Below are 72,089 nucleotides of genomic sequence, written 5' to 3'. Positions count from 1 at the left end.
CACAGGCATAATTTGATGCACACATGCACAGTTGTGTCGTTGTTACCTCTCTTTCTAGGGACTCTCATCCCTCCACCCATCGGGTTGTCTCCAACAACGTCCTCTAAATTTCATCCTCTAAAAGAATATTCTTTGTCCTTTACAGCATTCTATAAAAGATTCCATGCTCTAAATCTTCGACATCTGCAGCAACGTTCTCTAAATTCAGTCTTCTATATCTACAGTGTAACAGAATTCATAAACTGCATTTTTCTCCATTTTGCATATATTGTCAAATTTAAGTTTCATGCATAATGTAAAAATCTACTAAATATTTTTTAAAAATAACAATTTTGTCATCAGATATGTTGAATTAAGAAAACAGTTAACCATGATAATTTTTTGTCATCTGATTGTTGCTTTAGCCTTAAATAGCAAGCCTTAAATGGGTCGTATGTGTCTTGTGGTTGCTTTTTCGTTTGTTTCTCCTGTACGCGTTTTCTCCTACGGTTGCACACACATCGCAACACATCGCCTCCTCGCTCCGCGCGCGGCCACCGCCGGACCCAGATCTCTGCTCGTGGAGACAAAGAATCATACGTGGTTCATGGTTGCTTTCGTCGTCAGCCGCCAAGGCATCGATTGTTCGCCGTCTCCAAGTATGCGCTCCATCTCCTCTCTTCCCTAGCCTCGGCCCCTCCATCGATGCTGTCGTCAGCGTCGAACCGAGCTTGCCTCGCCTCGCCGGACTGCGCTCCATCTCCTCTCTTCCCTAGCCCTGACCCCTCTGTCGATGCCGTTGCCGACGACGAACCGAGCTTGCCTCACTGGTCCCGCTGTCATGTCACGAATCCACGAACCACGTCTTCCACTAGCTTGATTTGGCGCGAAGCAGTTGGATAGCGGACACCTAGTGTATCGCCAGCAATAGCGTGCACGAGTATCGTCCACTATTTTAGCGAACCCTTTCCAATTCATTGCTGGAGACGTTTTGATCGCTACACTAAGCATACATAGGGATATAGAATCCCTTCACAAACAGTCAACCACCCACCATCACCAAGGATGCAAAAAAACGTGCAACGCTAGGCCGAACACTGCCTAGCAGCTGGTTGAGCCACATGCCCACATGGACACTTCACACTTGTGTGTGCGTGCGCAACTGACATGCAGGGGCCAGCCCACCATTGATACATGGTATTCATATTCAAATCTTTACTACTATTAAGGCTGTAAGGGGTAGGTTGCCTCCCCTGGTTCTGCCTTCGGTGAATCTGCACCGTCCGCTCGCTTCCGTAAATCTAGACCGTCCGCCCACGCCCACGTAACCTCGGAACACATTTCTATTGCTTCGAGTTGGACTCGACGCGACCTCTCTCGCTTGGACGGCCCTGTCCCTCCGTCGCCCCATGCCCACGCGCCGCCGCAGCTGACATGACGCTCACCTCCCTCGCCCGCGCCCTCGGCCGGTCCGCGCGCTCCTCCCGGCCGCGTCAGGCCAGTCTCCCTTCTCATACCCTCTCCTGCCTCCTATCACCTTGCGCACATCCGCAGGTATGGACCTTTCGCTGTCCTTTATAGGGTTTCCAGCTTGAGGGCCTCCGGCATTCGCCCGCGCCGCCGCTACCGCTGCCTGTCCACGGTGGTGATGGCGGGGCGATAGGATTTGTCAGCAGTTACCTGACTACGATAGTGCGGCATCGTCGGTAGCCCTTGGGAAGCCCGCCGTGGGCGAGACTGTGGATTGGATATACATCCTTGCCAGGCCACAGTTCCGACGGCTCTTCTCGAACGACACTCTAGGAAGAGTACACTTTTCTTTCTTATTTCTTTTTGTTGAGATCATTATGAACGGGTTTGGTGGCTCTGGTTCCGAAAGAGTGCTTCTTTTATGATTTTAGACTACGAGAACTACTACCCCAAGGGTAAAAAGGAGGTGCTGAAAGGAGATGGGAGCAAAAAGTCTGAATCGAAGCGTAAGTCTTAGTCGTGCTTCACTTGTTTGTTTCATGCCCCCGTATTAAATGTAATTGATGCATATATAAGACTAACAAGATGGACAACTAACGTGTGATTTGTTGATTTACCTTTTGCTGCTACTGCTTTGGTGTATATCAGTATATACCAGTTAGAATTTATAAAAGCTCTAGGAGTAGAAATCTTTACTACTATTAAGGTTGTAAGGGGTAGGTTGCCTCCCCTGGTTCTGCCTTCGGTGAATCTGCATCGTCCGCTCGCTTCCGTAAATCTACACCGTCCGCCCGCCCACGCCCACGTTCGTCCCCCAGCCTCCCCCTCCCCCACCTCGCGTGAGCCGCCGCCGCCCCGCCTCCCCCTTCCACGGGTCGAGATCGATCCTCCTCCAAAATCAAATCCCCAAACCTCGGGCCACTGCTCCGCTCCTCCTCCTTGCCGCCGTGCGGTTGAGCGTCGACGAGCAAGCCCGATGCACCCTATGCCTATGGAGGTCCGCCGCAGGGTTCCGCCGCCGCACAGGAGTGCCCCACGGCGCCAGCAGGCGACCGGCGGCGAGGGCAGCGGGTGCGTGTGCAGGCGGGTGTAACACCCCTGGTGTTACTGCAACTAAAACTTGAGCATGACATCATAAACATTGGCATTGCATATGTTTGACACACCTAGAGTGCATTCACTAGGTAAAAATTTCAAACAAGTTGTATTGTTATAGCATTTTGCAAATAGAACCCTGGATAGGGAACTTAACCCTAAATAGGGATTAAAGGGGTAAAACCTAACCCAAGTTGAGAAAAACCTAAAAGTTTTAGGGGAATAGTCATAAAATGTTCCCAAAAATGAACTTGAATTACATTTATACCCCTGAGGTACTAAAAATCCCCATTTGAACCCTGGAAAACCCTAAGTCCAAACCCTAGGGGCCTATGTGCAAAAATTGTGCACATTTGGACTAAAGTGTAAAAACTACTATGTTAAAGCATATAAAGTCACATGGTTCACATTTGGGAAGATTTGCAAGCCAAACCCTAAGTTTTGGATTAATTTGCAAAAAGGACCCCAATTGAGAATTCACTCTAAGTCTGAATTTCAGAGTTTTGGGCTCAACTTTGGAGCCTTGCAACTTTCAAAATATAGGGTTTTTGCCCTAGGGCACCACATCAAAGTTGTAGACCAATCATAGGAGAACAACTTTGCTAAAGAATGTGAGCTCACTTGTTAAGAATAAATTGAAGATAATTAAGCCTAAAGTCTGGCTGTCAGGCTGGTTCCACTCTGAAATTCAGATTTTCAGTGTAACAGATCCCTCTTTGGGTGTGAATTCAACCTTGATCTAGTGCTCAAATGAGTTCAATCCCTATAGTCGAATTATTGCTGGTTTGTAGCTCTACAATTTTGCTGTAGAGCTTGGGATGAGTTGTCATTGGGAATTGAGAGTAAATCATGCTCCAAGTCGCTCTGTCAGTTCATCTCATGAGAGATCTCCATGGTACAGTAAACTCTAAACTGAAGAAGATCCCGATTCAGCCCCTGCTCGTCGCCGGTGAGCTGTCGCCGGTGGTCGATTTCTTGTTGTGATTCGAGCACCGTGAGCAGCAGATAAGCTCGACCAGGTAAAAATCTGGCACCGGATTGAGCTGCGGCTAAGACCGCCGTACTTCCTTCCCCAGCTCATCGGTCGGTTGGATAACCTCGCCGCCGTTAAGCTGCCGCCGTTGCGCGCCACGTGCCTCAGCGCGGGACTTCATCGCGGTGACTCACTGGTTGCATGTCCGGCGATCACCGGAGCCACTGCCACGGTGAAAGCCACTTTTCCCCCGCACTGAGCTCGCCTCCCCTCTCCGGCCGCCAGCACCCCTCGGCCGAATTCATCACCGTCGCTTGATGCGCCTATAAATTGAGTGCGCCACAAGCTCCGTAGGGCAGTAAGCTATCCAGCCACCACGAATCAGCCTCGACCATTCGCTAGAATCCACGAATTTTGAATTCGCTCCAAATCAGTCTCCGCCGTCGTGAAGAACAGCCCGCCGCGGCTAGCTCGATTCCGGTTAGCTCGCGTCCCTCTGTTGCTTGTTCTAGCATCTGTAGGCACCCCGCGAACCCCTCGACCCGTTCAATTGAACTGGACCACCACCCATCGCTGGGAACATCTTCATCCATCCGCAACCTTCACGGTCACCGTGGCCAGCGCAACCCTATTGATCATTAGTGAAATTAAGTTGGGGGAAAGGTTTGGGATGAGTCCAATTCTGTGTCCGTCGCTCGGGAACCCTAGTCATTCCCTCTGGTGTTGGGCCGACTGGGCTAGAACCGGCCCAGTACTATTTGATCTTTTTCTTTTTCTTTTTCAGTGGAGCTTTGGAAATCTGTTATAAATTGTAGAAAAATGCTAAAATTGTGAAACCAATTTTCCTAGACTTCTTATTTTTCATAGTATTTAATAAAAATAGTTTCATGATTTTTAGGTTAAATAAGGAATTTTAAGGCATTTAAAGTAGTTTAAAGCATTAGTTCTGGATTTTTAGAAAACATATGGTAATTCCAAAAATGATCAAACTTTTTATATAAGTTCTACACATTATTTAGAAGCCTTGGATAGAGTTTGGTTTGATTTGGATCTTGTTTGTTAACTAGAACCCAAAACCCCCACCCCTGCCCTGTGAACTCCTTTACTGACTCCGGAAACCCTAAGTTCTCGGAGTTCCGTGAAGGAAAATTGTATTCAAGACCTTAGATAATAAATTCTTATTATCTTTGCACTCTCATGAGCATTACATGGCATTCATTCTTATATACATGATTATGTTTAGAAAACGAAGAAGAGATCGAAGTGACTGAAGAGAAGGCACCACCACCTTTTGAATCTCAAGCAGGGACTTGTCTCTACTTTGACATCTGCGGGCCTGAGCCTGACTCACCTACTAACGAAGGCAAGCCTCGGTGCATTTGCCACCTTCATTGATGTTTTTAAAATCTTTCTCACTTGCTTGTTGCATTAAATAATAGGAGTTGGTTGCTAAATAATTCCTGCATTACCTTCCTTGATCTTGATTACCTTCCTTGATACCCTGTTTTACAAAAAGTTTTACTATGCTTAGTATTGCTTTAGTAAAAACAAAACGTTTTGTTTTACAAAAGATGATTGACAAAGTGGGTGGTATGTTTTTGAAAATAAAAGTTGATGGTGAGTCCATCACGGCCGTGATGGGTTCAACATCGGAAAAGATGTACCTCTGCCAGGTACTAAGCTTTGGGTTTGAAATGATTAAGCTGAGACCGGGCGGGTGACTTGCACGAGAAGGATGAGTCTCGGTGTAGTGTCTCCGTCTGAGTCGATTAAGGACCGTCTCGATGTAGGCCTGCTGACCGAGGACCCTTTAACTGGTCACATGCCTCGTCATGGGTAAGCCTTGCCTCGGGCAGACTAAGGCCAGAATAAGATAACACGAAATGGGCGTGGAGCGGTGGCGAGAGTAGTGTGTACCCTCCGTAGCAAGAGGCTGGACGGTGGTGTATATGTGCTCTCGGTTTGCGTGAACCTGATCTGGTCTTAAGAACCCCGGTGGCGGGTTGACATATGCAAGGGTTAAGTGCTACATATGTCGTGTGATTGGAGATCCTCAGCTGAATATAATCGATTTGGATCGCCGTACCTCCGCGGTTATGGAGACTTGGTCACTCACTTATACGTAGAATTCCACTAAAGATGAAGGGATTGATGAGAAACTGGCTAGTGCAGGACAAGTGTTTGAACTAGGGTAGAAAGAACTCTAGATGCAGGTAAGTTTACCTAACCTGGAAATAAATTTTGATTTTTAAGGATCCACTCTTAGTAAGCATTTATGCAAAACAGAGTCTTTGATCTTGAGATACCTTACCTTGACTCCCTTATAACCAGCATACCCTTGAGAGTCTTTTCTTTAGTCGGGTAAGACTTGCTGAGTAATTCCATACTCAGGGTTTATTCCCTCATTGTTTTTAGGTGAGGAAGCAGCAAATTTTTGTTGCTTTTGTACCAAGGTGGTTCCAAATGAAGAAAAACAAGAGTGAAGCTGCGGGAGGACATGGTCCTCCATAAAAAACTTTTATGTAAGAACTATCGGGAGGAGTTTTTGCCTCCCTTGGTATTGTAATAATACTACTCAGCACTCGTTTTATAACTCTGGTCTGTAATAAGTAACTTGATCTTACTTTCTAAATAAATGTAAGTTTATGTAATCGCTTCCGCATTTCTATATCTTCGATGTTCTGTAATGTCTGCAAGACGGGTGAAACATTCCTGGAAAGGTAAGAAAGAAGATACCGAACTTGTCAAGTGATTCAGGAACATCTACAGGGTTGTCTGATGTCTGTTGGACAAGGACAACTGTAGGTGGGCCTAATGACTTGGGAGGTTCCGTCACAGCTGGTATCGGAGCGAAGCCCTTCTTTGCAGATACTATGAGACATCTTCAAAAGGATTTTCTAAAAACTTACCTAGAAAGGTTTCTTCCATTCTTATCCCCTTTATCTGAAGAATCTATATAAAAGACCAGATAGGAGGAGTGCAATGTATAGAAGGTATGAATCAACTAAGGTTGGTTCTGTAATTATACATGCATCATGCTAAGAATTATACTAATAAAATTTCCCCTTAAAGAAATGCCGCCGCGCACGAGGAAGGCCGCGCGCAAGTCAACTGGCCCAATTGGAGTACCTCGTCATCAACTTGCCCCACGGGATGAGGATAGTAGTAGCGGAAGCAACGATCCAATTGGGGATCTTGAAGCCCGAGTGAATCAGCTTCAAACGGAACTGCAATGCAGGACCAGCTTATGGGTTGCGGATGGCGACAGAATAAATGAATTAAGAAGTTACATCCGCCGTCTGCAGGATCAGCTTGCTGATCGGGATTTAGGGCTCGATTGGGCGGTACAGTCTCGTTTAGTGGCTTGGGCTAAGGAAGCAAAGGCTCGAGCTCGAGTCAAAGAACTTAGCTCTGCCATTGACAACCTGTAGGCGTATTGCAATACCCTACATGAGGAAGTCCATGTACTATATTCGCAACTACATCCCAGTGCACCTACGGATCCTGTCGGGTCGGAAGCCGGACCCTCGCACGTTGCGGGAGAAGCGCTTGGTGGTGAGCTAGACCTTTTTAAGCCCCCTCCTTCTATGAGGCTGGTCGATGAATGGTCTCCCACACCCGACGACGAGGCTACCAGGAGCAACCAAAAGCAGGAGTAGTGGTGCAGTAGTAGGAATAGAAGTAGTGTATTGTAGGTTGTACTATTGTATAATAGGTAGTGCTATTGTATACTGGGTAATGTATCCTGTTGTAAAAAAATCGAGTCTGTAACATTACTCTTTTTGGTAATGTAAATTGGATGGTTTTGTCTTTGGCATATTATATTTGCTTTCAAATGTTTGTTGCCACAGATGTCGTCCAAGACCCGATCACAGGATGCAGCTGGAACCACCAGTGGGAGGGAGTCTACCCCAAATCCACCTCCTGTCCCTCCCACACTGGCTGAGGTGATTGCCGCCTTAGTAAATGCAACCGCGGATAATACCCATTTTCTGAGAGAGATGGCGGGTCAACAGTTTCAGCAACAAGGCGGGCGGGGTTATCAATAGGGCCCCCGTGAAACCTCTTACTTGGACTTCTCAGAGACACGTCCACCGCTGTTTGTCAAAGCCGAAGACCCGTTAGAAGCCGACGAATGGATTCGGGTTATTGAGCAAAAATTCGGACTTCTGCGCTGTTCTGAAACCCAGAAGCCTTTATTCGCAGCCCAGCAACTGCGCGGCCCTGCCAGCACCTGGTGGGGAAATTTCGTGGCCATTCAACCGGCCAATCATCAGATAACATGGGAAGAATTCAAGGTGGCCTTCCACGAACATTATATACAAGAAGGTGTTCTTCACATGAAGCAAGAAGAATTTATGAAGCTGAAGCAAGGAGGGGATACTGTTAATCAGTATCTCAATAAGTTCAATCATCTGTCACAGTATGCAATCGATCAAGTGAACACCGATCTGAAGAAGAATTGTTTTATGAGAGGTTTAAATGATCGACCGCAAAGAAAAATGGCAACCTGCATAGATCTTACTTATGGAAGAGCTGTCAGTACAGCATTGGCAGTAGAAGCGAAGTATGCAGGTGTCGGAAAATCCAAGGGATTTGGAGGTGATAGGCCTAGTCAGGGCCCGGTGAAAAGGCAACGGTTTGTTCTCCGGCCTTCCTACCAGAATCGCTCTCGTCCACCCTCCTTCCCTTTTAAGCAGCCAATAATTATTCGTCCCAATAATGCCCCTATTGCATCAAGTCAGCCGGGTGCCCCAGGCACTCGATTCCTTGCTCTGCCCAGTTCATCGACTGGATGTTTCAATTGTGGTAAATCTGGGCATTTCATCAAGGATTGCCCTTATCCAAAGCAGAACCAGTCAAATAATCAGCAAGGATCTGGGAGTTCGTCTCAAACCAAGGGAAATACTATGGGCAAAAATACCAAGAAGACGGGACACATATATTATACGTAAGTGGCCACTACACCGGACGGGGAGCCGGTAATGATGGGTACGTTCCTTGTGGCCAATCATCATGTAGTTATTATCTTTGATTCTGGTGCTTCGCATACATTCATCAGCAAGAAATTTGTGGAGCAACATTGCATTTCATGCCATGAATCAAAAGAAGGGTTTAAAATTCACTCACTTGGGGGACAAATCTTTACTAGAGAAGTGGCCTATCAAGTGCCCGTAACGTTGGCCGGACGGGACTTTCCTACTAATATGATCATTCTGAAAGGCCAAGACATAGATGTCATTTTGGGTATGAATTGGTTGGCCAAGCATAAAGCAACCCTCAACTGATCAAAGAACCATCAGGTTGAGTTATAATCAAGAAGAAATTCTCTTGTCTATCCCCATTCCAACCAAAGCTACTGGCAGAGTTTATGAAGCTATTATATCGGAAATCAAGGATATTCCGATAGTATGCGAGTTTCCCGATGTCTTTCCAGAGGATTTGCCTGGATTGCCACCTGAAAGGGATGTAGAGTTTGTAATTGAGTTGAAGCCCAATACGGCTCCCATTTCTCGAAGATCGTACCGAATGCCTCCAAATGAGTTGGCAGAATTGAAGATTCAATTACAAGATCTACTTGAGAAAGGATTCATCCGGCCAAGCTCGTCACCATGGGGTTGTCCAGCCATATTCGTCAAGAAGAAGGATCAAACTTTACGGATGTGTGTGGATTATCGACCCCTGAATGAGGTCACTATCAAGAACAAGTACCCTCTTCCGAGGATTGACATTTTACTTGATCAACTAACTAGGGCGAGGGTATTCTCCAAGATTGATCTCAGATCGGGCTATCATCAGATCCGTATTCGGCCCGAGGATATACCAAAGACCACGTTCACCACGCGGTATGGGTTATTTGAATACCTAGTAATGTCTTTCGGATTGACAAATGCTCCTGCCCACTTCATGTATTTGATGAACTTGGTATTCATGCCCGAGTTGGACAAGTTTGTGGTGGTCTTCATTGACGATATTCTAATATATTCTAAAAATGAAGAGGAGCATGCTCAACATTTACGGATCGTGTTAACGCGCCTGAGAGAACATCAGTTGTATGCTAAGTTCAGCAAATGCACGTTTTGGCTGGAGGAAATTCAATTTCTGGGACATGTTCTATCTGCGAGGGGGATTGCGGTAGATCCCAGCAAAGTCAAGGACATCTTGGAGTGGGAACCCCCAACCACTGTTCATCAAGTCCGAAGTTTCCTTGGACTGGCTGGATATTACCGCCGATTTATACCAGATTTTTCTAAGCTTGTGAAGCCAATCACAAGTTTATTGAAGAATGATATTAAATTCAATTGGTCTTTCAAGTGTAATGAAGCTTTTGAACAATTGAAGACATTATTAACCACTGCTCCGGTATTGGCTCAACCGGATATCACTAAGCCCTTTGATGTGTATTGTGATGCATCAGGCAGTGGTCTCGACTGTGTATTAATGCAAGAAGGCCGAGTAATTGCGTATGCTTCAAGGCAGTTGCGCCGGCATGAGGAGCATTATCCAACTCATGATCTGGAGCTAGCTGCTGTGGTTCATGCCCTAAAGATTTGGCGTCATTATCTACTGGGTAATATCTGTCACATTTATACAGATCATAAAAGCTTGAAGTATATCTTCACCCAGTCAGAGTTGAACATGAGACAAAGGCGATGGCTTGAGCTTATTAAGGATTATGAACTGGAAATTCATTACCACCCAGGCAAAGCCAATGTAGTGGCAGATGCACTTAGCCACAAGGTTTCTTGTCACTGCCTTACGATGAAGACCTCTTACAATACATTATGTCAGGAGATGGAGAAGCTAAACCTGGGAATGGTCCAACAAGGAACCTTAAGTCAGCTAAAGCTGGAGTCAGTTCTCTTGCACAGGATAATTGATGCTCAAAGGGATAATGAGGGTATGAAACACATTCGTGAGAAGATAAGGGCTGAAAAAGCCAAGTGTTTCAAAGAAGATGATCAAGGTATTGTATGGTTTAATAACCGCATAGTAGTGTCGAAGAATGAAGAGATCCGCCAGCAAATTCTTGATGAAGCACATCTTAGTCGCTATTCTATTCATCCTGGAAGCACTAAGATGTACCAAGACTTGAAACAACATTATTGGTGGACAAAAATGAAGATCAAGATTGCACGCTATGTGGCTAGATGTGACACCTGCAGACGTGTCAAGGCCATACATTTGAAAACTGTCGGTCCATTACAGTCTCTACCAATACCAACATGGAAATGGGAAGACATAAGTATGGACTTTATTGTGGGATTGCCTAGGACCGCAAAAGGGTATGACTCTATCTGGGTTATTGTTGATCGGCTTACGAAAATTGCTCATTTTCTACCCGTCAAGACAGTGCACCCAGTTGCTGTTTATGCTCAATTATATATTGCTCGTATTCTCAGTTTGCACGGGGTTCCGAAGACTATAGTGTCAGATCGTGGACCTCAATTCGTATCCAAATTCTGGGAAGAACTTCATAAGTCTCTGGGTACCAAATTGCTCCACAGTTCGGCCTATCATCCACAAACAAGTGGGCAGACTGAGAGGGTTAATCAAATACTTGAAGATATGCTACGGGCATGTGTGTTGGACTTCTCACAGAAATGGGATGAATGTTTACCGTTAGCGGAATTCTCATATAATAATAGCTATCAAGAAAGCATCAAGATGGCACCCTTTGAAGCTTTATATGGACGACGATGTCGAACTCCGCTAAATTGGTCTGAACCAGGTGAAAGGTACTTCTTCAGGCCTGACCTGGTAAAAGAAACTGAAGAGAAAGTTCAGAAAATAATACATAATATGAAGAAAGCCCAAGCTCGTCAGAAGAGTTATGCAGACAAACGGCGAATGCCCTTGTATTTTCTTGAAGGGGACTATGTCTACCTGAAGGTTTCAGCAATGAAGGGAGTATCGCGTTTCGGGATAAAAGGGAAGCTTGCACCTAGGTACATTGGTCCATTCCTTATACTTCAAAGATATGGGCCAGTGGCGTACCGACTTCAACTACCCGAAACTTTGTCTGTTGTACATAATGTGTTCCATGTGTCACAATTAAAGAAATGTCTTCGGGTACCAGATCGAACCGTTGAAGTGACAGATGTTGTCCTTGAACCAGACTTGACATATTCTGAACATCCCATTCGAGTCTTGGATCAAAAGGACAGGGTTACCCGGAGAAAAACTCTCAAGTTCTATAAGATACAGTGGAACCAACATTCTGAAGATGAGGCTACATGGGAAACTCAAGACTTTTTAGATAAGAATTTCCCGGGCTTTTTAGCCTCATGTAATTTGTAAAGTGTGATTAATTGTTGTAATAAAGAGTGAACCCCACATCACCCCTGCCTTGTACCAGAAATAAGGAAATAAAAATGTGACACATTTCCTTTTTCATTACTCACCCTAGGACTTTTAATCTCGGGACGAGATTCTTTTATGGGGGGAAGGATGTAACACCCCTGGTGTTACTGCAACTAAAACTTGAGCATGACATCATAAACATTGGCATTGCATATGTTTGACACACCTAGAGTGCATTCACTAGGTAAAAATTTCAAACAAGTTGTATTGTTATAGCATTTTGCAAATAGAACCCTGGATAGGGAACTTAACCCTAAATAGGGATTAAAGGGGTAAAACCTAACCCAAGTTGAGAAAAACCTAAAAGTTTTAGGAGAATAGTCATAAAATGTTCCCAAAAATGAACTTGAATTACATTTATACCCCTGAGGTACTAAAAATCCCCATTTGAACCCTGGAAAACCCTAAGTCCAAACCCTAGGGGCCTATGTGCAAAAATTGTGCACATTTGGACTAAAGTGTAAAAACTACTATGTTAAAGCATATAAAGTCACATGGTTCACATTTGGGAAGATTTGCAAGCCAAACCCTAAGTTTTGGATTAATTCCATGGTAGAATGTCAGAATGTTGTTTTCAAACAAATAATGCAATAATTACACATTTAATGCTTAGTTATGGCGATGGAATCCCAAGCAGAGGCACTCGGCCAGTTAGCAACTGATGATTTATTAGAAGGAAAGGTAAAAATAAACATTTACAAACCAATATAAATACTTGCCTTGTGCTAATATCACATGACTGTCTCTATTTATTGGTGAACAGTTTGCACTGCTTGAGACTTCATCTGTTGATGATGATCTTTCACAACTGAAAAAGGAATTGTCTGGAAGCTCTTTGGTATGTATTGTTATCTGGGTTATCAAATTAGAATTCTAACGATTGAAGCTAATGAGATATCTGCTATCTATTTACTTCAGTAAATATTCATTCTAGCTGCTGACCTTTCATCTGATGATTTATTTCAGTAATAGTTAACAATTGAAGCTAATGTGATATCTGGTTGTTCACAAAATAGAACAACATGATGTTATTTTGGTGCACATTTACTGGATATATTTTTGTTCTAAAAAAGACATTGATTAAATGTATAGAGTATGGATTATAATCTGTAGACAGCCAGCAAATTTTTTGTCCTTCCAGAATATTTTACTCTATCCATCTTCTATAGTCCCCATTGATTCAGAGTTACTTTTGCTGTTTTGGTCAATCCCCATGAGGTGGAGTTCACCTTTAGAATTTATTCCTTTTGGGTTCTTCATGTTATACTGGGTCATAACCTAATGCCTATTCATATTTCAGGACATGGGAGAACCTGGAACAGCTGTGGAGGTTCGAGCATTTACTACATTTTCTCTTAAAAGTATTACAAACCTTATTTGGTCTCCTTCAGTCTACTGAAGTGTAACGGCCTGTAGTTAATTGAAGCTCATTTCTTCCCCTGAGATGATTTCCCCTTTTCTATCATAACCTTGGTTATTTATCTATCACACTAACATTGCTATCAGAATGCTACTATTTGTACAAATAGAAGATATAATGCGGACTACACTACCTGGGCTTATTTCATCGCCTTTGCTATAACTCAGGGGCACATTATGGAAGGTGATCCTGAACTTATTGATGATTCTGAGTTTTATCAACAACTTCTCAAGTAGTTCCTTGAGTCATGTGTTAGAGGGGCATCAGGTTAGTTCATTTTAACTATTGAACTTATTATTATTTATTTACACACAGTTGTATTCGATCCCGAATCCGATTGAAATACATTAGGGTAGGATACAGGATGACATACTATCCATCTATATCTGTCCGTTTTCACCCTAGAATTTATTTATATATCAACATGCATACTGAAACATGGTTCATCCTTGATCTTTGTTCTAACTGAATTGATGGTCTCTGGCCACAATATAACTATGGGGGCTGACCAACATGAGGCATTGAGGCAGACCAACAAATCAACATAAATAAGGTGCTAGCTTCTCAAACTTTTTTTAGAATGAGATATATGAACTGTATGTCATGTCAGTGTGATTAATTTTGCCATGTTATAGATCATAGTGTTGACACCAATACTCGAGAAATACTATAAATCCCTGTACTGTGGTTTTTCTTCAACCTGCTTTGGTGGCAGGGTGCCATTTTAGGAGCATATGAGGTGGCTAATTCTGACTTCAATCTAGCCTCCTGTTTACTGATAAGCACTGTTGCTTGTCATGTTGTCAGATTCTCTTTGTTTCTGGTGTCTTGTTGACCATTGGGTCAAAACCAACTGTGCAGTTCTTCACTAAGCCTAAGGATCACAAGGTACTGATCTTCTCCCTACAAACCCGAGTTGTTTTAGTTCCATTTATATTTATTTTGGTTTGGTCTTGGGTCATCAGTTAAGTTCCTGAACTAATGGCTATTTTTTGGTTTTGGATATTTCGGTTTCAATCTTGATTATTTTGGTTTGGTCTTGGGTCATCAGTTAAGTATACATAGGCCTACCTATGAACAGAAGATCGCAATGTGTTCACTTACTATTGTAATAGCCATCCATGGTTCAGCCTCAATAGGTGACTTTTGTTATTATTAGTAGTAGAGATTTACGAGCTTTTTTTATATCTTCTGGATCATTATTTGGCTATTTTGAATCTAAAGTTCCTGAATCATGGGCAAGAAGCAATTTCACTGTACATGTCAGTTAACCAATATCTGATCCAATGATGTAATGTTTTAATTTTGGATGATGCTTTTGCTAATTTTTCTTGAATGTGACAAAGTGATTTTGCAGTGCTTTATTATTGAGTAATGAACATGCATGAAGCTAAAGCCTTGAGATGTCAATCATATATTTGTATGTTTTGGGCAGTAGAATTTGCATAGTTGCTGGCTTGAAGATAATGGTACCTGGTTTACCTCACATTAATCCAAACTCACTATCCCCCAATCTTGTTGCAAATGTTGCAGTGTGACTCATCGGAACCTGATTTATGTGATTCGGGATGCAATGGTGTGCAGATGACGCATCCTTCAGTCATCTCCAAGGCTGGTGGCCTTGAAAGAGAGAAGGATTACCGTTACACTGGGAGTAATGGTAAATGCAAGTTTGACAAGTCTAAGATTATTGCTTCAATTCAGAACTTCAGTGTTGTGTCTGTGGATGAGGGTCAAAATGTTGCTAACCTCATATAACATGGGCCACTGGCAAGTAAGTAAAAGATAAAGAATCTGTTGAAATACATAGAATAGTCAATATCAAACAATAAAATAAACTTCAGTAATCGTTGCGAATTAATATTTCATTGATTGATTTATATTCTATCGCGATGCACGACACTACTATCATATATAGAAGTAATGGTTGCAATGTGCTGGTAAAATACTTCGATTAAAATAACATTATAACACACATTTGTACATAATTTGCTGTAGTATTATACGTTCCCGTTGCAACGCACGGACACTCACCTATTGAATATCTAAGTTTTTAGAAAATTAAATACATACAGTCGGCTATGCATACAAAAAATATATAAAAAAACATGTATCCACACATAGGGAGGCAATCTGGCGAGCAGGACATGGAACTCATACTCCTGATATAAAACTCAACATATCTCCGTATCCATATATATATATATATATATATATATATATATATATATATATATATATATATATATATATTTATGGGTATGCATCCGTAGCCATACTCGTACCCCACCGGATATTCAGTACCCGGCAGATACCTGTTACCCGCCCGTCCAGTACAATTTTAACATTCAACACCAAACAATAATTTACATTTTTTTTAAAAAATATCATTCAACATCATCAAATAATAATTTGAGCACCAAACAACATGTCATGGATGAAAATTTTAAAAATAGGAATTTAGGATAATATATTAAATGGATGGCCCACATGTCAGATACTCATCATGTAACGAGTATAGATACTAGATATCCATATCCACAAAAAAAATATCCATAGATACCTTATTATATCCACACTCGTATTTGTGGATAGTAAATTTCACCATACCCATATCCAATAAATAATTATCTACGATTATTTATCTATACTCGTACCCATTCCATTCATATCCAGACATAAAGAGTAAACAAGACTGATTTCTTAATTTACAAGGTCTTTCTTCCTTCATCGTTCGGGCCACACTCACTCCACATCGATAGTTCGATACCTGGCTGCACCCAACGCTATTCTCCACGATTTCCCGCGAACCTCTTTCCGATATTGCTTCTGGCAAACTGTTGTCAATCCACAACGGGCACGCCTAGGTATGCTAAATGATTTTTTGTTTTTGTTTAATTGTGACGTGACAAAATGGCTATGATTTTTTTACCAGATTAAGGATCGCAAAGTTATCATATATTATAGATGATAAATAATATATTTAGGCTGTCCAAAAAAATTTCAATCTATTTAGATTTCTGGAATACCCAAGATGAAAATCCTGGACTCGCCCGTGCTAACATGAATGGTGGAACTAGGGTTGACTTGTCACAACACAAAGCAACACTGGAAAAATATAGTTCAAAATTTACATGGCGATGAAACGTAAAGATAGATAACATAAAAAAAACATTATAAAGCAATACCTTTATTTTTCTTCATCGATTATTTTAAATCTAGAGATAGGATAGCTAACACACACGCAAAAAAACGAATACTTAAAATGGAGTAATATAAATAACGTAGATCAAGATTTAGAATACTCTCTATATAAATAATATTAGAACGAGACAGATAAATTATATATCTTTTTAATATTTTAAAAGAGTTAAAAATGGGCCATGGGCCTTGGGCAACCTAGGTGTCCATAGTCCTGTTTTCGCCCCCGACTACCCTGAGCCAACAGTGCCTGTGCCTTCCACCTCCGCTTCTGCCTCAGGCAGGGCTCTGGCTATCATGCAGATGCAGGCCAGCCGGCCCGCCGCCCAAGCAGCTTGTAGCGAGCGCGCGCCTCAATGCCTCATCATGACATGACTCCCATGGCCGCCCTCGTCATTCGCCCCTCACGCACCGTACCTCCTCGATATATATGCATCTCGCAAGAGGCGGTCTGATGATGCGTGCACATCATCCGCGCGCGCGGTACTACTATTGCTGTGCTACCAACTGATGAGTGCGCGCGTAGAAAAACAAGATGAGCTGACAAAGATCTATCTCTGCGCGCACGATGGCCGGCCGGGCATGCATGGCATGTGTGTAGCTCCTCATCATTGTCGCCCGATACGCATCCATGTCGTTGGTACGTACCAACCAAGACCAAGGATCCGTATATATATTACCCCCTCCATTTCGTTTTAGTAGTCACCGCTAGTGCAAAACAAAACAAGTCATAATAGTTCTCGCTCTAATAGAAATAAAAAATAAACTACTATTTTTACCCCTTGCAACAGGTGTTTATCAACTAAGGTTGGACGAAATGACAAGGCCTAAGCCGAGTCTTATGAAAGGGCAAAATCGTCAATTCATAGGTTCTTTAATCTACACAAAGGTGTTGGAAGCGACTTGTAAAATGAAATGGAGGGAGTAATATATATGTATCGTTGCACGTAGTATATATACCTATCGTTTATGCGTTCGTTGTCGTCTCCCCCTGAGGCAGGGCCGGGCATGATGCATGTGCCACAAGTGCGACCGCGCAGGGCTCAAAATTCTGAGAGGCCTAAAAAACTTCTTAGGTCAGTAGTAAGCCTAAATAATATGCATCAATGAGCAGACTAACATTATACCATCTAAACCGAACTTAGTTAGCAGCTAGACTATTGCTCTTCAAACACATCTATTAATACGTATGTTTATTTATATACTCTATTATAATATAATTTTGTAAAAAATAGATAGATTTAAAAGGATTATGTAGTAAAACTTTTGCAATTCACAATACATAAATTTTATTATAATGTAATTTTAATTATATTTTTTTCTATAAAATAGGACCTCTTTTGAACTTTAGTAATGACCTCTAAATTTGTCGGTCTGCCCCTGTCCTGAGGCCCTGACTATCTGTCGAAAATATATGCGAGAGACGGAGAGATAGGTAGTTGTATTTGCAGTTGCGCAGATCCTCAGTTTTTTAGTTGTGTCTAACAAGCGCTGGATCGGATGGAGACTGGAGGTCGATCCACGACATGTCGTCGTCAACGTCTGATCATGCATGCATTGTATGTGTGCATGCCGCTCGTCGTTGGGCGCTGTCTGCGTGCACGGGCCGGAAAGATGCGCGCGAGAGATGCACTTGGACTCGGTCGGATGGACGCGACGCGCAGGCAAAAGGCGGCCGGCCGGGCGCACACGCCGCCGGATAGATATGTCACGCACCCGGCACTGTACGGTGGGACTACAGATTACGTACCCGGGAGCGACGGCCGGCCGGCCGGACGGCGCCCCTCGCGACAGCTCTCCTACCGGCCACGGCCTCGCCCGTCGTTTCGCGGGCGTCCGGTGGCGCTAGCTGTGCGGCAGGGAGGATACGACGAGCGAACCGAACGTGCCCGCACACCGCTCGAGCGGGCAGCGCAGGTGCGCGTGCTATCATCGACGCGCGCTGTGGTCGCGTACGTACCGTACCCTTCCTACGCCTGGGACAATGACGGACGAGCGGCCGACCAGCCTACACACACACAGGTCCCGACGACGAGACCACGATCGATCTCATTCTCATCTCCCTACGAGCGAGCTGACACAGACAGACGTGCGGCCACCGTGTCCCGTTCTACTCCCGATGTCCCCACATGTCAATGAGAGCGCCGCAGACACGGCTTGGCAGCTAGCAGGGCTAACTGCTAAGCAAGCTGGCCAGAGACGAACGAGCCGGCAAGGCTGCATCGACCGGGGCCTCGGGGTGGGCGTGGGTGGAGGAGTGGGGCTGGGTCGTGGGTGCGTGCCGAGTGCGCCCGCGCGACCAGGTGGTGGTGGGGGCTCGCCCGGGCACACGGGGAGACGGGACAAAACGCGCGTGCGCGGGGGCGCCATGAGAGCCGGCCGACCGGCACGGCGTCCGGGGCCACGCCCGTGGCTGCCGCGCGCTGCACGCCCTACTCCGGCCATCCGCCCCGCGGCCCCCCCTTGCGTCCCGTGATTTCAGCTCGCTTCGCTTCGATCTCCCCGGCCGGCAGCGTGCCTGCCAGCGCTGATCCGGATGCTGGAACCACACGCGCTTTCCATGGCACGGCCACGGGAAGGACTCTTTTTGACAGGATCGATCCATCATGTCTGCAGAGAAAAAACTAGCACGTAAAACAAGAGAGGCTGCGGCAAATGCGAGCTTCTTTATTGGCCAGCTGAAGATACGTAGCCACGATCTCTACAGCATGCATGCAGCGAGACTGATCTCCGGTCTTCAAGGAGCGTACGCACGTACGTCGTGCTACCACTCTATGTACACTTCCGTCACCCCAAACACACGCTGCCGTACGCGCAAACGACCGAGATCTAGCTACGCCAATATCGACGTACGGCCTAGAAGTACTCGAAGCGTTCGTCGTCGGGGCGGGGGTTGTAGTTGTACGGCTCCTGCCGCTCCTTCCTGCTCATCATCAGCACCTTCTTCTGCGGCGCCAGCGCCGGCGCCGGCGCCGGCACCACCGGCGGCTTGGGCACCTCGGGAGGCCGGACGGACCTGACGAGCGCCCAGTTGACGCCCTTGAAGAAGTCGTGCCGCTTCACCTCCGCCGACCCCGTGCAGCCGCCCAGCCGCTTCTTGGGGTTCTTGGCCAGGAGCTGGGTCATGAGGTCCTGCGCGCGCAGGTGCTCGTCCCACTCCCTACCGCTGGCCGCCACGACCCGCGGGAAGGCCAGCGGCTGCTTGATGATGTTGACCAGCGTCTTCTCGTTGTCCGCGCCCTTGAACGGCGTCCGCCCGTACACCATCTCGTACATGAACACCCCCAGGGTCCACCAGTCGACGGCGCTGCCGTGGCCCTGCCCGGAGATCACCTCCGGCGCCAGGTACTCGTGCGTGCCCACGAACGACCTGGACCGCGCCGACACGGGCTCCACCACCAGCTCCGGGTTCCTGTCGCAGGGCTCGGTGCTGTCGTCCGCCTCGCCGCCGTCCCTCGCCGCCGCCGCCGCGCCCTCCTTCGCCTGATGGCACTTGTGCACGCCGTTGAACAGGCACGACAGCACCGGCTGGATCGGCGGCACGCAGGACGGCTTCCCGCTGTCCGCTCGCCCGCCACCGGCGCTGCTGCCATTCTGCGCCGGGAGGCTGTTGTGACGGAGCAGCCTCGGGACGACGTCGCACTTGAGGGAGAGGTCGAAGTCCGAGAGCATGATGTGGCCGTCGCCGCGCACCAGCACGTTCTCCGGCTTCAGGTCCCTGTACACCACCCCCATCATGTGCAGGTACTCCAGGGCTAGCACCGTCTCGGCCACATAGAACCTGCCACCGTGTATGTATCATTCGAGTTATCTTCTTTTTTTTCACAAAGATAATCACGTCTTTAATACAAAACATTGCGTTCGACAGTGATCTGGAGAGGATAAACATCGCCTGCTAGCTTGTGCATACAGATACAGCCAGCCAGCCAGCCGGCATATACATGTCGCTATACGCGCAGCTCAGATCGTCAGCTTAGCTAAAGCCCTAGTGGTTCCAACAGATATGCTTGGAAAGATTGGCACGGCGAGACAAAAAGAGCCTGCTGAAAGCTATGGCACCGATGCCCGTGAAAAGAGGATCACTAGCCTAAAGTGCCATGCTTTTACAAAAGTGACACTGAAATAAACAAAGCTTGACCCCGAAACAGAGCTCTGCTTACCAAGCCCCAGTTTCAGATGTGACGAGAACCCAAACAAAAAAAAAAACTCATGCAGCCATGCGAGAGTTTGGGAAGAAAAAAAAAATCCACAGTACAGTACAGTACAGTACAGTACCTCGCTGAGGAGATGCTGAATCGCCTGCCGGGCTGCCGCTGGCGGGCAACATGCAAGTCCCCGCCGGGGCAGAACTCCATGACGAGGCAGGCGTAGTGCGACGCCTCGAAGTCGGCGTACAATGTGGGGAGGAAGGGGTGGTCGAGCGCGCGGAGGATCTCGCGCTCCACCTCCGCGCGCCGCAGCTTCTTGCGGAACGCCAGCGCGTCCTTGTCCACCACCTTCATGGCGTACAGGCACCCCGTGGTGGACCAGGGCTCGCGCAGCTGGCAGAGGTAGACGTTCCCGAGGTCGCCGCTGCCCAGGCGCCGCACCAGGCGGAAGTGCTCCAGGCCGACGCGGCCCGCGGCGGCGCGGACGCGCCCGATGGCCTCCCACTCGGCCTGGTTCGCCTTGTGAGGCTTGTGGCGGTGGCGGCACGCCGGCGCGTCCCAGCCTCGCCCCGCCACGGAGCGCGCCGAGACCGAGCTGGCGCTGCCAATGTCGCTGATCCAGCTCCGGCGGGAGCCGCCCGGCGCCGTCAGCGAGGACCGGCTGCTGTCGTAGTCGGACTCCTCTCTGATGGTAGCCATTGATGAGGCTCCAAGACAGACAGACAGACAGACGCGCAGCGGGAGCGCGAGACCGACCCAAAGGGAAGCTAGTAGGCTTTCGTCTCTGCCTCCCAGGCAGCTAACTCCTCTGTGTTGCTATATAAGCAGGGGAGGGGGTGGACGGGACGACTGTGGCTGCCATGAGATGAGCTAATGTGTGGTCGTGTGGATAGCAGGTTTAAAAATGTTTAAAGCCGCGTAAGCCAGCTTTACACTGCAGGAGAGTATCTATTGCTATGTATATAACTATTCCCAAGGATCTAACAGGGTTTGATTCACCTTTTTCTCCACTTGCATGGATGATTACAGGCCAGAATCATTGCATCATTGGACCCCCCACAAGGGCTAGTTGGAAACTGCCTGGCTAAGTGTGTCCTCAAGGCTCAAGCTGCTAGCTGCTAGCTGCACTGCACGAGAGTAAACCCAAGCAGCAAGTATAGATGGGACGTACAAAGCGTATTGAAAGGGAAAGGGGAAAAAAAAAGAGCATGGCTGAAGAACTGGAATCGAGCGATGAAGTTTGCAAGAGTTTCCAGTGCAAGAGCATGGTGGTGACATTGCTTTTATGCCTGCATGGGGGGGTCACATGAAGAAGAACCAGCGGCAAGCCGGCTGCTAGCATTGTGATTAATAAAGAAGAGAAGAAGATAACTGCTAAAGCTTTTTTGCAGCTGAAAGGCTACACATGCACCACCCGTGCAGCAGCAATTACACAGCCACCTCCACTCCCACCTCACCTCACCTCACAGCTGCCCCGAAACCATATAAAAAGATGCCTACCCTTTCCTTCCTCTGCTGTCCTCCCACCTCCCCCTTCCTCTTTTCTTCCTCTTTTGGTACGTGTCTTTTAAGGGTTCTTCATGTGATTCCATTCAGTGGCCACGTCAACCACCCAGCCTTTCCACCCATTTCTCCCATGCCATGTCGCCTAGGCTGGTCACTTCTGCCGTCTTCTGCCTGCGTGTGTGAGTGAGGCAGCAAGGCTACAATAGCGTTAGGACATGTCTGGTTCGTGCCAACACCTGTCCACGTTGAACCATGCATGGCTGGCTTTGGTTCTTGTAGAGCAGGTATTAAAACTATATATGGTGGACACTGCATCCCCCAAATTTTTTTTACAAGGCACTGTAATTCACCACACTTACAGCTGTAATACAAATAGATAATTAGATAGAAACAAAGAATACACAGCCAGCATTGTACTTGTACTACAAAAAAGGGGCTCCAATGCCATGTCCAACACTATCAGCGAGAAATAGCGTTTCAGTCTCACCAGGCATATCATGGAGCAAACATTGCCGCCCAACCGCCTCAGATTTTCTGCCTTTTACTAGAACCTTTTTTTTTTGCGTCTGCCAGTACCAGCACAGCAGCCATACGTCATATACACCTGGTATCAGGCCAATGTATTGTACAATCCTGCATTCTCTCTCTCTCTCTCTCACACACACACACACACACATAGCCAACAAACACGCAGAGACAGTGCAGCACGGAGAAGTTACTGGGGCATCTCCAACTGGGATTGTGGGAACACTGAGAACACCGTATCTTGGTGGCAGATCTGCCTGCCAACACAATGTCTGGTCGGGTTGGATCCTTTTTGCAGCTTGCTAGTAGTGCTATCTGACAATAGTTACAACTGTCTTTCGCCAACAGAAAGAAAATAAATACTACTTGCAATTAACAACAACTGAGTCATCATGTAATGAGCATTGGACATTGATGCACCATTAGGATTGAACAAGCTCGCGAGTCATCAAAGTAACCGGTACGAAAAGAACCATCGTGTTCCCAACTAACAATGTGGTAACAGGGAAATGGTCAAACGAGGGAAAGAAACTAAGATTGAAATGATGAAGAAAATTATATGTTAAGGTAGTTGTGTAACTATGAAAGCATTAAGGCAGTTGTGTAACTATGAAAAGCATATGTGTCATCTTATTCAACATGTTTTTATGTATGGAATAACATAATGCAAGCAATGCAATTACACACATAACTGGAGATAAATTTGTCAGGTACTATTCCCATTCCAAATTATAAGGTGTTTTGTCTTTTCTAGATATATAACTTTTACTATACATGTATATATACATTATGTTTAGATACATAGTTAAGATAATGTCTTGAGAGAAGCCAAAATCTCTTATAGGTTGGAATGAGGGGAGTACTATTGAACTAAAGGATAGATTCAGAGGAGTAACCACATATTCACATTCTACAGTGTTGTCAGTGGATCACTCTCTAGAGACACACAGCCACCTTTTTCACTTTAGAGGACGACACCATCGGCAAACACAAGAGAAAAAAGGGCCTCTCCCACACTGCAAAAGCACAGCCATCGGAATCATTGCCAAACAAGCCCGATTCATAAAAGGTTATCCTGGCCAGGGCGAAAAAGTTTTGTTTCCCGCAATCATACCAGCGCTGTGGGTTACCAGGTCCACGAGCGAAAGGTAAACAAGACAATAATACAAAGGAGGAAGGGGAATATCCATGGGACGGGAGGGGTTGTCTGATCAGCAGGAGCTTAAGCCTCACAGAGCAGAGCGTGGTATTGATGAATAGTGGCTTGTGGACTGCCACCCAGCTTTATTATTATTATTATTATTAATCCATGGGTCAATGCACGGCTGGACCTGGCTGGTTCCATAATAAGGCGAATTGTTTACTTAGAAAAAGGATTAACAGTGACAAAAGGTTAAATAAACAAATGTGGGCAGCTTGGAGATCCCGGGTCAACAGTGTGTAGATTTTTTTTTGGTGAGGCAAGAGTGCGTCGTCTGCAGAGAAATAGATAACGGTTAGCATCATTCTGTCATTGACCAAAACTGCAAAACCCATAAACAACTTATCAGCACGTTTCCTGGCCATCTCTGAGTCAGTGGTCCACGCACGCTTGACACTACACAGTAGAAAGAAGTAGAAAGTATGCGTTAGATAACCACAAGGTACGGACCAATCGCTTGGTATTCAACTAAAATAAGTACATGTGAACCTACCACATGGAAAATACCATTAGTGTGTATACACAACGAAAAACAGTATTATAGTTGTAGAAGTTGTGCATAACTGGAAGGTTTGGAGAGCTAAGAGTTACTAAGAAGATGTGAAGGAAAAGATTTTTTTTGCAATTCCTGACAGAGAAGAGATTTATTTTTCTCTCTCTCCCTGCAGTCATGGTTGGGTACTGGTCCTAGATTTTACTACAGTATAAAATTTATAAACATTCTGCGAATAACCAGCGGCGCGGGAAGTGCAAATACATTAGCAAATCGACGACCACTATGACATGCATGCTGTGAATTATTTCTCACCACCGGATTGGGCTTGGGCCGTCCGCATATATTATCTTCCAAAAGTGAACGGAACTGGCCGTCTCCGGATTCAACAAATTCGGCTTCTACACAAGGAAGAGACGAAAGGCTACACTGGGCCGCACCCATGGTAAGCCCGCTACAAAGGAGACTCCGCTGCTCGTTCTCGGCGACTCCCCTTCACCTCCGCCGCTGGCAGCCGTCTCCCGACCGCGGCGGCGCCTCCTCCCACTCCTCCTCGTCGATCTCGACTCGGTTAGTCTCGTCTTATTATTCCCACACTGCACTGCACTCGTTTCTCCTCCTCGCACCCGATCCCGGCGCGGGCTCCTCGACTTGTGTCGTCAAGTCGTCGAGTGCGGTGGGGGTGGGGTTCCTTGTCGGCGGACGTGGATCAAACTATCCGACGGCAACGCTTTCGATTGACGAGGTATTCTCTAGGGTTTGGTAGGGCCTGCTGCCTGCACAGGCTGTTCCGAACTCCAGCGGTGCGTGGAAACGGTGTTTTGTATGTTCGTAGAATGGAGTTTAAAACCAGGAGTGAGATAGTTAGTCTGAAGATAGCCTTACCTTCTATGTAGCCCTTCTTTTGCATTTTAATCTTTTTTTTTCTAAAAATTTTAAGTTTTATCCTCAAACGATGTAATCTAATTTTTAAACACCTCAGCGTCGTAACTTACGGTGTCGAGCTCGGTGCCACAAATCCTTGCGTCGAGCTTGGAAGTAAAAGAAGTGGTCGCTAGCGCGTCTCTCGATACACCGTTGCCTCTCACGCGTCTTCTCTCGCTGTCTCCCCCCTATCGTGGTCGTTGTTGCGTCGTCCCCGAGTTAGTAATTTAGTTGATAACATTATTTAGTTAGAAAACTTGCTAGTTAGTTAGCAAACTTGTTTTTTAGTTTGTAATTTAGTTAGTAATTTATTGTAACACCTAAATTGTAAAAGATCATATAAAAGGAGAGTAGTGCCTCCCTTTATTCATTTATGTGAATTTCACCTATTTGTCATCCTGTGAACACCATATTTAAACACAAAATAATTAACAAAAATATATGCCACTAAAATATGCATCATGCTGGGATTTTCTTTTGTGTGCACGTTGTGACAAAATAAAATAATGAATGTAGCTAGAAAAATAATAAAGTCCCAAAGGGGAAATTTAGAAGATAAAGAAATTATAGAAGTTAGAAAAGAGGAGATGTATAAAGACTTAAGATAAAAACAATGTATATATAAATATATCTCCAAATTGATACTGTTCATAGCATAATATAAAATTGGGGATAAATTTTCACAGGAATGGAAATTTAAATTTGAAGGGAGTTTGAAGTTGAAAAAGGAAAAAAAAAGGAAAAAGAAATATAAAAGAAAAAGAAAAAGAAAAAGAAAAGAACCCCTCGTGTTGGGCCCAATGTGAGCAGACTGGCCCATTTACATCAACCGTGCCCACTGTTGGAGTCGCGCGCTGACACGCGGGACCCTCGCGACAGCCTCTCCGCGCGCGTCAGCCTGGGTGCCGTGCTCTCCCTTTTTCCCCGCGTGGCTTACCTGTGGGTCCCACCTGTCATCTTGTCGCCCAGCTGTGTCGTGGCCGAACGGACCGCTTCTTTCGCCATGGCCACTGACCCGCCGTTGCAACCTCCGCGGAGATCTCGGGCTCCTGGGGTTTTCCGCGACTCCACCTTCTGGATCGTCCGCCACGGATAAATACTCTCCCGGCAGCTCGGGCGCAGCACGTCCCTCCATTCCACTGTCAGCTCCGTGAACCGAGGGAAGAGAGAAGGCGGAGCACCGCCGCGGGTGAACTAGGGACCACCGTCGCTCCGGTGGAACTTGTAGGGGAGATAGCTTCGCACTCTCTGGTGGATCGTATCTGCTGTTCTCGTTGAGCTCCTGTGGCCGTAAATCGGTGGCGATTGCTCGACGACTTTCCCCCTTCGTCGTGGCTTGCATCTCTGCGTGAACTGCGCTACCATCGTCACTAACCCAGGTAAGTGATGCCCAGAGCTATTCGTCGTGGTCTCTACTTCGTTTAGCACTAGGTTGATTCAGGATTGGGCGTCGGACGGTACGAGCAGAGCCCACGCCGGCGAACCTCCGCCTTGGGCACTCGGGTGCCGCCGTGGCCGGCCCGTCAGGGGAGAAGAAGATGATGCGTGGGGCCGTTGGATATCCATCATGCGGTTAGGATTAGATGCAGGCGTGTGAGGTTTTGAGCCATGGATTTACGGATCAGGGGCCAGGATCACCCCTGCATACCCCTTTTCGCTTGTGAGATCGTGACCATTGATCGCGTACTCGACGGCTTAGATTAGATCTAGGGGAAAGTTGGCCCTCAACCGTCGATCGTGCAGGGAATGGCCTAGATCAAATTTGGCGTATCCCTTCATGTCATTAAATCCGAACCGTGATTCCCATATCTGACGGCCTCGATGCGGTGCCGGTTCGAAGTTAATCTGGACCTAATCCACACCGTTCATTTGCAATCGTGCGACCCAGATACCGTCGTACCCCTTCGTCCACATCATTTGCATAAGAGACCCCGGGTTCTTTCGGATTCAACCCGCAATCCACCTGGTGGGTCATATGTGTCTTAGAAATCTTACACCGAGAATCCTGTATTTTCCAGGAATTGAGGCCCAGTCCAGAGGAGATTAAAAACAGAGAAATAATTATAGAAATCCATTTTTAATACAAAAACAATTCTAGAAACTTGTAAAATGCATAGAAAATTCATTTTAGCTCCAAATCGAACCATTCCAATTTCTAAAATTTTGTAATTTTATTCTCTACCATTTAGTGACTCTGTTTTGACATGAAAACAGTTAGAAAATTTATTTATCATTTAATCCTATTTCAAGCACATTAAATCTTAGGAAATTCATAACTTGAAATCTATAACCCCAAATTTAATGATTCCAGTTCTAATGATCTTATTTTAATGTGTAGATTTTCACTGTATATTTTATTTGCATGTTTGATGTGATGTTAATTTATGCTATACTATGTATGTATTTTGTTGATGCGAGTAGACGAGCAAGCCACTGTGGAATCTGAGGTTCAACAAGTAGAGATAGCTGAGCAGGAGCTCATTGAAGGCAAGTTGTGCCCTTGATCACTTACTTTTCCCAGCCATGTTCTTATTAATTTTAATGATCTGCATAGGTTAATTTTGATGGGATCCTTTAGGTTACCCCAGTTTTGGTTATCTTTATACCTTGTTCACCACTGAAATATTTTTGGGTAGTACTTGCTATTGCTTTATGTGGATTGGGTATGGAGATACACTATTCATGATTATTCTGTTATTATCTTGTTATTAATACTGTTCATGTTAAGATCATTAAATTAATGGGAACATGGAGCGACCACCCGGGAAAACAGTGCTACCACAAGGGTTTAATGAGACGCCCTTGGCTGATTAACTAGGAAAGCTAGTGGAGGTCTACCTTACCCGAAAGGGGCAAGGGCAGTAGGGGAGTGGTCAGTGTAGGGAGGTCCTTGGTTGATTTTGCTGCGATGGCAGTCAGGCAAGAACCCTGCATTGGAGCTTCCTATAAACTGTAGCGGGTTTTCTGAAGCTAGTGGAACTTTGTAAAGGCCTCGTAGTGTTACCCTGCCTCGCCTCCTCGGTAGAGGTGTATGGGATTGGCCGTCTCTTGGCAGATGGGTAACATGACTTGTGGGTAAAGATGCGCAACCTCTGCAGAGTGTAAAACTAGTATACTAGCCGTGCTCACGGTCATGAGCGGCTCGGACCCTCACATGATTAATTATGGAACTTAAATTTAATTTGACATTTGCATCGCATTTGGGATTATTTTACTATTACTTTTCTTTATTATTATTAAGGTTTGGTATTTACTTACACTTAGTAATTGCTAATAAAATTTTGACCAACTTATAAAAGCAATGCTCAGCTTCAGCCTTTATTTCATTGATCAGCCTTACACTTCATGAACTCCCACCTTTGGTGAGTTCATGCCACATTATTCCCCACGACTTGTTGAGCTATGAACGTATGTGAGCTCACTCTTGTTGTCACACCCCCCCACAGGAGAAGAACAGGTGGTCGAAGAGGAGCCGCCTAACACTGAGGCATTCGACTTGATCTAGGTGGCGTTTCTCAGTCGACATTGGCGCCGACGATCCTTAGTTCGTTTTACATTTATTCTTTTACTTTGTAATAAGTCTTCCGCTATGTAATAAATACTCTGATGTTTTATGACATTTATCTCTATACACTCTGTTATTATATATGTTGTCTTCTTTGGCGCATGTATGAGATGCACCCGGCTTTGTTCCTTAAAACCGGGTGTTACAGAAGTGGTATCAGAGGAAATGTTGACTGTAGGACGAAACCTAGATATAATGGACAAACCCTTACCTACTTATCTCATTCTGATTCATTCTACACTTACCTTACTCTGATTCTTTCTACACTTATCTTGATCCTGTCTCACCTTCTATTGTTCTACTCTGATCATTCTTACCTTTTCTACTCTTAGTCAAGATGGATTTCACACCTTGGAATCCCTACCCCTATGACATTTTTAAGAGATAGGAAGCCTAAGACAAAAATTAAAACTATTTTCTCTATTAAAAATGTTGGTTGATTGTTCTGATGATCAATGCCTGATTTGCTTCTTTGATTGATTGAAATATTACATGTACATCTTAGCATGTGCCAGCATAAGGTAATAAATTAGCTATGGTAGGTAAAACATTAAACCGCTTAGCTAATAAATCCCCCAAAGTAACATGATTTGTAATTACTGCCTTGTCTACTGCTCTTTCTTACCATATGTATCTAACTCAGATGGTCAATACCAGGAGGGGTGGTGGAATTGATTTGCCTCCTAACCGACACACTCGAAGGATATATAGACAACCTCAGCCACAGCCTTCAGAGATGAATCCTCCACCAGGCGGAGTTGACCCACTAGTTGCTGCTCAGATGGCGGTGATGCAGCAAATGACGGACACTATGGCTGATATGCGTGCCCAGATGCAGCAAGAACGCCAGGAGATGCGTCAGGAAAGAGAAGATATACGACAGGAGTTGCGCCAAGAGCGAGAGGAGATACGCCAGGAAAGGAGGGCACAACAACAGCAGCTGCAACAACAAATGCAACAGCAACAACAGCAGCAGCAGCAACAACAAGTACCACTGCCTCCACCACCACCACCAGTTCCACCCCGAGACAAGCATAGAGAGTTCATGAGTCATAAGCCACCTACATTTGCAAGCTCACCTGATCCACTGGACGCGGATGATTGGCTGAAGTCTATTGAGAAGATGCTGAATATTGCACAGTGCACGGACCGGGAGAAAGTTCTTTATGCCTCAGGTCGTCTGACAGGTCCTGCTGCTGACTGGTGGGATTCTTATACTGCTGCCCACGATGCTGCTGATACTATTACTTGGGCGGAGTTCAGTACACAGTTCAGGAACTACCATATTCCAGCTGGTATGATAAAGATCAAGAAGAAGGAGTTTCTGTCATTGAAGCAAGGCAACATGTCGGTCAGCGAGTACAGAGACAAATTTATTCAGCTGTCGAGGTATGCTCCGGAGGAAGTTGCTGAGGATGAAAGAAAGCAGGAGCACTTTATTGAAGGACTTAATGGACCCTTGCAGTATGCACTGGTTGCACACACCTTTCCATCATTTCAGAGACTACTGGATAAGGCTCTTGCTATTGAACACAAGCGTGTTCAACTGAGTGATTTGAAGAGGAAGGCTATCTCACAGGGACAGGGTAGCAGCAGTGTTCGTCCCCGCTACGTACCGCCACAGGGTACACCGACTCGACCAGGAGGACCACGCCCAGTTCAGTATGCTCCACAGGGCTCTCCACGGACACCTACTCGTCAGGCCACTCCGACTGGCACCCCGACGAGGTCTACAGGACAGAAGACTAGCCCTACATGTTTCAAGTGCAGTCAAATTGGGCATTATGCTAATGCTTGCCCGATGGGGAATTCTGGTACACCAGCTAAGAACAAGCAATAGACCCCTGGCAAGGGATATTCTATAGCCAGGGTGAATCAAGTCAGCGTTGATGATACTCCTGATGGTGGTGACATCGTACTTGGTATGTTTTATGTTAATGCAATTCCTGCAACCATATTATTTGATTCTGGTGCTACACATTCATTCATGTCTGCTAGATATGCCAACACAAATGAAATACCACTACTAAATATGAGAAAACTCCTGATAGTAATTACACCTAAAGGGCCTGTTGAGGCGAATCAAATGACACGTAGATTGACATTGACCATTATGGGTAGAGAATTTGGAGCTACTGCCATAATATTAGAGTCAAGCAGTATAGATCTGATCCTTGGTATGTCATGGCTAAGAAAGGCAAATGCCGTTATAGCATGTGGTAGAGGTATCGTAGAGCTCACTACCACTAAAGGAGAAAGATTTCAAGTTAATATTGCAGTAACCTCCTCATCCATGCGTGCAATGTTCTTTATGCCTGAGGAGTTTGTTGGTGACAACATCCGGGTGGTTAGAGATTTTCCGGATGTCTTTCCAGAGGAGTTACCAGGGATGCCACCTGATAGAGAAGTTGAGTTTGTTATTGATCTCTTACCTGGAACCGCCCCTATTTCTAAGCGACCATACAGGATGGCTGTAGAAGAACTGAAGGAGCTTAAGAAGCAGTTAACTGAGTTACAAGAAGCGGGGTACATTCGTCCGAGTTCCTCACCTTGGGGAGCACCGGTGTTATTTGTGCAGAAGAAGGATGGATCGCAACGGATGTGTGTGGACTATAGATCACTTAATGATGTCACGGTGAAGAACAAGTATCCATTACCCCGTATTGAGGATTTGTTTGACCAGATGAGAGGAGCCAGGGTATTCTCGAAGATTGATCTCCGATCGGGATACCATCAGATGAAGATTAGACCCTCGGATATTCCTAAGACGACTTTCTCAACCCGATATGGATTATATGAGTTTACTGTTATGTCATTTGGATTAACCAATGCACCAGCTTATTTCATGAATTTGATGAACAAAGTGTTTATGGAGTATTTGGACAGATTCGTCGTGGTGTTTATCGACGATATTCTGATCTATTCTAGGAATGAAAGTGATCATGTACAACATCTAAGGTTGGTGCTACAAAAGCTGCGAGATAATCAACTCTATGCTAAGTTCAGCAAGTGCGAGTTTTGGATTGACAAGGTGTCATTCCTTGGACATATTATTTCTAATGGAGGAATAGCAGTGGATCCTGCTAAGGTCAAGGAGATTATGGAGTGGATAGTGCCCACTACAGTTACTGAGATTCGGAGTTTCTTGGGACTTGCAGGATATTATCGGAGATTTATTGAAGGGTTCTCTAAGATTGCCAAGCCTATGACATCGCTTTTGGAGAAAGGAAGAGAATTCAAGTGGGATGAGAAATGCCAAGAAAGCTTTGATCAATTGAAGGAGAGGTTGATGTCGCCACCAGTATTGATTATGCCAGATCTACAGAAGGGATTTGACATTTACTGTGATGCATGTGGCCAAGGACTTGGATGTGTGCTCATGCAAGAAGGACATGTGATCGCCTATGCATCTCGTCAGTTGAGGAAGCATGAATTGAACTACCCCACTCATGACTTGGAGCTGGCTGCCGTTGTGCATGCACTGAAGATTTGGAGACACTATGTTATGGGAACTAAGTGCCAAGTATATACGGATCATAAGAGCTTGAAGTACATATTCACTCAGAAGGATCTCAACCTTAGGCAACGCCGTTGGTTGGAGCTTATTAAGGATTATGATTTGGAGATTCATTACCACCCAGGCAAGGCAAATTTGGTTGCAGATGCCTTGAGTCGGAAGGAGCATGTTCACTCCGCTTTCGTTGTCCAGCTACCTGATGAGTTAGCAAAAGATTTTGAGAGGCTCAACCTGGGAATTGTTACACATACGGAAGGAGTGACTATTGAATTGGAACCTACCTTGGAGCAAGAAATTCGTAAAGGTCAGGTTGGTGATGCTAAGATCTAGGAGATCAAGGATCTGATAACAGAGGGTAGAGGCCCGGAATTCACAGAGGATGAGCAAGGCACGATATGGTTCAAGAATCGGATCTGTGTTCCCGATATTGATAGTCTTCGAGAAACCATATTGAAGGATGCACATGATTCAGTTTATTCTATCCATCCTGGGAGTACTAAGATATATCAGGATTTGAAGCAAAAATATTGGTGGTATGGATTGAAGAGAGATGTGGCTGCACATGTGGCTATGTGCGATGTGTGCCAAAGAGTTAAGGCTGAACACCAAAGGCCAGCCGGACTACTGCATCCACTGAAGATACCTGAGTGGAAATGGGAAGAGATTGACATGGATTTCATTGTTGGATTACCCCGCACGTCTGCTGGATATGATTCTATATGGGTGATTGTGGACAGGCTAACTAAAGTAGCCCACTTTATTCCAGTGAAGACCACATATTCAGGAGCCAAGTTAGCAGAGTTGTACATGGCACGGATTGTTTGCCTACATGGTGTGCCAAAGAAGATTGTGTCAGACCGGGGATCACAGTTTACTTCTCGGTATTGGAAGAAGTTGCACGAGTCCTTGGATACAAGATTGAATTTTAGTTCGGCTTACCATCCACAGACTGATGGGCAGACTGAGAGGACCAACCAAGTGCTTGAGGATATGTTAAGAGCTTGTGCTCTTAAACATGGTGGAAGTTGGGATAAGAGTTTGTCGTATGCAGAGTTCTCTTACAATAATAGCTATCAGGCCAGTTTGAAGATGTCACCGTTTGAGGCTTTATATGGCAGAAAGTGCAGGACTCCATTGTATTGGGATCAAACTGGTGAAAGGCAGTTGTTTGGGCCTGAGATTATACAGGAAGCAGAAGAACAAGTTCAACAAATAAGGGAGAATTTGAGAACTGCACAGTCCAGGCAGAAAAGCTATGCTGACACCCGGAGGAGACTGCTTGAGTTTAAGGAGGGAGATTATGTCTATTTGAAGGTGTCACCACTCCGGGGTATGAGAAGATTCAAAGTCAAAGGAAAGTTGTCCCCTCGCTTTATTGGACCCTTCTTAATCTTAAAGCGAGTGGGTGAGGTTGCATATCAATTGGAGTTACCGGATCACCTTGCGGATGTTCATGATGTCTTTCATGTGTCTCAGCTGAAGAAATGTCTTAGGGTACCTGAGGAACAATTACCTATGGAAGACCTTAGTGTTCAGGAAGATTTGACTTATGCTGAGTATCCCATCAAGATTCTGGATACACTGACTCGTGTTACAAGGAATAAGGTTATAAAGATGTGCAAAGTTCAATGGAGCCACCACGGTGAAGACGAAGCAACTTGGGAAAGAGAAGAAGAGCTTCGTATAGATTTTCCCCACCTTTTCCCTAGATCTTCTTAAATCTCGAGGACGAGATTATTTTTAAGGGGGGTAGGATTTGTAACACCTAAATTGTAAAAGATCATATAAAAGGAGAGTAGTGCCTCCCTTTATTCATTTATGTGAATTTCACCTATTTGTCATCCTGTGAACACCATATTTAAACACAAAATAATTAACAAAAATATATGCCACTAAAATATGCATCATGCTGGGATTTTCTTTTGTGTGCACGTTGTGACAAAATAAAATAATGAATGTGGCTAGAAAAATAATAAAGTCCCAAAGGGGAAATTTAGAAGATAAAGAAATTATAGAAGTTAGAAAAGAGGAGATGTATAAAGACTTAAGATAAAAACAATGTATATATAAATATATCTCCAAATTGATACTGTTCATAGCATAATATAAAATTGGGGATAAATTTTCACAGGAATGGAAATTTAAATTTGAAGGGAGTTTGAAGTTGAAAAAGGAAAAAAAGGAAAAAGAAATATAAAAGAAAAAGAAAAAGAAAAAGAAAAGAACCCCTCGTGTTGGGCCCAATGTGAGCAGACCGGCCCATTTACATCAACCGCGCCCACTGTTGGAGTCGCGCGCTGACACGCGGGACTCTCGCGACAGCCTCTCCGCGCGTGTCAGCCTGGGTGCCGTGCTCTCCCTTTTTCCCCGCGTGGCTTACCTGTGGGTCCCACCTGTCATCTTGTCGCCCCAGCTGTGTCGTGGCCGAACAGACCGCTTCTTCCGCCATGGCCGCTGACCCGCCGTTGCAACCTCCGCGGAGATCTCGGGCTCCTGGGGTTTTCCGCGACTCCACCTTCCGGATCGTCCGCCACGGATAAATACTCTCCCGGCAGCTCGGGCGCAGCACGTCCCTCCATTCCACTGTCAGCTCCGTGAACCGAGGGAAGAGAGAAGGCGGAGCACCGCCGCGGGTGAACTAGGGACCACCGTCGCTCCGGTGGAACTTGTAGGGGAGATAGCTTCGCACTCTCTGGTGGATCGTATCTGCTGTTCTCGTTGAGCTCCTGTGGCCGTAAATCGGTGGCGATTGCTCGATGACTTTCCCCCTTCGTCGTGGCTTGCATCTCTGCGTGAACTGCGCCACCATCGTCACTAACCCAGGTAAGTGATGCCCAGAGCTATTCGTCGTGGTCTCTACTTCGTTTAGCACTAGGTTGATTCAGGATTGGGCGTCGGACGGTACGAGCAGAGCCCACGCCGGCGAACCTCCGCCTTGGGCACTCGGGTGCCGCCGTGGCCGGCCCGTCATGGGAGAAGAAGATGATGCGTGGGGCCGTTGGATATCCATCATGCGGTTGGGATTAGATGCAGGCGTGTGAGGTTTTGAGCCATGGATTTATGGATCAGGGGCCAGGATCACCCCTGCATACCCCTTTTCGCTTGTGAGATCGTGACCATTGATCGCGTACTCGACGGCTTAGATTAGATCTAGGGGAAAGTTGGCCCTCAACCGTCGATCGTGCAGGGAATGGCCTAGATCAAATCTGGCGTATCCCTTCATGTCATTAAATCCGAACCGTGATTCCCATATCTGACGGCCTCGATGCGGTGCCGGTTCGAAGTTAATCTGGACCTAATCCGCACCGTTCATTTGCAATCGTGCGACCCAGATACCGCCGTACCCCTTCGTCCACATCATTTACATAAGAGACCCCGGGTTCTTGCGGATTCAACCCGCAATCCACCTGGTGGGTCATCTGTGTCTTAGAAATCTTACACCGAGAACCCTGTATTTTCTAGGAATTTAGGCCCAGTCCAGAGGAGATTAAAAACAGAGAAATAATTATAGAAATCCATTTTTAATACAAAAACAATTCTAGAAACTTGTAAAATGCATAGAAAATTCATTTTAGCTCCAAATCGAACCATTCCAATTTCTAAAATTTTGTAATTTTATTCTCTACCATTTAGTGTCTCTGTTTTGACATGAAAACAGTTAGAAAATTTATTTATCATTTAATCCTATTTCAAGCACATTAAATCTTAGGAAATTCTTAACTTGAAATCTATAACCCCAAATTTATTGATTCCAGTTCTAATGATCTTATTTTAATGTGTAGATTTTCACTGTATATTTTATTTGCATGTTTGATGTGATGTTAATTTATGCTATACTATGTATGTATTGTGTTGATGCGAGTAGACGAGCAAGCCACTGTGGAATCTGAGGTTCAACAAGTAGAGATAGCTGAGCAGGAGCTCATTGAAGGCAAGTTGTGTCCTTGATCACTTACTTTTCCCAGTCATGTTCTTATTAATTTTAATGATCTGCATAGGTTAATTTTGATGGGATCCTTTAGGTTACCCCAGTTTTGGTTATCTTTATACCTTGTTCACCACTGAAATATTTTTGGGTAGTACTTGCTATTGCTTTATGTGGATTGGGTATGGAGATACACTATTCATGATTATTCTGTTATTATCTTGTTATTAATACTGTTCATGTTAAGATCATTAAATTAATGGGAACATGGAGCGACCACCCGGGAAAACAGTGCTACCACAAGGGTTTAATGGGACGCCCTTGACTGATTAACTAGGAAAACTAGTGGAGGTCTACCTTACCCGAAAGGGGCAAGGGCAGTAGGGGAGTGGTCAGTGTAGGGAGGTCCTTGGTTGATTTTGCTGCGATGGCGGTCAGGCAAGAACCCTGCATTGGAGCTTCCTATAAACTGTAGCGTGTTTTCTGAAGCTAGTGGAACTTTGTAAAGGCCTCGTAGTGTTACCCTGCCTCGCCTCCTCGGTAGAGGTGTATGTGATTGGCCGTCTCTTGGCAGATGAGTAACATGACTTGTGGGTAAAGATGCGCAACCTCTGCAGAGTGTAAAACTAGTATACTAGCCGTGCTCACGGTCATGAGCGGCTCGGACCCTCACATGATTAATTATGGAACTTAAATTTAATTTGACATTTGCATCGCATTTGGGATTATTTTACTATTACTTTTCTTTATTATTATTAAGGTTTGGTATTTACTTACACTTAGTAATTGCTAATAAAATTTTGACCAACTTATAAAAGCAATGCTCAGCTTCAGCCTTTATTTCATTGATTAGTCTTACACTTCATGAACTCCCACCTTTAGTGAGTTCATGCCACATTATTCCCCACGACTTGTTGAGCTATGAACGTATGTGAGCTCACTCTTGCTGTCACACCCCCCCCACAGGAGAAGAACAGGTGGTCGAAGAGGAGCCGCCTAACACTGAGGCATTCGACTTGATCTAGGTGGTGTTTCTCAGTCGACATTGGCGCCGACGATCCTTAGTTCGTTTTACATTTATTCTTTTACTTTGTAATAAGTCTTCCGCTATGTAATAAATACTCTGATGTTTTATGACATTTATCTCTATACACTCTGTTATTATATATGTTGTCTTCTTTGGCGCATGTATGAGATGCACCCGGCTTTGTTCCTTAAAACCGGGTGTTACATTTATTGAGTAATTTAGTTAGGAACATTATTTAGTTAGGAAACTTGCTAGTTAGTGTGCGTGTAAATTACTTTGTAATTTTGTTATTTAGTTTGGTTAGTGATGTAGCTAGCTATTTAGTTGTTAGTATATCTAGTTAGTTGCATACCACTTTAGTTCGGTTAGTGAATATACATGTCTTCGTTTTTTACAGGTTTTAGAAACCTCATCGTATAGTGAGGTGCTATCGATTTTTTTTATCGAGAGTACTATGTTCATTTTTTTTCCAGAGAGGAGACCGTCCGACTCCACCGCCATCGTGGCGCTAGCCTAACTCCACCGCGACCTTATGTATAACCCCTTTTTCGTATCATAGTCATAGATCACGTAACTCACTTAGATCTGGTTAGTAATTAGTTAGTATATAGTTTATTAGTTAACAATTAGTTAGGCATTAGTAGATTAGTAGATCAGGTTAGGGTTTAGTTAGGCATTAGTAGATGAGGTTAGTCACGTACCATTTTAATTGATTATTGAAATTGAATTCGTGGGAGAAGTTTGTCAAAATTGTGATGAAGAACGAGTTTAATGTTTGGATTTGGTCGTGTGGAAGTTGTCCATTGATCCAGTCCGACATGGATATTCACTCCTTGGAGGGTTTTATGCAGAATTAGCCAATGCATCTCCTGGTGACGCTCCTTTGCTCGACCGTCGAGAAGATGTCGATCAAGACTTTTCGGTGCACCCAATCTCTGCAAGTGAATGAAGACAAGTAGTTAGCAACAATACCACAAATACAATCTAGGAGCAAAGACAACATGTTTTTGTCTCGCTCCCTGGCACACAGATGATCATGATCGACAAGATTGCTCAACATCTACTCCTTGGCTCTAGCTGCCTCCATTTCCCTAGCCTCCGGTGCTCTCTTCTCCTCAGCCGCCTTCTTTTTCCTCCACTCAATACGCATCGAGCTATTACAGCCTAGATCTTCGGCAAACCTACGCATCTTCTATCTACACTGTTTAATGTACGAATCGATGAGCTGAGATCCACACCACATCTTCCCTACCAAGAGTTTCTTCAACCTTATTATATGCTTCACTTCTTTCTTGGTCTCCTGTACAAACCAAACAAAAAGTAAGTATGGAGACAACAATACATCTCTGAGCCGGTAGAGGAAAGACCGCCCCCACGGTACAGAGACAACAATACATCTGCTGCTTATGCCAGATTCAGCTAATGCTTACAATTTATAAGTTTCAATATTTACTTTTTTTATTTGTGCAGTAACTGGCCTACGTTTCCATAAATAAATATTAAAGGAGAGTTTGTTGGGGATCTGATATCATACTCGCCATGCACCAGGCAAGTGAACCCATCGTCACTGGTTAGGTACTGTATGATCCATACTGATTACTGAACTAACACTGAATTTCTCTTGACAACTCTTCAGAAGGGTGAACTGAAGGAACTGCTTGGCGATATTGCACAAAAAGGCGAACAAAGTGGTTCCTCATGAATCAAGTAGCTGTGCAAGCTTCTGAGTGGTTGTTCTTTCTCAGAAGATTTTTAGGTGATCTTGCGTTATCGTTATGTGGCTTCGGATTTGAATGTGTTCTCTGTTTTCTTTTGTTCTTGCCAGTTGTGATGGAAGATCTATGCCAGGCCCAACAGCAGGAGCAACAAAGTTCTTTTCTTGATAAATAAATGCCAATGTTGGCACTGGTTCTTTTAGGCATCTTGCTGCCTGTCTGCCTCAGCTTGATGTTTAATGCTTAAAAGCTGTTTTTTTAACTCAACAGATGCTGTTGAAACATGTAATTAGTACGTGGCATGTTTGTACGCTCTATCGTTCGTTCTTTTTTTTTGACAGCGATTCTGTTTCACTGTTTGCTTTGTCCTACCCGAACAGATGTACTGCTTTGTTCCACCAGAGCTCACATGCAACCGTAACGGCACGGGAGTAGCGACAATATTATACAATAAACAAACAAAATGATTCTGACACAAGGCAAACCAGACACGCGGAGAAAGCAAAACATCACAATTCCAATTCGCAGAGCAGAATATTTGAAACAAACATTATCCGTGCCACAACCAAATCGACGTAGACCAAAATATAGATATTATAAGCATACATCATTCGCAGACACGTCTGCGTTAAGAAAAGCTAGAACATGGCCGTATACCCAAGCCCAAATTTGCTATTAAACCATATACCTCCTGGAAAAGATACCGGTATTATTTGGACACCGTCCCTGCGAGTCTTTCTCGCATCAAATTCCAATCAAGATGACTTAGTGCCAAGCCCCAAATTTGCTGTGATCCATTTGCAAACTTCATCCATCTCCTCTGGAACAGTGTAGTGCCCAAGACTTCAAGTAGGAGAGCAATCATCATGAGAAAAGAAATATAGAAAATTTGCAACTCAAGTGAAGCGTAGTTGGATAGGTGAGATATAAAACCTATTGTATGCCTTGAAGAGCACATTGGAAAAGCCATTTGCCTTCAAGGCACCAGCAGATCTCTCCCCGTGCTTGTAGGCAACTACATCATCAGCTGCATAAAATGGAAATGAAACATAAATTACCGAAGGTGGTAATTTGTTTTTTATGGATCATCAGAAAGAACTTTTTACGATGTGTCAAAAATAATGTTTTCCTTATGCATCATGAAAGCAACTTGTATCATTTTCAAGACATGAAGGAAATATTGTGATCCTGTTAGCTCTAACATATACAGAGAAAAAAGTGACAAGTTTCCTGATGGGCACAAGAAGTATAAACAAGGCAGAACTCTGTGAATTTCAAGCAAGCTGCATAAAAACAACCCAAACATTCTGAAGAACCACTAAATCTGCTACAGAAAAAACGTAATGTCTTTACTCGTTACCATCCTACATTTTTTAGAAACATGTGTGGTCATTCCTGCTTTGCACAGTTGCACTAGAGAGGTTACTACCATCAGCAGAAACACAACAGCTTGATTTCTAATGGATCATGGATGGTGTTCTAGGCTAGCCAGATCTAGTAGTTTGCACTGCGATATGATATGGTTCATGCACAGGACTAGTGTTGATATGAAGTGTTACAAGCAAGATGGACTCATTAGCTTTTTCTCAGTGGATAGTAATGCATGCATATTCAAAACTTGGTTTACCATGATATATTACGCCTTTACAATGGTCGTGTATAAACCCCATACTGTCTCCAGGCGGAATGTTAGAACTTAGAACCCTCCCAACATATAAAGATGCTTATCAAGCCAAGCATGGAACTATGATAGAAATTTGGCATGTTAAGATACACAATAGATAAGCACCTTTTCCATGACAGAGCAAAAGAGGTATTGATGAAGCCTTTTGTGCACACTCTGGTGAGGCTTCAATTCTGTTCTTCAAGGTCCTGGATGACCAGAAATCATGTACATCAACAAAATCCAAGCAGTTTCATGAAAGCATACCACACAATATCATAGGAACAGGACAAACCTGGCACATGGAAGCCAGCCACTAAGACCAACGGCAAGACTTAGGTTCACAGGGAATGGTTTGCCATTCCCATATTTTCCATGGGCAAAGCAAGTTGCAGAGTACAGAGCAGTAGCAGCACCCATACTAAAGCCGCCAACACCAAGTTTGACTGCGATTATTGGACCACCAAAGATTATCAATATACTTCAATGTTCATGATAAAGATCTAGTAGGGTTCTATTTTTTTGAGTCACCAAATTAACATGTTAGAATAGTCTGTTTCTAAGAGCACGCACATGCTCTTTAGAAGGAAAAAAAGCTCACAAAGTGTATAGAACATGTTTAAGAAGCATGCCCCATAATGGAACAACGGGTACCAAAAATAACAACAAAGGCAATATGAACAGTCTTGATAAGTTGGGCTGAAGAAAATAAACTAACAACCAAGTTATCTCATCGAACAAGGGACAGGGGGATGAGAACCATACTGTCAGCAGGTTCAGTTGACAACAAATTCGCAACATGTGCTGCTGAGGCATCGATTCCCTCAATGTCATCAGGAGCATCCTCAGAAAGATCAGCAACATCAAACCCTGCAAATCCATAAAGGGCACAGCAGTAAACATGCAATACGTATAAGACAGATAATGATGAAAGGATCTGAAACATTCTCAAGAAGCAGGGAGAAACATGTAGATAACAATAAACCTACATGCTGTGGAGGGGAACCCGCCAAACACTGACACGGGTCTTGAAGGTGCAGTGGGGCATATCCATTTTATCTGAGCACAGCAAAGATATACAGGAAGAAATATCGTATTGGATTTGAGCAACAAGGTGTGAGATTAAGCTTTAAGCCCCTGTTTGGAACCCCTAGAGCTAATAGCTAGCTAGCTAATAAATTATCAGCTGGGTTAGAGTCAGCTAATGAACTAATTGTTAGCTATCTCATAGCTAACAATTAGTTGTGGTATTAGCTGAGGGTGTTTGGAACCCAACAAATAATTTTTAGTAGCTAACTATTACTTCTAGAGATTCCAAACAGGGCCTAAACCACCATAAGAAATTAAAACATTGCATATTTCGAATCTATGTCCTAACTTACATTAGGAAGGGGAAGAGTTTCCAGTAGTTGAGACCAGCTGCAATGTAACACAAATACATCATTAATGACAGTAGCTTCGAATTATATAATACAGGACATGACTATCGTTCGAGGAAGCAACAATCCAGCCTACCACAGTGTACAGTTAGTTCATAACATCTGGAGAAGGTACCGAGCTTATTGACATACTGTCCATTACTTCATCATCTATAATCTAAGCACACCAAACTCCACCAGCATACCATTCAGAAGTACAGGTGAGTTGAGCAGGCGGGTTCTATACCTGGCTCCATTGTCCCCAAGTCCATGGAGCCAGACAATGGTGGCCTTGTGCGTGCCCTTGGGCCTCACCACATGCGTTCTCCCGTACTCGAACGGCCTCTTCGCACCTGCATCCAATGCATATTCATTCCTTTACACTCAATCCCACCTCCCCCAACGCCGTAAAACAGAGACCGCGCCCACCAATCACCAACGAAGCCACAACAGCGACAAAACCAAGGCGCACCTGATGCGAGGGAGCTGCTGCCGCCGAAGCTCATCCCGCGAACAGTCGCGGCGCCTCCGCACCCCCTCCTCGCTACAAGGCCCGCCAACGCTGCAGTCCCAGCAACAACGGCGACGATTCAGCAGCCGACCAGCGGCCCTCGGGAGCAGATAAAGGGCGACGCGGTGCGTACGTGCGTACGAGGGAGCAGCGGCGGGGCTTGGGGATCGGGGTAAAGGGAGATTTGGGCGGCGGAAAGGGGTGCGCCTTTTTTGGGTGGCGCTGGTGGGTCGCCTCTGGCCTTGTGGGTGCGGGAATCTGCAGGAGACCGCAGACCCGCAGCGCAGCAAGGCAGACGCCACCTCTCTCTGCGCCTCTGCGGAGCGCTCCGCCTCTGCGCCACGCCACATGAGCCGCGCGTGGTGGTGATGGCGGTGGCAGGCAGGCAGCCAGGCACGCACCAAAAGAATAAGATGGGAACAGTAACTGGCCGCACGGGTTCGGAAAAGCGGTCGACCCAGTTGGGGCCTTGGGGGAGAAGAGAGAGGGAAGGAGGGAAGGAGATTGCGATTCGCGAACCTGTCAGCGGGGAGGTCGTTCTTCAGCGGAGCGGAGGAGGAGGCCGTCGTCTCGTCGCGGGGCGCCGGACGAGCTTCTTCCAGTGACTCTCGGTGGCCGCCCGGATCCTTCTGCTTGTGGGGGTAGGTTGTTCTGTTGTGACTTGTGCGGGAGACCTTTCGTGGTGGGGTAGCCGGGTAGGTTGTTCGATTCGGGACTGAGCTATTTTGGGGACGGCTAGAGGCGTGCTTGGCATATCGAATAGCTCCTTAATTAAGTTTTAGCCCTAATTAATGTTTTAGAGAAAGAAAAAATGAAAAAAATCACGTCCAACAGTAACTTATCTATAGCCCTTATTTTCCTGCACGCGTTGCTATGTCGACTGGGTGGGAGTTGTTGAAGCAGTAACATTTTTTTAGGATTTAAAGTTTCAGAGAGATCCTAATTCCTCTATTTTTAAGGAGTTGTTGAAGATGTTTTAACGAGGCTACGTTGGGCACCGTGTGTTACGTAGGAATGGTAATGGATCGTGATCCAAATGATTATTTATAAATAGTAGGGCGCTAAATAATTTATAGTTCAAAAAATAAATAAAAATATGATCCGATTCTAATTTTATCCGATTCTTAAATCTTATAATGTAAAATTTAGACTCTATTACTAATTTTCTATTTATTTGCACTTTATGTAGTGCTACGGGACGAGCCTCAAAAGTGTAAATAGAAAGGAAATATAGAGAAAGAAATATTTTTAAAAAAAACGATAAAAAACATAGATACAAATATAAATATAGATGACATACATGGAAACATCCTTAACAAAGAGAATGTCACACTACCATAAAAGCATCTTCAATCGTGTCTTAATTCAGCGCCTCATCTTAAAATATAGGTCTTGACTCATAAAAAACAACTTCAATAGTATCTAATTTTCAATTTTTGTAAAAAATATAGAGTACTACATGAAGTGATCCAAATATACTATAATTCAAACTATTGACCTATCTTTGTTTTATACATCATTGTAATGCGTGGATCCGCATCCTAGTCTATGTATATGTGCAACGTGGGCTCCTTTACCGAATATCATTTTCTTTATAGACTTCAACGAAGTCTTCTAAAGGTTGATCTAAATATAGAGGAAAAATATTTTGTCCTCTCTTTATATGTACAAATTATTTATCCCCCCTTCTAATTATTTTTATATTTTAAATGATAGATTAACCAAAACTAATATATATATATATATATATATATATATATATAGTATTTAAGGGTGTGATAAACATATATATGTATAAAAACTATCATAAAATATGTTTTTAATATAGGTATTTGATATATAAAGAACATTGTTGTGATGAATAAGATATAGAAGAAATTTTTTATAGAAAAGAATTTCTAAAGAACATTTGTATTTTAACAAAAAAATTGATCAAAGTTATATTTTGGAGCCCGTGTTATTGTTCTAAACCACAAATAATAGAAATCGTAGGGAGTATATGTACACATGTCCAAATAGGCTGGTTCGGCAGTGGGTCCGTGATCCGGCATGAGCACTGCCCGGCCTGACTAGAAGCGTGCCCGGGCCAATCCGGCCCGATAGCCGTGCCAGGCTTCGATCGGTCGTCTAGCCCGCGGTGCAAGCACGAGCCCAACCTGGTTAAAGAGCAGACAGATAACGACCCGTTTAAGGGACTGATTTTATAACGATCAGTCTATTTTTAGCTACAATACTGACGATTCTGTTATTATATGAGAGGATTTTGAATTGTGATATCTGTTTATATGTGTATCTAAAATTCTTTGTCTAAGTATGTACCTGAAATTGTAAATATAATTAATTGAATCTAAAATAAATTTAAATATTGCTTTTTAAATTTTGAATTTAGAGTGTTTTTTTGTTACGAATCCAGACCTGACCCGGCACGACTCATGTAAAAATAATCATACCGGACCTGGACTGCGTTAACCAGCCCACGGATCGGCTCCACCTGATACTAAATCATGTCGAGCTTGGACTGGTACCACCCGTGTCGGACCCGTGCTCGGGCCGGCACGCTCGTTGCACATGTATAAGTATATGACACTACACCATTAATACTCTTGTTGAGGAATTCTTATCACCTTTGTGTGTTCGGTCGCAGATCACGAGCTCATCGACCGGTGACGGTGAAAAGAATGGGATCCGATTCGGAGCAAAGAGACATCACGACGCGGACCTGACGTGGCGCCGGGGACAGAGGGGACAGAGGGCACAGGCGGCGTGGCATGCCAAAGCGAGGACAAGTTGGGTCAGCCCGTAGCCGGCACTCCGGGAGGCTTTTGCTTTGCTGCCACCGTTGGCCTCCATGAACAGGCCACTGCACGTCCCATGTGAGCAACTGGGCGTGGCGCGGAACACAAAGACGTCGTTGCCGGTTCCCGGAAGAATCATATGATCATTGCGTTGACCAGCTAGGCTCTGTTCTGACAGAACTTCATCAGGCCCTTCGCTTCCGAAATTTAGGTTTCAATCATAAAGGGAAAGGGGCGAACAAACTGTAGGGATTATTTTTGTTTTACAAATCACCTTAAATGCGGGTGAAAATGATCGAAAACGACACAAAGAGATCCAAATCGTTTTATTATTTCAACTTTCTGGGAATAAAATTGCAAAATATTATCTCGATTCCAAATTAGTATTCACTTTAGTATTTAGTTTTTATGTTTTTACATCTATATTCAGAGGGTGTTTGGTTGCTCCTGCTAAAGTTTAGCCCGGGTCACATCAAGCGTTTGACTTTTAAATAGGAGTATGAAATATAGACCCAACCAACTGGACTAGATTCGTCTCGTCTTTTAATCTTCGGCTGACAAATTAGTTTTATAATCCGACTATATTTAATACCCGGAACGGAGGTTCAAACATTCGATATGACAGGGACTAAATTTTAGTTTGGGGGTAACCAAACACCCCCTCAAATAAATGATGATGAATTTAGACACATACGCAATATATATAAATTATTATATGAATCCACTGAATGACTAAAATAAATTTTATTTTGAGACTTAGGAAGTGCAAGATAATTGGCTAGTAAGTGATAATGTAAGATGACATATATTAAAAAAGAATAATTTTATACAAACAACTTAACTTTTATAAATTGGACGACTCGTTCCTTTTGATACCATGGAGTGGCATGCAATTGAATTAGTTTTCAATTTTTCAAAATTTTGAGTGGTATATGTTGGGTGGAGCCGAACACACCCCACGAGCAAAGGGGCCATCAGCGAAGGCCTCCTTCACTCTGACGAAATGCTATAAGAGGGCTACGTGAGGCGAAGGCCTCAAGATGGCCGAGCAGCCGATGCCCTGTCACGATCACGATGCAGAGTCCTCGACATTCTTCGTCGAGTCTGGACAAGCAGACAGTTGCGTCAAGGCGCGAAGGCTCCAACAACGCCAACGAAGACCATGCGTCGGTCCACCATGTGTCAGTGCCTTCGTTGGCCCACCTGTTAGCGTAGGGTATGTGTCCACTATTTGGTGCACGACGCCCGTGGTGTGCACGACATTGTAATTACTCCGTCGAGAGAAATATTCTCGGAATATAGTTGGTAACCGGGGTTAGGGTCGTATTTTGGACCACCTACCCTTGGACGGGCCTATAAATATCCCGCCTGCAGCTGGATGGGACACACATAACAAGAAGCTATAGTTCTCCGCTATTCGTTTTGCCGCGCTCCTGAGCTCTCACCTATTCTCTGAGTGTTTGGGTCCACCTGACAGTGCAACCGCGTGTCAGTGCTCAACATTTGACACCCACCGTTTGTGTGACGAATACAACAACCACATGACTCCCAAGAACAGCACTTGTCCTAGCCCACCATCAAACGACGATGACGCCAGGGCCTCCCTCGCCGTCAAGAAAGGCAAGGTAGTGAAAGGGGAATGGACTTAAACATTTCCTATAATCGTTTTTTGTGTTTAACGTCCATCACAAACCACGTGGACTAACTAGTTTGCCTAGTTGATTATTTCTCAGGTGCATAAGCTTATCTACAACTATTCTAAGTCGACTGTCCGGAATACCGTAGATTATTCCAGACAGGAGAAGTTTTTTTTGAAAAACACCAAACGCGGACCGTCTGGCCTCAGGCGCGGACCGTCCAGTCGTTGTAAAACCAGAAAACCCGAAGGTGACGGGTTCTGTAAAATTCATTTTTAGCGTCCTCGTGGACTGTCTGGGGTGCACTACCAGACCGTCCGCGACTTCTTTATCTGACATCTGACGACGCATTAAATGCACTATAGTCGTTGATATAGCTGTTACTGCTGACCGTTGCGATTTCAGCCGTTGATGTGCACGGGCGGACCATCCGGACCAGGGGCGCGGACCGTCTACGGTCGACAGAAAAGGAGCAACGTCTAGGAAGTGGTTGGAGGCTATAAATACAACCCCAACCACCTCCATTCATATCATCGAAGCACTCCACTCATTCACATTTAATACAAGAGCTAGCAATCTATTTCGAGACACACTCAAAGCTTCCAATCTCTTCAAGTTCCATAATTAAGACAAGTGATTATTAGTGCTTAGTAACTTGAGAGAGTGTGATCCATGTGTTATTTGTCGCTCTTTTTGCTTGTTTTTCGCAATTGTGCTTTCTTCATCTCTTTCTCAACCTTCTAAGTGAATTGTAAAGCAAGCAAGAGACACCTAAGTGTGTGGTGATCCTTATGAGGTCTTAGTGACCCAAGTGATTAAGGAGAAGCACTCGACCAGTCTATGTGATCGATTGAGAGAGGGAAAGGGTTGGAATAGACCCAACCTTTGTGGCCTCCTCAACGGGGACAAGGTTCTTTGGAACCGAACCTCGGTAAGCAAATCGTCGTGTTCATTTGTGTTGATCTCCATTCGATTTGTTTATCCCCTCTCGTCTTTCTAAAAGTTCCCTTGCGCATATTGATTTGATTTGGCTCCCAAAGTTATCCGCATTGGTTGAGCAACTCTTGGCAAGGAGAACTATCTTCCGCACTCCGAATTATTTCTAACACTAATCCCGAGCATAGTGTGCGTTTAAAGTTTGTAAATTTCAGGTTTCGCCTATTCACCCCCACTCTAGGCGACTTTTAGGTAGCCCTCACCACCAATCATTCCCCACCACCTAAACCAAAGGGTGAGGACCCCCTCACAAAACAAAAGTAGAAAGTTGCCTCCATCGAGCAAGCGGGTGTGGTCCACACCACCAGTTCAGAAGACTCAGAAGACCCTCCGCCCCACCCAAAAAAGCCAAACCTTACCAAGTCAAGGTTCGGCCATACTAGACAAGGAACCTGCCTCCCACACCCTAGGTTTTGCTGCCGCCGCAGACCCCCGCCACCCATTCGGGATGCCCTCAAAGAACGACGACGAAGACTTAGAGGCCAGCCTAGATATCAACATCAACACTGAGGAGCCATTGTTACTCAAAGGCCTTCGCACACGCAACTCCAATCTCCAGACGCGGCCCTCCTCATCTATATTGTGTTAGTCGGCGAAGCTACTATGTAAATGCATAATATTTAAACATTCGGGCCTTTGGATGCCCATGTAATATTTAAACACCGAACATTCGGGCTTGTGCTCTTTTCCTTGCAAAGGGACGAGGTTTTTAATGAGGCAGAGCCTTGTAATAAAGCAGATCCACCAACAAACATCATGACCGAAAAAGGCTCACAAGCCAACATTCAGCCCCAAAGACAGTCACTGTCGCGCCAAGCAAAGCTCATCCGCGACGTGCGACGACACCTCCAGGTGCAAAACCGCCTCAGGGTGACGCCAGATTAAAATAAAATCTAGGCGAAGCCGCCTCTGGGTGCAAACAACTCCATAGGGCGACGCCAAATTAAAATAAAATCTAGGTGAAGATGACTCTGGGCATAAAAGGCGCCTCCAAGTACAAAAAACCGCCTACGGGTGCAAACAACGTCTTAGGGTGATGCCAGATTAAAATAAAATCTTGGTGAAGACACCTCCGGTTGCAAAACCGCCTCAGGACGACGCCAAATTAACATAAAATCTTGGCGAAGACACCTCCGGGTACAAAGCCACCTCCGGGTGCAAAACCGCCTCATGGCGACGCCCAATTAAAATAAATTCATGGTGAAGACGCCTTCGGGCGCAAAAGCCGCCTCCGGGTGCAAACAACGCCTTAGGGCGACGCCGGATAAAAATAAAATCTAGGCAAAGATGCCTGCAAGTGCAAACAATGCCTCAGGGTGACGTCAGATTAAAATAAAAATATAGGCGAAGACACCTCCGAGTGCAAAAACACCCCCATGTGCAACTAACACAACGACGACATATTAAATAAAATGTTGGCAAACACACCTCCAGGTGCACACCATACTAAATAAAATACTGGCGAAGACGCCTCCGCATGCAAAACATATGCCCACGGATGACCCCTGATCAAAACAAAACATTGTTGAACACAACCAGAGGTACGAAGTCTCTTGAGAGCATAGTAAAACAAATAGCAGCAAAATACACATGTGGCGCGGGGGCACCCAAAAAAAGTGGTCTACCCTAAGGCTGGCGCCCGTCCCCCATATGCAAAGGAGGGGAGAGGGCGGCGCTTCATTTTATTTTTGCCGATCAAAGACAACCGCCAGCATTGCCAGAATACATTATTAGTACAAACCACTCTTAGTGTTGATGAAGTCATCATTACATTTTCATGTGGCCCCACAACCAAGGACTTCAGGACTCATCCTTCAGTATAAGACCAACCTCCCTATATTTGCGCAACATGATCTCAAGCTCCCAGCCCTCGCTAAATAGCCCAAGGGCGGACACGACATCAAATGCACGACTACTGCTAACAACCCCCGCCAAAAGTCGATGGGGACCTAAATCAACATCACTGAAAGTCGCCTAGAGGGGGGTGGATAGGCGAAATCTGAAATTTACAAACTTAAGCACACACTACAAGCCGGAGTTAGCGTTAGAATTAAATCTGAGTCCGAAAGAGAGGGAAAACAAATCAACCAAGAAAGTAAAGCGGATGACATGGTGATTTGTTTTACCGAGGTTCGGTCCCAAAGAACCTAGTCCCCGTTGAGGTGGTCCTAAAGACCGGGTCTCTTTCAACCCTTTCCCTCTCTCAAACGATCACCTAGACCGAGTGAGGCTTCTTCCTTAATTTCATGGGTCACTTAGACCCCACAAGGATCACCACACAATTGGTGTCTCTTGCCTCGCTTACAAAGCACTTGAGAGTAAGAAGTGAGAAAGAAAAGAAAGCCAAGCCAAGCAAACAAGAGCAACAAGGAACACAAAGAATCCTCTCACAAGTCCTAATGTGCTAGGGTTGAATTTGGGACTTTGAATGGATCGATCACTTGAATTGTGTTTTTGGATTGAAGTGTATTGCTCTTGTATTGAATGCACTGTTGTGAATACTTGGATCATTGGAGTGGAGGTGGTTGGGGGGTATTTATAGCCCTCAACCACCAATTCAACCGTTGGGGCCGGCTGTTGTCGATGGGCGCACCAGACACTGTCCCGTGCGCCAGCCACGTCAACCAACCGTTAGGGTTCTGGCGGTTTCAACCGTTGGAGCTTTGTCTTCTTGCGGCACCGGACAGGTACTGTGCACTGTCCGGTGCGCCTCTGGCGGCTGCTCCGACTTCTGCGCGAACTGTCCGCGCACTGTAGCACTTTGCAGGTGTCCGTTGCAGTCGACCGTTGCACTGTGAGTCATTGCTTTGCTGGTGCACTGGACAATCCGGTGTCACACTGGACAGTCCGGTGTCACACCGGACAGTTCAGTGAATTATAGCGGAGCGGCTTTTCTGAAACCCGAAGGTGGCAAGTTCAGAGTGGTATGGCCCTGGTGCACCGGACAGTGTCTGGTGGCACACCGGACAGTCCGGTGTGGTAGACCAGGGTTCTCTTTGGTTTCTTTTGCTACTTTCTTTTGAACTCTAACTTTGATCTTTTATCGATTTGTGTTGAACCTTTATGCACCTATAGAATATATAATCTAGAGCAAACTAGTTAGTCCAGTTATTTGTGTTGGGCATTCAACCACCAAAATCATTTATGGGAAAAGGTTAAACCTTATTTCCCTTTCAATCTCCCCTTTTTGGTGATTGATGCCAACACAAACCAAAGCAAATATATAAGTGCAAAATTGAACTAGTTTGTATAAGGTAAGTGCATAGGTTGCTTAGAATTAAACCAATTAATACTTCTATTAAATATGCATGGTTGGTTTCTTTTATTTTAACATTTTGGACCACATTTACACCACTTGTTTTGTTTTTGCAGATTCTTTTGGAAAGTTGTTTCAAAGTCTTTTTGCAAATAGTCAAAGGTATATGAATAAGATTTTGAGAAGCATTTTCAAGATTTGAAATTTTCTCCCCGTGATTCAAATGCTTTTGCTTTGACTAAACAAAACTCCCCCTTAATAAAATTCTCCTCTTAGCTTTCAAGAGGGTTTTAATAGATATCAATTGGAAACTCATACTTGGGATGTTTTTGAAAATGTATCAATTGAAATTCGACATACCAATTTGAAATGTATTAACTAAAAATTTCCATCATAAGATACCAATTGAAAAGACAAGCATAAATTATCATTTCGAAAATTTTGAAGTTTGGTGGTGCGGTCCTTTTGCTTTGGGCTTAATATTTCTCCCCCTTTGGCATTAATCGCCAAAAATGGAGATTTTGAGAGCCCTACTTACTTTCTCCCCTATTGGTACAAGTAAATATGAGTGAAAGATTATACCAATTGTGAGAGTGATGTGGAGTGATGCCGAAGGGTTAATGATATCGTTAGAGTGGAGTGGAAGCCTTGTCTTCGCAGAAGACTCCATTTCCCTTTCAAGCCACGACTCAGCATAGAAATACACTTGAAAAACACATTAGTCATAGACATAAAAGAGATATGATCAAATGTATATAAATGAGCTATGTGTGCAATGTTTCAATCAAAATTCTGAGAATCAAGTATATTTAGCTCATTCCTAAGTTTGCTAAAGGTTTTCTCATCTAATGGTTTGGTAAAGATATCGGCTAATTGTTCGTTGGTGCTAACATAAGCTATCTCGATATCCCCCTTTGTTGGTGATCCCTCAAAAAGTGATACCGAATGTCTATGTGCTTATTGCGGCTGTGTTCAACGGGATTATCCGCCATGCGGATTGCACTCTTATTATCACATAGGAGAGGGACTTTGCTCAATTTTGTAGCTGTAGTCCCTCAGGGTTTTGAAAGGGAAATGTGCCCTTGGGCCATTTCTAAGTATTTTGGTGATTTAGTGTCCAACACAAGTGCCTAAGTGTAAAAAGGTGGACAATGTACAAATCAAGGATAAAGGTATGTCTCTCAGACTTAGTACATTGTTTTATGGACTAATGTATTGTGTCTAAGTGCTGGAAACAGGAAAAATCCAATTGAAAATGTCTTGGCTCGAGCAGCCAAGAATCTGCTGAGTCTGGGAGCACCGGACTGTCCGGTGGTGCACCGGACAGTGTCCGGTGTGCCAGGCTGGCTCGAGCGAAGGGGCCGCTCTCGGGAATTCACCGGCGACGTACGACTATAATTCACCGGACTGTTCGGTGTGCACCGGACTGTCCGGTGAGCCAACGGTCGGCCGGGCCAACGGTCGGCCGCGGAATCCGCGCGCGACACGTGGTCGAGCCAACGGTCGGAAGGGGCACCGGACTGTCCGGTGTGCACCGGACATGTTCGGTGCGCCAACAGCTCTCTGGCTGCCAACGGTCGACTTCGCCGTAGAAGGAAAGAAATCGGGCACCGGACACTGTCCGGTGCACCAGACGACAGAAGGCAAGAATGGCCTTCCAGATTTGCTCTCAACGGCTCCTAGCTGCCTTGGGGCTATAAAAGGGTCCCCTAGGCGCATGGAGGAGTACACCAAGCAACCTTAGAGCATTCTTGATCATCCACACTCAGTCTTTGCGCATTCGTTTGTCATTCTCAGTGATTCGAGCTCTGTTCTAGTGAGAACTTTGAGATAGTCTTTTGAGCTCGATTCTTGGCCGTGTGTGTGCACATTTTGCTGTGGATTTGTGTGTGTTGCTTCCCTCCCTTACTCCGTGTTTCTTTGTGAACTTCAAGTGTAAGGGCGAGAGACTCCAAGTTGTGGAGATTCCTCGCAAACGGGATTGAGAAAAAGCAAGCAAAACACCGTGGTATTCAAGTGGGTCTTTGGACCGCTTGAGAGGGGTTGATTGCAACCCTCGTCCGTTGGGACGCCACAACGTGGAGTAGGCAAGCGTTGGTCTTGGCCGAACCACGGGATAACCACTGTGCCATCTCTGTGATTGATCTTTGTTGGTTATTGTGTTTTGTTCCTCTTTAGCCACTTGGCAATTATTGTGCTAACGATTAACCAAGTTTTGTGGCTTAAGTTTTGAAGTATTACAGGATCACCTATTCACCCCCCTCTAGGTGCTCTCAATTGGTATCGGAGCCGTTCTCTTCAAGAAAGGGACTAACCGCCCGAAGAGATGGATCCTAAGGGCAAGGGGATGGTGATCAACGATAAGGAGAAAGAGTCCTTCGTCAACGAGCCCAAAGATGACAAGCCTACCGACTCGGGCGTGGGCCACAAAAGAAAAGACGGGAGGAAGAAGAAGACAAGGCGCATCAAGGAAATTGTCTACTACGACAGCGACGAATCTTCCTCCTCCCAAAAGGACGACGACGACTACGATAGACGAAAGACGGTTAACTCAAACTTTTCTTTCGATTATTCGCGCATTCCGCATAGCTCTAATGCTCAATTGCTCCCCATTCCACTTGGCAAGCCCCCTCACTTTGATGGAGAAGACTACGGATTTTGGAGCCACAAAATGCGTACTCACCTGTTTTCTCTCCATCCAAGCATTTGGGAGATTGTGGAAAGTGGAATGAAATTTGATAGCTCGGATAGCCCTATGTTTATTAATGAACAGATTCATAAAAATGCACAAGCTACTACTGAGTTGCTAGCCTCTTTGTGCAGGGACGAGTATCACAAGGTGAGCGGCTTGGACAATGCCAAGCAGATCTGGGACACCCTCAAGATCTCTCATGAGGGGAACGACGTCACTTTGCTCACCAAAATGGAGTTGGTGGAGGGCGAGCTTGGGAGGTTCGCGATGATAAGGGGCGAGGAGCCAACTCAAACATACAACCGGCTCAAGACCCTTATCAACAAAATAAGGAGCTACGGGAGCACGCGATGGACGAACCACGACGTCGTCCACCTAATGCTAAGGTCCTTTACCGTTCTTGATCCTCATTTGGTGAACAATATTCGTGAAAATCCCAGGTACACCAAGATGTCGCCCGAAGAAGTTCTTGGGAAATTCGTAAGCGGGCGAATGATGATCAAGGAGGCGAGATACGTGGACGACGCGTTGAACGGTCCTATTCATGAGCCTCAACCCATTGCTCTCAAGGCAACAAGGAGCAAGGAGGCGCTACCAAGCAAGGTGGCGCAAGTTGAGGCGGCCGGGCTCAATGATGAGGAGATGGCCCTCATCATTAAGCGCTTCAAGACGGCGCTTAAAGGTCGCAAGGGACAGCCAAGCAAGACCAAAGCCAAGGGGAAGCGCTCATGCTTCAAATGCGGTAAGCTTGGTCATTTTATTGCTAACTGTCCCGACAATGATAGTGATCAGGACCAAGGGAACAAGAGGGAGAAGAAGAAGCATTACAAGAAGGCCAAGGGCGAGGCACATATCGGAAAGGAGTGGGATTCGGATTGCTCCTCCTCCGACTCCGACAATGAGGGACTCGCCGCCACCGCCTTCAACAAGTCATCTCTCTTCCCAAACGAGCGTCACACTTGCCTCATGGCAAGAGAGAAGAAAGTAAGCACTCATGATACTAGTACTTATGCTTCTTCAAGTGAGGATGAGTCTAGTGATGATGATGAGATAGATTACTCATGCTTATTCAAGGGATTAGATAGATCTAAAATTGATAAGATTAATGAGTTGATTGATGCTTTGAATGACAAGAATAGATTACTAGAAAAACAAGAGGATCTTTTATATGAGGAGCATGATAAATTTGTTAGTGCACAAAAATCTCTTGCTCTTGAAATTAAAAGGAATGAAATGCTCTCTAGTGAATTATCTTCTTGTCATGAAACCATTGCTACTTTAAGAAGTGTTAATGATGATTTAAGTGCTAAACTAGAAGTAGCTAGTAAATCTAATTCTTGTGTAGAAATTGTTGAAACTTGTAATAGGTGTAAAGATTTTGACATTGATGCTTGTAGTGATCACTTAGTTTCAATTTCAAAATTAAATGAGGAATTGGCTAGTCTTAATGCCCAACTTAAGACTAGCAAGAATGAATTTGACAAGTTAAAATTTGCAAGGGATGCCTACACGATTGGTAGACATCCCTCAATTAAGGATGGACTTGGCTACAAGAGGGAAGCCAAGGACTTGACAAGCCATAAGGCTCCCATCTCTGCCAAGGAGAAAGGGAAGGCCCCTATGGCAACTAGTGCTAAAAAGAACCATGCTTTTATGTACCATGACAGAAGACAACCTAGAAATGCTTATAGGAGTTGTAATGCATATAATGTCTTTGATTCTCATGCCATGTTTGCTTCCAGTTCTTCTTATGTGCATGATAGAAATGTTGATAGAAGAAATGTTGTTCATCATATGCCTAGAAAGAATATTGTTCATGTTGCTAGGAAAGTTATGGATGGTCCTTCTACAATTTATCATGCTTTAAATGCTTCCTTTGCTATTTGTAGAAAGGATAGGAAGATAGTTGCTAGGAAATTAGGGGCAAAATGCAAGGGTGATAAAACTTGCATTTGGGTCCCTAAGACAATTGTGACTAACCTTGTAGGACCCAACAAGAGTTGGGTACCTAAGACCCAAGCCTAAATTTGCCTTGCAGGTTTATGCATCCGGAGGTTCAAGCTGGATTATCGACAGCGGATGCACAAACCATATGACGGGGGAGAAGAAGATGTTCACCTCCTACGTCAAGAATAAGGATTCCCAAGATTCAATAATTTTCGGTGATGGGAACCAAGGCAAGGTAAAAGGGTTAGGTAAAATTGCAATCTCAAATGAGCACTCTATTTCTAATGTGTTTTTAGTTGAGTCTCTGGGATATAATTTACTATCTGTTAGTCAATTATGCAATATGGGATACAATTGTTTATTCACAAACATAGATGTGTCTGTCTTTAGGAGAAGTGATGGTTCACTAGCTTTTAAGGGTGTATTAGACGGCAAACTTTACTTAGTTGATTTTGCAAAAGAAGAGGCCGGTCTAGATGCATGCTTAATAGCTAAGACTAGCATGGGCTGGCTGTGGCATCGCCGCTTAGCACATGTAGGGATGAAGAACCTTCACAAGCTTTTAAAGGGAGAACACGTGATAGGTCTAACCAATGTTCATTTCGAAAAAGATAGACCTTGTGCAGCTTGTCAAGCAGGGAAACAGGTGGGAGGCTCTCATCACACCAAAAATGTGGTGACAACATCAAGACCTCTGGAGCTGCTGCATATGGACCTCTTCGGACCCATCGCCTATCTGAGCATAGGAGGAAGTAAGTATGGTCTAGTTATTGTTGATGACTTTTCCCGCTTCACTTGGGTGTTCTTTTTGCAGGATAAGTCTGAAACCCAAGGGACCCTCAAGCGCTTCCTAAGGAGAGCTCAAAATGAGTTTGAGCTCAAGGTGAAGAAGATAAGGAGCGACAACGGGTCCGAATTCAAGAACCTTCAAGTGGAGGAGTTCCTTGAGGAGGAGGGGATCAAGCACGAGTTCTCCGCTCCCTACACACCTCAGCAAAATGGTGTGGTAGAGAGGAAGAACAGGACGCTCATAGATATGGCGAGGACTATGCTTGGAGAGTTCAAGACCCCCGAGTGCTTTTGGTCGGAAGCCGTGAACACGGCTTGCCACGCCATCAACAGGGTCTACCTTCACCGCCTCCTCAAGAAGACTTCATATGAGCTGCTGACTGGTAACAAACCCAATGTATCGTACTTTCGTGTATTTGGGAGTAAATGCTACATTCTAGTGAAGAAGGGTAGGAATTCCAAATTTGCTCCCAAAGCTGTAGAAGGGTTTTTATTAGGTTATGATTCAAATACAAAGGCGTATAGGGTCTTCAACAAATCATCGGGTTTGGTTGAAGTCTCTAGCGACGTTGTATTTGATGAGACTAATGGCTCTCCAAGAGAGCAAGTTGTTGATCTTGATGATGTAGATGAAGAAGATGTTCCAACGGCCGCGATACGCACCATGGCGATTGGAGATGTACGGCCTCAGGAACAACTGGAGCAAGATCAACCGTCTTCCTCAACTATGGTGCATCCCCCAACCCAAGATGATGAACAGGTACCTCAAGTGGAGGCGCATGATCAAGGGGGAGCACAAGATGATCATGTGATGGAGGAAGAAGCACAACCGGCACCTCCAACCCAAGTTCGAGCGATGATTCAAAGGGATCATCCCGTCGACCAAATTCTGGGTGACATTAGCAAGGGAGTAACTACTCGATCTCGATTAGTTAATTTTTGTGAGCATTACTCCTTTGTCTCTTCTATTGAGCCTTTCAGGGTAGAGGAGGCCTTGCTAGATCCAGACTGGGTATTGGCCATGCAGGAGGAGCTCAACAACTTCAAGAGAAATGAAGTTTGGACGCTGGTGCCTCGTCCCAAGCAAAATGTTGTGGGAACCAAGTGGGTGTTCCGCAACAAACAAGACGAGCACGGGGTGGTGACAAGGAACAAGGCTAGACTTGTGGCAAAAGGTTATGCCCAAGTCGCAGGTTTGGACTTTGAGGAGACTTTTGCTCCTGTGGCTAGGCTAGAATCAATTCGTATCTTGCTAGCATATGCCGCTCACCATTCCTTCAGGTTGTTCCAAATGGATGTGAAGAGCGCTTTCCTCAACGGGCCGATCAAGGAGGAGGTGTATGTGGAGCAACCCCCTGGCTTCGAGGATGAACGGTACCCCAACCACGTGTGTAAGCTCTCTAAGGCGCTCTATGGACTTAAGCAAGCCCCAAGAGCATGGTATGAATGCCTTAGAGACTTTCTAATTGTTAATGCTTTCAAGGTTGGGAAAGCTGATCCAACTCTTTTTACTAAGACATGTGATGGTGATTTGTTTGTGTGCCAAATTTATGTCGATGACATAATATTTGGTTCTACTAACCAAAAGTCTTGTGAAGAGTTTAGCAGGGTGATGACGCAGAAATTCGAGATGTCGATGATGGGCGAGTTGAACTACTTCCTTGGGTTCCAAGTGAAGCAACTCAAGGACGACACCTTCATGTCCCAAACGAAGTACACGCAAGATCTGCTAAAGCGGTTTGGGATGAAGGACGCCAAGCCCGCAAAGACTCCGATGGGGACCGACGGACACACCGACCTTAACAAAGGAGGTAAGTCCGTTGATCAAAAAGCATACCGGTCAATGATAGGGTCTTTACTTTATTTATGTGCTAGTAGACCGGATATTATGCTTAGCGTATGCATGTGTGCTAGATTTCAATCCGATCCTAAGGAGTGTCACTTAGTGGCAGTGAAGCGAATTCTTAGATATTTGGTTGCTACGCCTTGCTTCGGGCTCTGGTATCCAAAGGGGTCTACCTTTGACTTGGTTGGATACTCAGATTCCGACTATGCTGGATGTAAGGTCGATAGGAAGAGTACATCAGGGACGTGCCAATTCTTAGGAAGGTCCCTGGTGTCGTGGAACTCTAAGAAACAAACCTCCGTTGCCCTATCCACCGCTGAGGCCGAGTACGTTGCCGCAGGACAGTGTTGCGCGCAACTACTTTGGATGAGGCAAACCCTCCGGGACTTTGGCTACAATCTGAGCAAAGTCCCACTCCTATGTGACAATGAGAGTGCTATCCGCATGGCGGAAAATCCTGTTGAACACAGCCGCACAAAGCACATTGACATCCGGCATCACTTTCTGAGAGACCACCAGCAAAAGGGAGATATCGAAGTGTTTCATGTTAGCACCGAGAACCAGCTAGCCGATATCTTTACCAAGCCTCTAGATGAGAAGACCTTTTGCAGGCTGCGAAGTGAGCTAAATGTCTTAGATTCGCGGAACTTGGATTGAATTGTAGCATACATGTGTTTATGCCTTTGATCATGTTCATTCTGCATTGTGTTGCTTATTATGGTGCTCAAGTTGTACAAGCACTCCCCGGACCTCACAAGTCCTTGTGCCAGTAATGCACATATTTAGGGGGAGATGTGTTACAACTTGACCCTTTGAGACTAACCATATGCTTGAGTTTGCTTGATTTAGTCTCGAAGGAGAATTGAAAGGGAAAAGGTGGACTTGGACCATGCAAGACTTCCACTGCACTCCGATGAAAAGAGTAACTTTTCCAAGTTCATCTGTAAACTCTTATTGCCTATTTGCTCTTAATTGAAGATTTTGGTGAGGCAATGGGGTTAAAGGGCCAAGATTGATCCCGTTTTGGTGCTTGATGCCAAAGGGGGAGAAAATATAGGCCAAAGCGATAAATGGATCAGCTACCACTTGAGAATAGTAGAATAGAGTTTTTGGTTTGTCAAAATTCTTTTATTGTCTCTATTGTCAAAAGTTGGCTTCTTGTGGGGAGAAGTATTGATTATGGGAAAAAGGGGGAGTTTTTGAAATCTTGAATCAATTTCTCTTAGAATGACTCTCTTTATGTCTTAACATGTGTGTTTGACTTAGAGATAGAAATTTGAATTTGATTTGCAAAAACAAACCAAGTGGTGGCAAAGAGTGATCCATATATGTCAAATTCGAATCAAAACAATTTCAGTTCTTATTTGAATTGATTTTGTACTTGTTCTACTTGCTTTATGTTGTGTTGGCATAAATCACCAAAAAGGGGGAGATTGAAAGGGAAATGTGCCCTTGGGCCATTTCTAAGTATTTTGGTGATTTAGTGTCCAACACAAGTGCCTAAGTGTAAAAAGGTGGACAATGTACAAATCAAGGATAAAGGTATGTCTCTCAGACTTAGTACATTGTTTTATGGACTAATGTATTGTGTCTCAGTGCTGGAAACAGGAAAAATCCAATTGAAAATGTCTTGGCTCGAGCAGCCAAGAATCTGCTGAGTCTGGGAGCACCGGACTGTCCGGTGGTGCACCAGACAGTGTCCGGTGGTGCACCGGACAGTGTCCGGTGCGCCAGGCTGGCTCGAGCGAAGGGGCCGCTCTCGGGAATTCACTGGCGACGTACGGCTATAATTCACCGGACTGTCCGGTGTGCACCGGACTGTCCGGTGAGCCAACGGTCGGCCGGGCCAACGGTCGGCCGCGGAATCCGCGCGCGACACGTGGTCGAGCCAACGGTCGGAAGGGGCACCGGACTGTCCGGTGTGCACCGGACATGTCCGGTGCGCCAACGGCTCTCTGGCTGCCAACAGTCGACTTCGCCGTAGAAGGAAAGAAATCGGGCACCGGACACTGTCCGGTGTGCACCGGACTGTCCGGTGCACCAGACGACAGAAGGCAAGAATGGCCTTCCAGATTTGCTCTCAACGGCTCCTAGCTGCCTTGGGGCTATAAAAGGGTCCCCTAGGCGCATGGAGGAGTACACCAAGCAACCTTAGAGCATTCTTGATCATCCACACTCAGTCTTTGCGCATTCGTTTGTCATTCTCAGTGATTCGAGCTCTGTTCTAGTGAGAACTTTGAGATAGTCTTTTGAGCTCGATTCTTGGCCGTGTGTGTGCACATTTTGCTGTGGATTTGTGTGTGTTGCTTCCCTCCCTTACTCCGTGTTTCTTTGTGAACTTCAAGTGTAAGGGCGAGAGACTCCAAGTTGTGGAGATTCCTCGCAAACGGGATTGAGAAAAAGCAAGCAAAACACCGTGGTATTCAAGTGGGTCTTTGGACCGCTTGAGAGGGGTTGATTGCAACCCTCGTCCGTTGGGACGCCACAACGTGGAGTAGGCAAGCGTTGGTCTTGGCCGAACCACGGGATAACCACTGTGCCATCTCTGTGATTGATCTTTGTTGGTTATTGTGTTTTGTTCCTCTCTAGCCACTTGGCAATTATTGTGCTAACGATTAACCAAGTTTTGTGGCTTAAGTTTTGAAGTATTACAGGATCACCTATTCACCCCCCCTCTAGGTGCTCTCAGGTTTGCCTCATCCAAAGCAATTGCGCGCAACAATGACCTACGACAATATACTCGGCTTCAGCGATAGAAAGAGCTACTGAGTTTTATTTCTTTGAAGCCTAAGACACCAGGGATCTCCCTAGAAACTAACAAGTCCCTGATGTGCTCTTTCTATCAATTTTACACCCTGCCCAATCGACATCTGAATATCCTATTAAATCAAAGGTGGATCCCTTGGGGTACCGAAGTCCAAACTTAGAAGTGTAAACTAAATATCTCATGATTTTTTTCAGGGCCCTAAGGTGAACTTCCTTAGGATCGGCTTGGAACCTTGCACACATGGATACGGAAAGCATAATATCCGGTCGTGATGCACATAAATAGAGTAAAGATCCTATCATCGACCGGTATACCTTTTGATCTACGGACTTACCTCCCGTGTCAAGGTCGAGATGCCCATTAGTTCCCAGGGTGTCTTGATGGGCTTGACATCCTTCATTCCAAACTTGTTGAGTATGTCTTGAATATACTTTGTTTGGCTGATGAAGGTGCCCTCTTGGAGTTGCTTGACTTGAAATCCCAGAAAATATTTCAACTCTCCCATCATTGACATCTCGAATTTTTGAATCATTATCCTACTAAACTCTTCACAAGTAGATTTGTTAGTAGACCCAAATATGATATCATCAACATAAATTTGGCATACAAACAAATCTTTTGCAATGGTTTTTAGTAAAGAGAGTAGGATCGACTTTTCTGACTTTGAAGCCATTAGTGATAAGAAAATCTCTTAGGCATTCATACCATGCTCTTGGGGCTTGCTTGAGCCCATAAAGCGCCTTTGAGAGTTTATAAACATGGTTAGGGTACTCACTATCTTCGAAGCCGGGAGGCTGCTCAACATAGACCTCTTCCTTGATTGGTCCATTGAGGAAGGCACTTTTCACGTCCATTTGGTAAAGCTTAAAGCCATGGTGAGTAGCATAGGCAAGTAATATACGAATTGACTCAAGCCTAGCTATGGGTGCATAAGTTTCACCAAAATCCAAACCTTCGACTTGTGAATATCCCTTGGCCACAAGTCGGGCTTTGTTCCTTGTCACCACACCATGCTCAACTTGCTTGTTGCGGAATACCCACTTGGTTCCTACAACATTTTGGTTAGGACGTGGAACTAAATGTCATACCTCATTCCTCGTGAAGTTGTTGAGTTCCTCTTGCATTGCCAGCACCCAATCCGAATCTCTTAGTGCATCCTCCACCCTGTATGGCTCAATAGAGAAAACAAAAGAGTAATATTCACAAAAATGAGCGACTCGAGATGGAGTGGTTACCCCCTTATGAATATCACAGAGAATTGAGTTCACAGGGTGATCTCTTTGAATCGCTTGGTGGACTCTTGGGTGTGGTGGTCTTTGACCCTGAATTTCTTGATCATCTTCCTTGTCTTGATCAACTTCATCTCCCCCTTGATTATTGTCCTCCTCTTGAGGTGGCTCATCCTCTTGATCTTCATCTTCATTGTTTTGAGCCTGATCCTCATCTTGAGTTGGTGGAGATGCTTGATTGGAAGATGACGGTTGATCTTGCGCATGAGTGGGCTCTTCGGATTCCTTAGGACACACATCCCCAATGGACATGTTCCTTAGCGCGACGCACGGAGCCTCTTCATCATCTAGCTCATCAAGATCAACTTGCTCCACTTGGGAGCCATTAGTCTCATCAAACACAATGTCACAAGAAACCTCAACTAATCTAGTGGATTTGTTGAAGACTCTATATGCCCTTGTGTTTGAGTCATAACCAAATAAAAAGCCCTCTATAGCCTTAGGAGCAAATTTAGATTTTCTACCTCTTTTAACAAGAATAAAACATTTGCTTCCAAAGACTCTAAAATATGAAACATTAGGCTTTTTACCGGTGAGGAGTTCATAAGATGTCTTTTTGAGGATTCAGTGAAGGTAGAGTCGGTTGATGGAGTAGCAAGGAGTGTTGATTGCTTCCGCCCAAAACCGGTCCGGAGTCTTGTACTCATCAAGCATGGTCCTTGCCATGTCCAGTAGAGTTCTATTCTTCCTCTCCACTACACCATTTTGTTGGGGTGTGTAGGGAGAAGATGAAAGTTCCCTATGCCCGGGAACAGGATCTGGATGTCGCCTAGAGGGGAGGTGAATAGGCGGATAATAATTATCACTTTAAAACTGGAAATTCTTACTCTACTCGAAGGCTGGATCACAGTGGAATGAAAGACCCTTTCGAGTAGGTTGCAGCAGAATAGAAGTTCCTGTCTTAAAATACCCTGCACTTCGGAGACAGCTTGTACCACATATAAATATAGAAGTGCAAGTATAAACAACAAATAAGACAGAAACAGCACACAACATAGAGCAGAGCACACAGACACAGGGATTTATCCCGAGGTTCGGCCAAGCCTGAAATGCTTGCCTAGTCCTCGTTGGAGTTAGCCACACCTTGGCTTGGAGTCTATTTCAACTCCTTCCTCCGTTTGCTCAGATATGTCAGTGTGACAGATAGAGCCTTCCACTATGTTGATGTCAGTTACAACGATGTCATGGCTGCTTACAATCTTCTCGACAGCACTCCGACAGAGTTACAATGCGCTCAAGATTTTGCTCTAGCTCTCAGCAACACTTCCCCTCTCTCTAAAGGCTTATACCTTTGCCTCTACACAAACTAGAGAGATACACAAGAGAGGGAGAGAGAGAATTGATCCAAATGATGTATGCACTTGTTGGCTGCTCTTCTGTTTTGTTTGAGGCGCCTAGGGGTCCCTTTTATAGCCCCAAAGGGCCTAGGAGCCGTTGGAGCTTCATTTGGAAAGCTATCCTTGCCTTCTGTCGGGTGGCGCACCAGACATGAACAGTAGCTTGTCCGGTGCCCGATCTCCTTCCTTTTCTGGCGAAGCTGACCGTTGCGCCCTCGGTCCTCTTGGCGCACTGGACAGTGTCTGGTGCGCCAACTGACCGTTGGCTCAGGCCACGCATCGCCCGCTGATTGCGCTGTCGACCGTTAGCGCGGGCGTCGTAGGTTCACCGGACAGTCCGGTGAATTTTAGCCACAGCGCCCCTTCGATTCCCGAGAGCTGCTAGTTTGCCAGCCGTGCAGCTGGGGTACCGGACACTGTCCGGTGCACACCGGACGGTGCACCCGCAGCAGGTACTCCACTGGCCTTTCAGCTGGACTTCCTTTGCTCTTTTGGATTTGACTCACATTGGTCCCTGGCACTTAGAGAAATATGTTAGCTCCAAAAAACAATTCACTAGGGCCAGAGACATACCTTGATTCTTAGACTTGCATGTCTTAACCACTTAGCACATATTACAATGACATGTGTTGGACATATAAGCTATCAAGTTATCTTGACTTGATCTAGATTGACATATATGAGCTCCAACCTACTGCAAAGGTCACATAGAATATATTCGAACATAGGAACATCACAATCTAAAGATCAATGTGAACTTAGCTCTTTTGGGCTGCTTCCAGTTCTGGCTTTGACACTGCTCCCCCTTCTAGTGACCTTGTTCACTTCTTGAGCTTGATCTTGAGCCTTATGACTTACACCTCACAATTGTAGATGTTACCTCATTGGTTGTAAGTCATGTCCTTATGTAGTGATCCTTGATGCACCATAACTCTTCTTAACTTGATCAACCTTGACTTTGCAAGTCTTCTTCTTCACCCCTGGCTTTGGGTTCCTGGTCTCCTTGACCTTCTCCCGTGCACTCGGTACCTTGAAGCTCTTCTTGCCTCCATCATTGGCTTGATCGGTTGTCTCTGAGTTATGCACACCGAGTCTCACTTAAGCAATGTCCATCTTACTTGTGATGTCCATTATTTATAGGTAATCCAGTCTTTGGACCATCACACTTGTTCACTTGTGTTGAACCTTATTAGCTTTGCATTAAGCACCTGTTCAACACTTAGCACACTTGTTAGTCCTTTAATTGGATTGTCATCCAAACACCAAAACCCACAAGAGAGCTTTCAATCTCCCCCTTTTTGGTGATTGATGGCAACACAATTAAAGCTTACACAAGAATAAAATTTAAAGCACAAATTTTGACTTCTAAGTTTATAGAATGCTCCCCCTAAATATGTGCTTACATTAGAATCTTAACTTTGGCCTTATATGCCAAATTGCACATACTTAGGCTAATTCGAAGCATTACTACACCTTAGCACCTGTGGGATGCATTGTGTCAATAATTAAACTGTGATGCGTATAACACACAAATGCACAGAATCAGAGTTAAACACCAATTAAATGGATATTCCATAGGAATATCAACCTACTACTATTCACCATTAAGATACCAATTTAAAGCACCAAAATTACATGAATATCTATTACAGGACAAATACAATAGATACCAATTGATTCATATCAATGGAAGCACTAATTATGCATTATCACCATATAATACAACAAGAAGCATATGCCATATAATACAACAAGAAGCATATGATCAGTATTATCAACAAAACTAATACATTCTTCCTCAAGATCATAGGACCTCAAGGAAACCCCTTTGAGTCCTTTAGCATACAAAAGATAAGCTTTCCTCTCAGGTCGAGGTAAGCTTTAATGCACAAATTCTCCCCCTTTGACATCAAACACCAAAACCATATTCAAGCAAGAACATACGATGATGTCAAGGGACAACAGGGTATTAAGCACGCTTCACATATGATGATCATTGCAACACATATACCAATTGAAAAACGACAAGATCATGCATATAAAGCACAATGTCTAAGAACACCATGATTAAGAAGTATTTTCTTAGGTACACCAAAGGAAACAACATTTTAAAGCATAAAGCACCTAAGCCAAGATACTTCCAATTGAAAGGCAAGAACATAGCTATGCTCACAGTCAACGAAACTTCAAGATATTCAATGAAATTGCATAGTTCCGTTCTCCATACCTTTGCCTTTTACCTGAATGACATGAGATTCATTCTTTTAGGTAGTGTGTAGTGAGAGCACCTGTTGCCACCAATTTAGGGCTCCTTTTGCTCATGCACCTCATAGCTCGAGAGGGTGTATTAGAGACACAACATGGATTTCTTGTTTTGGTATACACAGAGTACCAAGACAAAGTAATCATGTGAACATGGACTAAACAAAACTATCATGCTTGCACATAGGTTAATCATTAAAAACCACATAGCATGACTTACAAAAAGATACATGTTTATCCACATACACCAAGAGAGTTAATCATGGTGGATATATCAAATGAAAAGCTACCCAGTGAATGATTCGAGAGATATAACCTATAAAGCACATAGTCATGATTGAGCAAGCATGATTATGATCTTGGAAGTCATGAATCATTAATTGAAAGATATTCAACACAAGCAATCTCAAAAGCATAACTACTCCAAGGGTAGGTATAGCACAACAATCCAACTTAAGAGCAATACTGATTGGAAATAATGCACTTAAGATATACGAGTACCGTCCTTTGGAGAGCAAATTGCAGATTCTCATCAAAGTCCTTTGCTTGATTCACCAATAATGATTAAGGACCTCTACAACTTATTTAACTCGAGATGAACATGAGATTAGTATTGCACAATAATTCAACCTTGGGTCAATAAATAGACAATAAAATTGACAGCTTAAGCATAGAGTTTGAATTAACCATCTTAAGCTCTCCCAAGATCTCCAGTCCATCTCGAGGCACCTGCATGGTCTAGTTGGCACAGTTTGGTACCCATCTCGGGATGGGTCCATAACGTTCATCTAAAAGAGCATTTGATACCCAAATAGCAGTTGTGCTAGTTCTAGGTGATCTCATTACTGATCTAGCACAAGTGTATGATTTGGGTCTCCTAAGCGAATAAGATTGAGATAAATTTACTTGCTTAGGAACCTTACCCTTCTTACATACCTTAGGTAGATGACCATGCTCACCACACATGTAGCAGAAGCATCGCTCAACCTGACATGACACTTGCTGTTTGTCTTTTTTCTTAGTGAGGGTCATCTTGGAGGGTGCACATCTTTGATTCTTCATGAGTGGACATGAAGTGAACATATGGTCCTTATCGTTGCATCCAAAACATCTCCTCATTCCTTCATCCTTGTCTTTGTGTGGACAAGACGCAATGAAGTGACCTAATTCCTTGCACTTGAAGCACCTCCTTTTTCCTCTTCCCTTTTTGCTCTTAGATGACATAGAGAGATGATCAATGCAAACAACATGAGTAATTGAATTTTTACCTTTTTCCTTGTTCATGTTGATTTCTTCATTTATTGCTTTGGGAACATCCTTCTTATGGACACTTGCTGCGGTTTCTCCCGTCTCAAGCTTCTTCACCACGCGTCCATGGATATCTTGAGGAGGTTGAGCAATGCGTCTTCTCCTTAGTTGTTTTGCTTTCTTGTTCCTTTCTTTATTGATGAGAAGCTTTTCTTTTGATCCTGCAGCTTGATGCTCATTCAAAAATTGGCTTTCTTTTGAGCAACAGAGGTTAGCACATGGTGATATATTATCTAAATGCGCACGTGTGCAAGAATGAGGTTCACATGAATTTAAGTTCGCAATTACAACCTCATGAGCAACATCAAGCATGATATGGTCATCAACTAATTCATTATGAGAATAAGATAGCATATCATATTTTTCACTTAAAGCAATTTTTTTTTCTAAATTTATCATTTCTACTTGACTCTTAAGCATAGAAATCTCAGTTTTAAGTTGAGCAACATCAGATAATACATCATGATTATTTCTTTGCTCAAATAAAACAGATTCATATTGTTGGACCAAATTATCATGAGAGCACTTTAGCTCCTCATGTTCTTTGGTCATCTTCTCCAGGCTGTTGTTGGTTTTGATGAGAGTTTCCTCTAGCCTGAGAAGCGTCTCGCCTTGTTCCTTGTTCCTCCTCAACAGCTTAACCAAGAACACTTTGTCTTCTTTATTGAGATGGGTGTAGAACCGGCGAATCTCCTCTTCTTCCACATCGCCGGTCTCATTTTCCCGTCATTATTATCAGTGGAAGCAATACATGAAAATATACCTTGTGGTGATGAAGACTCATCCTCGCTATCATCCTCATATTCCTCCTCGTCATCGCTTTTGTCTCCACTATCATTGTTAGCAATATGTCACACCCGGATTTCGGGGCACCAAGACCCGGGCGCGAACATAATCACCAGGTGTGCTGGGACCAAGTCTCACACATATGATGATTCATGGCACAAGATCGAATGTCACATCTTTACTACATAACAGGAGTTCTATACAAAATAAATAAATAATTACATTATAAGGAGACAATGGTCCAGCAACCCAAAGTTGACTGGGAGACGACGGCCTAGACCTCTCACGAACTCATCACAGCATCCTCCATGCGCCTCATCCTGCGGTACCTGTTCTTGACCTGTGGGGGGGTGAGACAGCAAGAGTGAGCTCACATACGTTCATCGCTCAACAAGTTGTGGGGAATAATGTGCATGAACTCGCCAAAGGTGGGAGCTCACGTGAAGTGTAAGGCTTACCAAAGAGGATGGTTAGAGCTGAGCATTGCTTTTAAAGTTGGTCAAAATTTTATTAGCAATTACTAAGTATAAGTAAATACCAACCCAATTAAATAGTAGAACAAAAGTAACAACATCACCTGCGATGCAATGCATATGACAAATTGAGTTTAAGTTCCATAATTTAATCATCAGAGAGTCCTGAGCTGCTCATGACCGTGAGCTCGGCTAGTATACCAGTTTTACACTCTGCAGAGGTGGTACCCTTTACCCACAAGTCATGTTACCCATCTGCCAAGGGATCGCGACTTCCCATACACCTCTACCGAGGAGGCGAGGCAGGGTAACACTACGAGGCCTTTACAAAGTTCCACTAGCTTCAGAAAACCCGCTACAGTTTATAGGAAGCTCCAATGCAGGGTTCTTGCCTGACCGCCATCGCAGCAAAATCAAGCAAGGACCTCCCTACACTGACCACCCCCCTACTGCCCTTGCCCCTTTCGGGTAAGGTAGTCCTCCACTAGCTTTCCTAATTAATCAGCCAAGGGCGTCCATAAACCCTTGTGGTGGCACGTGTTTCTCAAGTTAAGCTCTATGTTCCAATTAACATTAATGATCTTGACATGAACAGTAAATAACAACGGATAACAAAAGTATAATCATGAATAATGTGTATCTCAATGCCCAAAACCACATATAGCACTAGCAAGTACTACCCAAAAAGTTCAGTGGTAAACAAGGCATAAAGATAGACAAACTAGGGTAACCTATTAGGTCCCATCAAAATTAACCTATGCAGATCATTATGATTAATTAGAACATGAGTGGGTAAAAGAAGTGATCAAGGGCACAACTTGCCTGACACTTGAGATTCCAGGTACCAGCTTGCTCTTCAGATGACACGTGTCCTCACTGCTAAACGTAGCAATACAGACAAACATGGTATAGGCAAAATGAACATCACACCAAACATAAAAATAAACTACATAATAATAATCTACGCGTCGTAACGAAATTGTGGGTTCGCGAATCACTAGAATCAGAGTTAGGGTTGAAGAGAGGTGGTTTTCGGAAGATCAACGTGGTTAAATACAACATAGACTAAATGCAACATTTTAATCTATATTTCATGACTAAACAAAGTTATCAGATGATAATAAATATTATTATGAGACTAATGCAACTAGAATGGATCAAAACGGAGTTACGGTTACTGAATTATGAATTTCTAAAGATTTAACAGTGGTGTATAAAAGAAATTAAGTACAAAATCTCATTTTAGGTTTCATAACAAAATAAAGTTTCTGAATGATAAACAATATTATTACAAGTCTAATGCAACTGAAATGAATTAATTTGGAGTTAAAATGGATTTAATATTAATTAAACAAGTCTCTTGATTTATTTTTAAACTAAAAATCATTTTCCTAACTTAATTACTTGATTTAATCAATCCCTGGGCTGCGGCCACAATTTCAGAGAAGCGCAGGGGCTAAATCGAAATGTTTCACAGACTCAGGATTTCCCTAGTGTGGACTGCGGGTTGTTTACGAAAAAGAGAAGGGGCTCTTTTGCAAAACCGGCGCACCGAAAGGGTATCCGCGATTTCTGGTCGCCCGATCTGGTTTCAACGCTCCGGATTAGATCCTGATTCCCTCAAACCGGTGTCTCACAGCAGCCATCGGATCATAGATCCAAGGTCACGGTCGTAACACGCGCTAGCCGTTGGATTACTGATCGTCGGATGAGATCGATCGGCCCGAAGCGGTACCTTTGGTCTAATTGCGTCCATTGGATGAGATCCAACGATCCGAGCGTCATCTCCATCCTCCCGATGGCCAGAGACGAGGGAGAAGTGGCCGGCGACGGCGCGCCATGGCCGAACCGAGCGAGGAGCTCCTCCCAGTGGCCACCATTGAATCGAAACAAAGATACACGCTGCTGAGATTGCGGCGAGCAGGTATAGGGCACACTTACCCGCAGTTAGTACGTTGATATACCCCGACCACGGGCGAGGCGGATCTATAGCAGCACACGAACGGCGGTGAGAAATTCCTCGACAACCAACTGGTCACTGATCCCAGCGCCGCAATGAGTATGCCCCTGGGCACCCAGCGAAGCCCTAGGATCCATCTTCATGCTCCGAACGGCCATAGGTGCTTGAATCGATGGCGACGGCGTGCTCGGTACCTCCTTCTCTGTGCGCTCTCGACGGATACGAAACGGCACATGGTGGGCAGCAGGAAGGGCGCACGGCTCGGCATTTATACCCGACTGCAGAGTCCGACCCCGAGAGCTCCGGCTGAGGATGCCCCAGTCTGGCGGCGGATATCGCGCGGCGGACAACCAACGGACTTCTGTGCGCCATGGGAAGAAGAAAGATGGCTGACAAAGCGGACCCACATGTAAGCGCCACAAACGAAAAAGAAAAGGGAAGAGCGTAGAGTGGGCCGTGCGGATCAAGAAATGGGGCTGGGCCGAGCAGTGGAAATACGATATTGGGCCAAGGCAAGGGTGAGGATGAGCAGGCCAACCGGGATTTGGGCCCAAACGATGTTTTCCTTTTATCTTTTTATTTTCTGCTTTCCATTTTGTTTGCAAATTCAATTCAAATTCAAATATAGTTTGAACTCTCAATTTAATTACAATGCATAGTCAATAAATTCTAGCATGGCTTGAAGTTATTTATTCCATTTATATTAGTTATTCATTTGTTTGGGCAAATGCAACACACATATATTTCCTTTGATGACATGTCCCAAATCAAATAATAAATAGCAACTCATATTTTTTTTCATATATTAATTTATCCTTTTAAAATATATGTCCCCAGATATAATGGTAAAACAAATAAAACAATATTTAGTTTGGGAGAATATTTTTTTTAATGTATAACTATGCCAAGGTATGTTTTTAGCGTAAACCTTTTAGAGAGTACTTTTAACCTTATAGTGGGATGACTAATTTCATGTGGGTCCGTTTTAAGTAACTATTTATTAGGAAGGATATTTATTTTAAGGGATATGACTTCAAAAGTTTCTTTAAAAAAATATTCTAACTCAAAATCTTTGGATAATTTTACCAAATTCTCAAAATGAGATTTTGAGGTGTTACAAATCCTACCCCCTTAACAAAAATCTCGTCCTCGAGATTTGTAAGGACATGGATGTAAAAAAAAACTTTATTTATAGTTTAACTTTTAACTTCTAATTAGGTTAAGAATAAGAAGTTTCATGTTATTTAGAAAGTGGTTATGAAAGCATGGGTATATATATGTATAGTCACCTTTTTGTGTAGTGTAAAAG

The 72,089-nt window shown here is 44.4% G+C and overlaps 3 protein-coding genes across 5 annotated transcripts; 1 reads left to right on the top strand and 2 right to left on the bottom strand.

Annotated features, from left to right (window-relative positions):
• Positions 1-19,150: 19,150 nt before the first annotated feature.
• Positions 19,151-21,437, bottom strand: LOC100273930 (uncharacterized). Its single transcript, NM_001148322.1, has 2 exons — positions 20,778-21,437; positions 19,151-20,283 (listed from the first exon to the last, which is right to left on the bottom strand). The coding sequence occupies exons 1-2, from the start codon at positions 21,347-21,349 to the stop codon at positions 19,359-19,361; spliced, it is 1,497 nt and encodes a 498-aa protein (NP_001141794.1). The 5' UTR covers positions 21,350-21,437; the 3' UTR covers positions 19,151-19,358.
• Positions 21,438-24,676: 3,239 nt separating this feature from the next.
• On the top strand, positions 24,677-34,546 carry LOC118476630 (uncharacterized). Its single transcript, XM_035966147.1, has 2 exons — positions 24,677-24,945; positions 27,721-34,546. Exon 2 carries the CDS (start codon positions 29,493-29,495, stop codon positions 30,702-30,704), a length of 1,212 nt encoding a protein of 403 aa, XP_035822040.1. The 5' UTR covers positions 24,677-24,945; positions 27,721-29,492; the 3' UTR covers positions 30,705-34,546.
• Positions 34,547-39,545: 4,999 nt separating this feature from the next.
• LOC100283662 (acyl-protein thioesterase 2) lies at positions 39,546-43,467 on the bottom strand. Of its 3 annotated transcripts, XM_008674702.2 has the most exons (11): positions 43,160-43,467; positions 42,774-42,974; positions 42,602-42,691; positions 42,377-42,482; positions 42,094-42,130; positions 41,701-41,770; positions 41,477-41,581; positions 41,007-41,157; positions 40,838-40,920; positions 39,982-40,075; positions 39,546-39,891 (listed from the first exon to the last, which is right to left on the bottom strand). In XM_008674702.2, the coding sequence occupies exons 3-11, from the start codon at positions 42,633-42,635 to the stop codon at positions 39,804-39,806; spliced, it is 768 nt and encodes a 255-aa protein (XP_008672924.1). In that variant the 5' UTR covers positions 42,636-42,691; positions 42,774-42,974; positions 43,160-43,467; the 3' UTR covers positions 39,546-39,803. The 3 variants fall into 3 exon arrangements, with proteins under 3 accessions (XP_008672924.1, XP_008672923.1, NP_001150035.1); XM_008674701.4 differs by lacking the exon at positions 42,774-42,974; NM_001156563.2 differs by lacking the exon at positions 43,160-43,467 and having other exon boundaries at positions 39,548-39,891; positions 42,602-42,907.
• Positions 43,468-72,089: the final 28,622 nt, after the last annotated feature.

This window comes from Zea mays, chromosome 3, assembly GCF_902167145.1.
Source record: "Zea mays cultivar B73 chromosome 3, Zm-B73-REFERENCE-NAM-5.0, whole genome shotgun sequence".
Classification (NCBI taxonomy): domain Eukaryota; kingdom Viridiplantae; phylum Streptophyta; class Magnoliopsida; order Poales; family Poaceae; genus Zea; species Zea mays.
This window is presented reverse-complemented; position numbering and strand designations above follow the sequence as displayed.

Excerpts from the sequence above, each read along its gene's own strand:
- LOC118476630 (XM_035966147.1), top strand. The coding sequence starts at position 29,493 with ATGTATCTAACTCAGATGGTCAATACCAGGAGGGGTGGTGGAATTGAT.
- LOC100273930 (NM_001148322.1), bottom strand. The coding sequence starts at position 21,349 with ATGGCTACCATCAGAGAGGAGTCCGACTACGACAGCAGCCGGTCCTCG. Across the intron at positions 20,284-20,777 it reads TTCAGCATCTCCTCAGCGAG|GTTCTATGTGGCCGAGACGG; the intron begins GTACTGTACTGT and ends ACACGGTGGCAG.
- LOC100283662 (XM_008674702.2), bottom strand. The coding sequence starts at position 42,635 with ATGAGCTTCGGCGGCAGCAGCTCCCTCGCATCAG. Across the intron at positions 40,076-40,837 it reads TTTGCTCTGTCATGGAAAAG|CTGATGATGTAGTTGCCTAC; the intron begins GTGCTTATCTAT and ends CATTTTATGCAG. Across the intron at positions 39,892-39,981 it reads CTCTTCAAGGCATACAATAG|TCTTGGGCACTACACTGTTC; the intron begins GTTTTATATCTC and ends TCCTACTTGAAG.